Below are 69,603 nucleotides of genomic sequence, written 5' to 3'. Positions count from 1 at the left end.
AACTATAATAAAATCAAAATGAAAATTTTAACTAAATTAACTATGCTAAACTAAAACTATTGACTGGCTAATAGTAGATGATAATTAGAATTTAATTGAGTGTTGACTAGCTAATTAGAATTTAACTAATTTAACTATACTAAAACTATTGACTAGCTAACTAATTGAACTATAATAAAATCAAATTTTGAATTCAAAATGAAAAATTTAACTAATTTAACTATACTAAAACTATTGACTAGCTAATAGTAGATGATAATTAGAATTCAATTGAGTGTTAACAAAAATCAGAATTTAACTATCCTAACTTAGTTACTACCTAAGTTATTATATGAGCCTAACAATTAGGATAACCCATAAAAGAAATTATAACATATCAAAGGAACAATAAAAAATAAAACAAAATAATCCTTTCCAAATTATCAACAAAAATCATTTAGGCATGACAAACCTAATACAATTAATTATCTCTCCTGTAAGTATATTTACTCCAGATTCAATAACGCGTATATCATTATTATAGACAAATATTCTCACCACATGCACATGAATTTCCATTTGGATACCATTACATGCATTGCATTATAAACAGAACCCTAAAATTATACATGCTAAGCTTAAACCTGGGCATTGCCTTTTAGTGGGGTTTATTGAATCGGGTGCATGTTAGTGGGTGCTGTTGTAGGTGACTGTGTGGCGCTATATTGTGTATAGGGTGCGTTGAGTCATTGTCCAGTTGGCTGCTGCATGGTACGTTTGGTCATTGTTGAGCAAATACTGGATTGATCCGAGTTCGCTGGGTGACTGTGATGTCAGTTTAACTCCGTTGTTTTTTGCTTTCGGTTAGGCTATAGGGAGCTTTCTTCTCTTCTTTCTTTCAGGTTCTCTTCTATTTATTAGTTTTTTATTTTTTCTTTTGTATGTGTTGCCCATAATAACTAAATCCTGTCACGCCATTGCATCAGTATTACCATACAACACTCTTCTCATAAATAACACCAAAATTATATATACATATTAAACACAAACCTGGGCAGTGCCACGCCAATGCGTGGCACCCCAAAACTAGTATATATATATATTGGTCTCTACTATTCTCCTAGTCTTCCTTCTAGCCATATTCTAATCCACGTGCAATGTATGCGTCTCCAAATTAGAGCCTCGAAAAAATTATTAGAGACTACAAGAGAACATGGCTGAAAGTTACAAAGCAAAAAGACTTCAAATCGTGATTCAAGATCACTTTCCTTTAAACTTTATTTGTCCAAAATTTTGTGTGTAAAAACTTTGAAAAAATATCCTTTAGGATAATTTGAAGAATGCTTGTCTTAACTCTTGTACAAAGTTAAACAAATCTACTTGAACTATGGTGTGTTTTTGCAAAAAATTCTAATAGTAGGAAAAATAATCTTCTACAGCAAGCTATCCCTACTAGACCTTTATAGAATTGAGATTGAAAATGATCAAGAGTTCAACCTTTCACCACTGATTTGTGCATTTGTGTTGGTAAAAAATTTCCTCAATATCAATGTAAGTGTTCAGACAGTTTTTGGATAATCAACTGTCAAAAATATGAAAAGATGTCAAGTAGATTTAAACAACTTCTGAGCATCTCTGTTTTAAAACTCGGACCGGACCGGCCAGTCGAACCGGGAATCGGCCAGGTAGCCGGTCCGAGTCATATTAAAAAACCGAAAATTTAAAACCCGGTCAAAGCCGGTCAAAAACAGGGTTTGATCGGGAAAAAACCGATTTTTCTGGTTCAACAGTAATTTTTTTAAAAAAAAATTCAAACTTTTTAATATTATGTTTTGACCCCCTAAATTGTTAAAACTTATTGATATACCTCAAATATTTGATACTTTATAAATATTGTCCTAAAATTTGATGTTATTTTTCAATTAAATTCATAATTTTAATTCTAAACTTGTTAATATTTATTAAATAATATAAATTGCTACTTGATTGTTCTAATTTTTTTGTATTTTCTTGTTAAATATATTTGAAACATCAAATATATATGAATATACCTTTATTAATATCAATATATTATTAGATATTATATATATAATATTTTAATTTTTAAATAATTTTTATTTATGACGTCATCCGGTTCGACCCCTATCGACCCCCGGTCGAATCCATTGACCCCTGACCCCTGACCTCGGCCAAGTCACTACCCGGTCCGGTTCTGAAAACATAGCTGAGCATTACAAGAACCAAATAGTGATGGGTCTCATGTTGAATCCTAAGACAGGACCCCATCTTGCAACTAATCAAATTTTGAAAATATTCAACAATCCTCGGCCATTTCAAATTTTAAAAAATAGACTTCCAAAGGTTACAGAATAATCTGATAATCGTATGCATAAATAATGGTGTCATTCGATTGAACCACTATTTTAGTGAAGATTCTTTGAACCTAATCACTACAAAGTGGTAGATCAGCTTTGAACCACTTGTACGTTAGATTAGCTTATAAATACATCACACATAGATCAGTACACAACCATATGTTTTTTGATGATACATTTTCGGCCTTGTATCACTATCGTTTCATGAATGTTTCAAAACAAAGTCCTTACGTTTGTAATTTGCCAAACTTAAAGATGTTAACATCAAAAGACGAGCCTTTTATGTTGCATATTCAAAAATTACACAAGGAGAAGACGACCTAAGATATTGTAGGTAGCTTTTAAACCAAACTACATAAATTTTTTGTCCAATTTTCTCTATTTGATTTCCGCTTCACTTTAGAGGTCAAATTATACGAATTGTTGTTTTTTTGGCTTAATCCAATCTACTTCATTAATGTTTTTAATTGTAAAAGCAATTTATTTGAGTTGTAAAAAGAGTGTTTGACCATGTTTTGTTTGATCTTATTTTAGTTCAGTTTGGTTAAATCTGAGAAAATGCCAATTTGAGCATATCAATGTATTCAGACCTTTAACTTGGCCTAATGGAACAACAAGCACTACCACAAGATGTTCTCTCTCTCTCTCTCTCTCTCTGGTAGTTTAACTGCCTAAAATACAATGCAAAATGAAGAGAAGACTGCTTAATTTTGGATAAAAACCAATCATGAAAAAAAAAACTATGCAACATGTAGTCATTGGTTTTGTGGATTGTGAGATTTCTCCACATGGGTTTTGACGAACTCCAGGGATCTAACAAAGCCAAGATTTGAAAACGCACCAGAAGCTTGAGAGAATCTAATTGACGAGCTCATTGCAAACGATGAATTGTGCGATCTCATCTTCTTCTGCTGTTGCTGATGCTTTTGGGTGTTGGCTTGAGGACGGACCTTGCATTTGATCTGACAGGCTGTTCAGTAACGTTTTATTTTTTATTCATTTTGCCATGGAAAGTGTGTATCTGTGAGTGTATGTGTAATTTGAAGTTTCTTTACAAGGAATACGAGAAGTTAAGGAGTGTACTGTGGAAGGTGTAAAGTATAAAAATGATAATAGCGATCCTGGGTTTCTGGCAATTATGGAGTTCTTCTTCCAAGCATAGGGGATTTATAGCTCATAAAAGGAGAAGACCCCCCGCGGAGGGAGTGTGTGTATGTAAAACTATTGGAATTTTTCTTAAAGTTTATCTTGGAAAACCACCGATTACTGTTGCACTGAGGGAGGTTTGGCGAAAAAAAAAGTGAGAAACTATCTGTTTATGTTTTAGTTTTTATTGAAAAAAGAAAAAATAATTGGGAGGGCTTCCAACTTATTATCTGTTATGAGCTGATTTGTTTGGCAAATGCTCCTTTTGTTTTTTATTTATGAAATGGAGCATGAAGCATGTTGTTTTGTCAGAGCCGCAAGCTTTGACTTGTGGCATAATTTTTCATTTCCTTCTCATCCCACATCGGAGCCTGCTGAAGAGAAGCCGGCTACTCGAGGCCTATAAATAGAAGGGTCCTTTGAAGGATTTAACTTGCACCACTCAAGAGAGTTATATGGGCTATTAGTTTCTTGAGTCATCTAGCCCATTCAGTTAAATATTTTAGGCTCTCTTGTTTTGAGTTTAGGAATATTTCCTAAACTCTTTTGTAAGTGCCTATTGGCCTAGGAACCACTTTCCTACGGCTTTTGTATTTCTTCTTCATAGTAGAAATATTGCTCCTCTCTCGCCCGTGGACGTAGGTCAATTTGACCGAACCACGTAAATCTTTTGTGTCTTTTATTTGCTTTGTTATCCGTCTTTATATGGTCGGTTTTACCGCCTAATTATTATATGGCTGGTATCTACCGCCTATCTATTATATGGTCGGTTATACCGCCTAATTTGTGCTAACTTGAGTTTGTCTATTTCCTGGCCCGGTCCTATCAAACTGGTATCAGAGCTGGTTGTTATATTTTGCAAGACAGGTTCATCCTGTGGGGCCCACTCATCCTGTGGGGTCCGTTTATCCGTGGGGCCCGCTCACCTTGTGGGGTCCGTTCATCCCCGTGGGGCCCGCTTATCTCGTGGGGTCCGCTCACCCTGTGGGGCCCGCTCACGAGACTTGCATATTTGTTTGGCCAGTTTTTTTTTTGAGACAAATTTCAAGTTACAGATTTTGTGGCAACAATGACGATAACAAAGACGGTTGTCGAGAAATTCGACAGGAATGTCAACTTCGGCATGTGGCAGCTCAAGATGGAGGCCATTCTTGTTCAAGACGGAGTTGATTTGGCAATTCAAGGAATTGAGAAAAAGCCAGAAGATGTGACAGATGCAAATTTTGCTGAGATGGATAAGAAGGCAAGATCCAGTATTATCCTAAATCTCTCCGATGAGATATTGCGTGAGGTAGCAACGGAGACTTCGGCCAAGGCTATGTGGGATAAATTGAAAGCCTTGTATATGAAGAACACAGTCGAGAATCGGCTATATCTGAAGCAGAGTTTGTATATGCTTCGGATGTCTGAAGGTACATCTATACTCTCCCATCTTGATAAATTTGATTCCATTATTATGGATTTGAAGAATATAGATTCGAAAATTGATGATGAAGATCAGGCCCTATTACTTTTATGTTCCCTTCCTCAGTCCTTTAAGTATTTCCGTGATACTATGATATATGGAAAGGAAACAATTTTGTATCGGGAAATTAAATCTGCGTTAAAATCTAAAGAGCAGATAGATAGGGATATTACTGGGGAAACTAGTGGGAGTCAAGCTGATGGCTTGTTTGTTCGGGGTAGATCTGAAAAGAGAAACACAGAAAATAGAAATAGATCCAAGTCCAGACATAAAAATGTGGTGTGCAATTATTGTAAAAAGAAGGGTCATGTTATTTCTGATTGCTTTAAATTGAAAAATAAGGAAAAGCAAAAGGGGAAATTTGTTGAGAAAAATACTGAATCCGCTGAAGCTAGTATAGCAGCTGATGAGAATGATGGAACCATTTTCTGTGCAACGGAAAATAATTTTAGGTCTAACAATGAGTGGATTTTAGATTCGGGTTGTTCGTATCATATGTGTCCCAACAGGGATTGGTTTTCAACATATGAATCAACTGAAGGTGGAGTTGTCTTAATGGGCAACAACGCTGTTTGTAAAGTAGTTGGCAAAGGCACAATCCAAATTAAAATGTACGATGGTATTGTGAGGACTCTCACAGATGTTAGACATGTTCCAGATTTGAAGAAAAATCTCATCTCTTTGGGCACTCTTGAGTCTATCGGGTGCAGGTATTCAGGTGGAAACGGAGTTCTCAAAATCACTCGAGGAGCTCTTGTTGTTATGAAGGCACACAGATCTGGTACTTTGTATATTTTGCAGGGATCTACTGTGACAGGTGCTGCTGCTGTTTCAACATCATCTTTGTCAGATACTGACATCACCAAATTATGGCATATGCGTTTGGGGCACATGAGCGAAAAAGGCTTGGGCATACTGAGCAAAAGAGGACTTCTGTGTGGTCAAAGTACCGGGCCATTGGAATTCTGTGAACATTGTATTTTTGGGAAGCAGAAAAGAGTCAGCTTCAGTTCACCAGCAATTCACAAGACAAAAGGTACTCTTGATTACATTCATTCAGATCTATGGGGTCCTTCTCGTGCTCCTTCTAAAGGTGGTGCCAGGTACATGTTGACTTTCATTGATGATTATTCAAGGAAAGTTTGGGTCTATTTTCTTAAGCATAAAAATGATGTTTTCCTAACTTTCAAACGATGGAAAGTTTTGATTGAGAAACAAACAGGAAAACATGTTAAGCGGTTGAGAACAGATAATGGCATGGAATTTTGTGGAGGTGAATTTAATGAATTTTGCAAAAATGAAGGAATTGTTCGGCATCACACCGTCAGGATGACGCCTCAACAAAATGGTGTGGCCGAACGTATGAACAGAACTCTTTTGGAGAGAGCAAGATGTATGATCTCCAATGCAGAGTTGACAAACGACTTTTGGGCAGAGGCGATCAATATGGCCTGTTATATTGTCAACCGTTCTCCTTCTGCATCTCTTGATTTCAAAACTCCTGAGGAAGTTTGGTCAGGTACTCCTGCTGATTACTCCAATTTAAAAGTTTTTGGGTGTCCAGCATACATGCACGTGAATGATGGAAAATTGGAGCCTAGGGCTAAAAAGTGCATTTTTCTTGGGTATGCTTCTGGGGTGAAAGGATACAGATTATGGTATTCTGATCCCAAATCCCCAAAATTTGTAATCAGTAGAGATGTTACTTTTGATGAATTATCTCTGTTATCTTCCAAGAAGGAGTCTTCTAGTCCTTGTACTACTGATAGTACACAGAAGCAGGTGGAGCTTGATATTGGCAGTTCTGGTCCTTCTCAATCCAAATCTTCTATTCAAATGCCAGTAGATACATCTGAATCTACTGTTGAAGATAGTTCTGAAGAAGAAGAGTATTCCATAGCCAGAGATAGAGCAAGGAGAGACATTCGACCACCACAAAGATATGTAAATTTAGTTGCATATGCTTTGTCTGTTGCAGAAGAAACTGATGCAGTTGGTGAGCCTTCCACCTATTCAGAAGCAGTTTCTTGTGATGACTCTGCAAAGTGGTTGATTGCGATGAATGAAGAAATTGAATCTCTTCATCGTAATGAAACTTGGGTTCTTGTAAAGCCGCCGTCAGCTAAGAAAATTGTTGGATGCAAATGGGTTTTCAAGAAGAAAGAAGGTATTCCAGGGGTTGAAGATGTAAGATATAAAGCACGATTGGTTGCAAAGGGCTATAGTCAGGTACAAGGTGTTGATTTTAATGATATATTCTCACCTGTTGTTAAACATAGCTCTATTCGTGTTTTGCTTGCTTTAGTTGCCATGTATAATTTGGAGTTAGAACAACTCGACGTTAAGACAGTTTTCTTACATGGCGAACTTGAAGAACAAATTTATATGAGACAACCCCAGGGTTTTGAAATTGAAGGTAAGGAAGACCATGTTTGCTTATTGAAGAAATCCTTATATGGATTGAAACAGTCTCCAAGACAATGGTATAAGAGGTTTGATTCCTTTATGTTGGGTCATGGTTATTTGAGGAGCATGTATGATAGTTGTGTTTACTTCCGGAAGTTAAATGATGGTTCTTTCATTTATTTGCTGCTTTATGTTGATGACATGCTCATTGCTGCCAAGAATTTGTCAGAAATTCACACTTTGAAACTGCAGTTAAATAGTGAATTTGAAATGAAAGATTTGGGAGCAGCTAAGAAAATTCTTGGCATGGATATCAATCGAGATCGAGGAGTAGGGAAGTTATTTTTTACCCAGAAAAATTACCTTGAGAAAGTCTTGGAGCGTTTTGGCATGAAAGATGCTAAACCAGTATCTACTCCTCTTGCTAGCCATTTTCGGCTATCTGCTGCTCAATCACCAAAATCAGATGAAGAGGAAGATTATATGGCACGGGTTCCTTATTCCAGTGCAGTCGGCAGTATTATGTATGCAATGGTTTGTACTCGTCCAGATATTGCACAAGCAGTCAGTGTTGTTAGCAGATATATGTCTTGCCCTGGTAAAACACATTGGCAGGCTGTGAAGTGGATTCTCAGATACTTGCGAGGTACTTCAAATGTATGTTTGGAGTTTGGAAGAAATAATAACACTTTGGTTGGTTTTGTAGACTCAGACTACGCTGGGGATCTTGACAGGAGAAGATCACTTTCAGGCTATGTATTTTGCATTGGCAGTTGTGCTGTTAGTTGGAAAGCTACTCTACAACCTGTCGTAGCTTTGTCTACTACTGAAGCAGAATATATGGCTGTGACCGAGGCAATCAAAGAAGCCTTGTGGTTGAAGAGTTTATTTAGCGAGTTAAGTCTATATCAAGGTGTTACTGATATTCACTGTGATAGTCAAAGTGCCATACACTTGACTAAAGATCAGATGTATCATGAGAGGACGAAGCATATTGATGTGAAGTATCACTTCATTCGGGATATCATTGCTGAGGGAAAAGTCCTTATTCAGAAAATCAATACTAAGGACAATCCAGCCGATATGTTTACGAAGCCTCTTCCAAATTACAAGTTCAAGCAATGCTTGGACTTGATTGGTGTTCGTTTGTGATTTAAGCCCATTGGGGCTTATGTGAAGAAGGTGGAGAAATTTTTACTATTGTCGATGATAGAATTCAAAATTATGCCAAGGTGGAGATTTGTTGTTTTGTCAGAGCCGCAAGCTTTGACTTGTGGCATAATTTTTCATTTCCTTCTCATCCCACATCGGAGCCTGCTGAAGAGAAGCCGGCTACTCGAGGCCTATAAATAGAAGGGTCCTTTGAAGGATTTAACTTGCACCACTCAAGAGAGTTATATGGGCTATTAGTTTCTTGAGTCATCTAGCCCATTCAGTTAAATATTTTAGGCTCTCTTGTTTTGAGTTTAGGAATATTTCCTAAACTCTTTTGTAAGTGCCTATTGGCCTAGGAACCACTTTCCTACGGCTTTTGTATTTCTTCTTCATAGTAGAAATATTGCTCCTCTCTCGCCCGTGGACGTAGGTCAATTTGACCGAACCACGTAAATCTTTTGTGTCTTTTATTTGCTTTGTTATCCGTCTTTATATGGTCGGTTTTACCGCCTAATTATTATATGGCTGGTATCTACCGCCTATCTATTATATGGTCGGTTATACCGCCTAATTTGTGCTAACTTGAGTTTGTCTATTTCCTGGCCCGGTCCTATCAAAGCAAATATTTATTTCCATTTATATGACAGATCGTTGGAAATTCTCAATATGATTCGACATTGCCACTACCATTTCTCTCTGAGTATAGGTGTAATTACTAGGTTCTTTCAAGAATCTGCTGTATATTACGGAAGAGACTGCTTTAGCTTCACTAATTACCTCTTAGGAAATATAAGATGGTCCATTTTTTGACTTGAAAGTGTCTGCAATTGAGGTTTCAACTAAGTTAAAGCGATTGTCTTTTCAACTTGCATGGAAGGAATTTCAAGGATTTAATTTAAACATGTTAATTTAAACAAGTTCAAGAACTAAGTTAAATATCTTTGGACACTGGTTAAGAAGAAGGAAGAAGGATAGAAGTAAATATGATCGTGCAGATTGTGGGTAACTTTGGGGCGAAGTCCTTGTCAAGATAGAAAACAGGTGAGATTAAAGAAGTGAGGAAGGAAAAGAGGAGTGGACCAAAAAAATAGGCATTCTTAAATCTAAACAAATATTGGAATGATCTATCATCATTCAACTTGAAAGTCCACGGGTTATAACTCCGCAGTCAAATACAAGAGATATCGATTACCTTTTGCTGAGAATCTTTCAAATTTTGCCGTAGAGAACTAGGGTCTCTGATCAAGTTCTTCCGTGATCTTGAAAGGTGCATGAGCTTCATCAAGACCTTAGGAGGTAGCTGGATCAAAAAACGGAGTGATGATTTCTATCGGAAAAACAGGGCGTTTCTGGTCAGCCATTTTGTTCACAATCGATAAAAAGTTCCAAAGTATCAAAATTGGATGGGTTTTGTGTCTTCTTTTTTGTGTATAGAAGCAGCAAATTTTTAGGTCCAACTATGGGTTCAAAAATTCTCTATTTTCATAACACCTCACAATCTGAAAAACCCAAGCGAACTATTTAGATTCCAGTCCAAGAAACACGAAACAATTCCAGACCTTCCTTTCGAGGTGATTGTTACAGTCCTGTTGTAGCTTCCAGCTGAAAGCTTGATCCGTCTCATGTGTGTATCCAAAAGGATGGTATGCTTTGATTACCAGTAGCAGGTTTATCCAAAAGCATCTCCAGGTTATGGCTTCAGCTTTGCTCCTAAGAGGACCATTTGCCTTGGGCTTGGGATGCGAGGCTTCCCTCTTGTAGCTGCTGCTGCTGCAAGCCTGCAACCACCATACACTGAATTGCTAATGCACTGCTGTGATTTCTTCTTAGTCCTTGCATTCCCAGAAGAAATGAGCTTCATCTTCTCTGGCGGCGTAGGCATAGCAGCTATAGTTCCATGCCTTCTCTTCCACTGTTGATGATTTACTTGCTTCAGTAGGTGACTCAGGCACGGGGCTGGTTTGATCTGGCTTCCTTACCATGGTGAACTTGAACTCCAACTTTTCAGATTCATCTCTTTCCCTAGAGTAACCAACTGGTACATTTTATGTGGTTTATAGCTAGCCCTGTCAAAGCCTCCAATTTCCTTTGTGCTAAAAACCAAAGTTTTGCCAATAAAAAAGAAATACCATCTACTACATTGGGCAAACCATATTTATGGAATCATTGTATTAGAAAATATAAGTGCATTTCCTCTTCAAGCATTAACATAAAGCATTCGAATAGGCATAGTAGTTTCTTGGCTCTTGGATTTGGTTATCTCAGCCAAGCAGATGAATATAAGATTGTAAGAATTCCATATGCTCAAAGTGGTAGATATACCAAAGTTTTGGGGTTTCAAGCATTTCAATTAAGACAAGTTCAAGAACCGACCTAAATAGCTTTGCACACTGGTTATGAAATCGGATAAGACCTAGGACTTAGGAGGACATCCTGATCGTGCACATTGAGGGTAATTTTCGTGGGAAATCCTTATCAGGGTATAAAACAGGTACTTGGGACGAAATACTTGCTAAGCTCAATAGTTGGCTTTTGACAAAAGTAATACAGTCAAATGGACATGTAAGGGTCCTTCATGAATTGCTGTCAATGAAGTTAGTGAATTCTACTTATCTTATTTGAGCATTTTATCTGTTCAAGTGAAATAGGTCTGTCAATTGGATTTTATAAGTTGAGTTTTGATGTGCTTGAGCTTGACTCACGTAACAAATCATATTCTTGAATTCAAACTCAATTCTTGGTTTATGAAGAAATTGGACTTATGAGTGATATTCAAGTCGACCCATATTCTCAAAGGTTCCCAGTGGAGGATGCGCTGTGACGTGGTATTTGCTGTTTCAGCAGACGTGCCACAACAACTCATCCCGGCTTTGATTGATAAGACAATTTAAAAGGAAATAACCCGTAAGTTTGGGACAATTAGTAAGCGAGTTGTTAACGGCAATAAAAAGTCATAAATTCGATTCCTGTATGTGATATTTTGAAAAGTTCTGAGTCAGAGCTTTATCCTGAGTAAAAGTTGAACTCTGCGAGTATTCTTGGGCCGAATGCAGATTAGTCTCACTGAATATGGAGATACCGAATGGTAAAAAATAAGTCGAACTCTGCGGGTGTTTTCGGGTCGAATACGGATTAGTCTCACTGAAAGTAGGGATCCCGGATGCTCAAAATAAAAAAAAAAATTAGAAGGAAATAGTTGAATAGAAGTTGAGAGGTAGAGACTTATCCAGGAATTAGCGTCCAAACACGGCGATCTTGTTTGTTGAAATACCTTTATTCCTTTATTTTCTTCTTTAATCAAGCACTTAACTGCTGCTCCTGAGAAATTATCATACTAAAACACAAGAAAGATTGAACCTCTTAACTGTTTCCCAAGATCTGATGCTCAGTGCGGGAACCTCAACCTAACGCTGGCCACTTCAATCATCAACAACCTTCTTACAACAGCATTATGATAATTAATCAGTTCTAATATCTTATCGTCACCAGTTTAAATTGCGCAAACGAGCCAAGAAACTTCTTTGGTTCGTTTGCTTGGATGGTTAAACAATGAATGCTGTCATATCTAGTACAGGGATTCAACATCAGAGGCAATTGCTGAAAAAAAAAAAACCAAAAAACAACAGAACACCAAGAAAAGAACGCTGAAGTGAAAAGGCAAGTTGATCAGAATATGGAGAACTAATGTCCTACGTACAAATATACAAGGGAATCGACATTGCTCGTTGTGATAATAACTGCGTTCGACCACAGTTTAGATCCCCCCCCCCCCGGCGGGCGTGCACGCGGGGGTCTTACACCGCCATAGTTTAGGTCTAGGTTTCAGTACAGGCCAGCTTTGCTTCGCACAATAGCATTTGTGAACATTAACTCGATTTCCTTGCAAGACTTAAATTAGGCCAGTATAAAATATCAAATTGTCAAGGCCTCTTCTCACTGCCATATTTAAATCAGAAACACCTCTATACTTCGATGCAGTGATCTAGTCATCAACTTTTGGAAAGCAGAGATGCATAAACGGCAGAATCAAGACGACCAATCTTCTTCATGCTGTTACAAAACTTCTCAGCTCTAGTTGCATCATTTTTCTTCTCAAAATATTCTAAAAACAATTTGACAGTTTCATCTGTAGGAAACCACCTATGTTCCTCTGGGATTGTCTTGCATGCACCCATCTCCAGATACTTCAGAGCTGAATCAATCTGATCATTCTTAATGTGGTAGATTGTGAAAATATTCAGTGTCGCTAAGGTGGGATCGATTCCTTTGGTCACCATACTTTCATAGAGAGCATTAGCTTCCCCAATCATGTTCCTATTAAGATAAGATTCCAAGACCACATTGAATAGTCTGACATCGTACAATGAGCATTGAGATTCCCACTCTCTAAAATACTTCTCCAGGTTTTCCAGGTCACCCAATTTAAACAGAGCCAACAGCATGATGAGATAGCTAGTGTTACTGGGGGAGGGGAAAACTGACTTGAGGGAGTTCCACACATGATTAACCCCAGCCAAGTCAGACATAAGCTCATACAAGTTGATTAGCATATGGAAAAACTCACGATCACGCACATTTTCAAATTTCTCCATCTCTCCTATCATTTCTTTGGCTTTGGGAAGAAGTCCAGCATTGACGTAAATAGTTGCTAGGTTCCCATAAGTGAACCAATCATACTTTACCTTATCTTTCTTCATCTTCTCAAGAACTTTCTCCGCTGCATTTATATCATTTGAGGAAGCATAGCTGTTAATCAACAGATTGCACGTATATTTATCTGCTTTAAGTTTATTCTGCTCCAATTCTTGCACAAGCAGAGGGACTTGTTCGGGCTGGTTACTGCTCAAGTATAAAGACATCACATTGTTATAGTTCAGAGTGGAAGTAAAATTCAGCTCCTTCATCTTGGCAAAGAGTTGGACAGCCTTATCCAACATTTTCTCCTTACAATAACAGTTGAGAAGTGCTCCATAAGTTTTGTTTGTTTTCGCAGATCCCTGAAGACCATCAAAATAAACTTCAGCTGAAGCAATACCCTTAGCTTTTGCAAGAAGGTCAATCTGCACAGCTCGGTCAGCATTGTTCATCTCAATCTTGCTGCTCTCCAGCCATTCTGATAGCTGCATTAGTAACAAGATAAGGAAAACAATTACAAAGTCCAAACCAAACTATCCAGTTTGAGAACAAACCGAAGCAAATAAAATGCCATCTAAGGAAGGAAAAGATATTATTAATTCAACAGATGTCCATGCAAAGTCTATATATTTCCTGAAGTTGATAGATAACTACAATTTAATCTACAACTCAACTTGTTCCTTGCTCATCAATCCCCATTGTTGGTATACAGGTACAATTTCCTATACAACCCACGCTTGATCCTTTACCTATTTTCAACAAGCATATTAAAAGAATACATCCCAGATTTTGTTTCCATAAGGGTAAAAAGCTTCCTACAAAAACTGAGCATCTAATGTTCAATAAACATATCATCTGCTACCCAAATTCTATGCCTCCCCTGTTTTACAAATAGTTGTCAATGCTAACAAACGGCACATCTATGCTGTTTCCAACCCGACCATATTACCCAAATAAACAATCACTTCTTGCATACCCAACAAATGACTTTTCTTCCTATGATAAAGTAATGCTCTTTTCCACAATCACATTCGCTATCTGTCTAAGAATATTAAGCATTCGAAAAGGAATAAAACAATCAAAGTTTTTTTTATTCAAATCGAAACAAAAGATTAGAATGCATACTAATATCAATTACAAAGAAAATTTCACCACATTACAACAATTTAGCACCCAATAAGAATACAGCAACTTGATTTGAATAAATACACTCCACAAGCACAATAAACCATCTAAAGCATAAATCTCACGTGTCGCATATTCATTCATCCACAAATCTAGGAATGCCTAAAGAAACAATTTTTAAAAAAACAAAAAAAAAACAAGAAGAAGAAAGAAGAAAATAACCAAATTCAAGAAATTACCTGGAGGGCTAGATGGTAATGTTTGCGGGATCGGAGAAAATTGATTTGTCTAGCAGCATCGAATCGTTTAGCCTGACTTTCATTGGCCCATTCATCTAGAACCACTGAAACATTAGCGTCTGAGCCTGGTCCAATATTCAGCTCCTTCAGTTTCCTGAACAGAGAGATATTAGGCTTGTCTTTGGTCACAGCCGTTGCTGTATCTTGGGTCACAGCCGTTGTCGCTGTCGTTGCCGTTGCCGTTGCCGTTGCCGTTGCCATTTCTGTTGCTGTAGACAGCCACCGGAGTCTCGCCGTCGGTCGGAAATGAACGAGACGGCTCGCCATTTTCAACTTCCTTCTTCTAAACCCTTTTTGGGGCTATTTCTTGAAATTGGACACAGAAGAGGGTTTTAGTAGGGTTCAACGGGAGAACGGAAATGAAATGTATGGATAATCCGACGTCGTAACGTACCAGTCGGATTTTACTTTTTCGTTTTGTTTTTTATTCTTTCAGGGTTTTTAATTGACTACCCCAACATTTCCTCCTAAACGATATAGAAAAATATCGCATATTCCTCAATTACTTTTTGATTTTCTTGTTTCCTAGATCAATAATCAATTGTCCCTTGAAATGAAAAGCATAACAGTCTTGAGAAATATTCAGCTGGCTAGTTTTATTTATTGTGACATACATATTATGTCCCTTCAAGAAAAAGGTAAATTCACACTGAAACACTTTAAGGAGAAAGAAAAGAAGCCCACCGGAAAATTTTCAAATTCTCTCTTCAAAAAATAAAAAAATAAAAGAAAGGACTACAAATTCAGATTATTTTTATTTTTAAGGAAAAATCGTTTAAAATGTTTTTCACATTTCACCAAACGAATTTTTTCGTTCTTCACTTTTAAATGCTAACTTTGCATCCCCTACAAAATTAAGTCGATAAAATTTATCCTTAATCCATCAAGTGATCACATATGATCTTTTTTTTTTAAACAAAAAGGTTAAATCTCATTTATAGTTAAACAAATGATTCAATCCATCTTTATTTTTGTTCCTAAAACGTAGAATCTGACTCAAATCATATTCATTTTTTTTCCCAAAAAAAAAGTGAAATTTGACCTAATCCATATTCATTTTTTACACTAAAAAAGTTGAATTTGACCTATTTATACATAAAAGAAAATGACTACATGTTGATTGTGTGGTGATTTCATATTAAAAAAGGTTATTATCACTTTACCCCCTTAACGTTTGGTGTTACTATCAATTTCCCCCTTAACGTTATCTTTTAGTCACTTTACCCCCAAGACTAATGATCAAACTTAACGGAGTTTGTTAATTAAAGTGAAAAAACATGTTTAACCCTTAAAATTATTATCACTTTACCCCCATAAAATATAGTCTCATTATCAATTTACCACCTAAAATTATTTTTTAGACAATTTATCCCACCATTAAACCAACTTAGCAAGTTAAAAACTTTAGAAGAAAATACCCCCCTCTTTGCATAATCAAAATAATAAAAAATTTAGAGTGACTCTTCTTCTTTTTAGTATCAAGAAAAAAAGTCAAAATATTAATTTTTTTTCTTGGCAATCTTATTAATATTGAAAAAAATAGAAATATGGAGAGGGGGAGGGGGAGAGAGAGAGCTCAATTTTTTTTTAAAAAATTACAAATAAGAAAGAATTAAATACTTTTATTATTTTAAAATTATTTCACTTTTTTGTTTACCACCAAATTTCAATTCTAATCCCGATAACCTTAAAGTAATACGATAATGTTAGACTTTTCTTTATTTTCTTTTTTTTTGCAAAATCTAATTTTTTGTCTCCTTCTTTCCTATCTCTTTTTCTTTTCCTAGTAGTAATAAGTATGAAAAAAAGATTTTTTCGATCTCTTAAAGTGAAAAAAAGAAGAATAACCATTCCAATCTTTTTTATTTTTAATTATATATAAAAAAGGGTAAATATATTTAAAATTTTTTGACCATACTAGTTAGATTAATAATAAGGTAAAATGTCTAGAAAATAATGTTATGAAGTAAAGCGATTGTATCACTATAATCCAAACGAAGAAAGGGATAATAATAATGTAGTAATAACATAAAATAAAAGGGTATTTTTGTCCAAAATTTCTTAACACGTTGAGTTGAATTACTTATGGGGATAAAATGATTAAAAGATAACGTTATAGGGTAAACTGATAGTAGTGATATAGTTTAAGAGGGTAAAGTGATAATAACTCTATTAAAAATTAGTTTACAACTTACGTTGAGACCAAATTTTGCAAATTTAAGTCTACAAGAGACGTAAGATTAACATTTCAAGAGTGAATGACAAGATTAACATTTCAAGAGTGAATGACATGGTGAACGATTTTTCATATTTTTAATGCTGCGCAGTACCCAATTAACATTTCATTGTGGCCCACTTCTTTTGCTGCTTTAAGCCGAACCTCTTCACGACACTCATGATTATGCAGTTACAACTAGTGATTAGCCTTAGTCAAGGTATGCAGTGATCCGAAAAAAAATGTATTGATCTCGTTCCAGCGAGGCGGTTTAGGCAGGCAACCAAGGCTGTTTGCGTCTTGATAAAGAAGCTCATTTGCAAAATACACTTGAGAACTTATCGGAAATCATCTGGTACTTCTTTCTCATGGGGAATTCAGTTCAGCGCAATAATGCTGGGAAAATAGGAGATGAATATGAGAATTTGGTTAGAGACTATGCCAACGAAAGGCATAATGCTGGGAAAGATGGAAAGCTGGCTTCGCAGTGAATATTGGGCTAACAGACAATACGACAGTAGAGCGATGGGGAGTACTCAAAAGGGATGGAAATGGCGTGGAGCTCAGGAGAAAGGAGAGTGATCCTGGAAACGGATTCGAAGGCAGCACTGGATCTAATCCAAGGAGCAGGACAGGATTCACCTTTCCACAATCTGATATGTCAGATTAGGAATTATGGAAACAGGGAATTGCTTAGAGCAGATACTATAGGGGCTGCAACTCCATGTTTTGTTTCTGTTTAAGAGGTTCGACCTCTCCCCCTTGTTTAAGGCATAATGCCAACAACTGCTGGGCTTTGGACGACTCTGGATGACTGAGAAACGCTGGTCATTTCTCCCTGTAATACATCAGGAACGACATCCTGAGTGATGGGTGCTGAACAAATGTAGACCTTGGCCATTCTCATGTTATCAAGTTTTGTTTGTGGGAGATTACGTGTAGACAAAAGATTAGAACAAGATTTAACGCCTGATAATCTAGAGCAGCATAATAGATAAACCACCAAATAAGTTAGCTGTGGCCATCTGATCAGGAAGATACACCTCCTCAACAATTCATCCTAGTAAGTCAGATGTAAACATCTGATCATGCAGCAAATATCTTAATCAGCAGTCACAAGACAGTCACTCTACTCACTTTACATACATCAACTACACAGTTTGGGATCAGTCTGGAAATTCCATAATCATCAGCAAGCAAAGATCACTTAATCTTGTCCTTGCCTGTACAAAGTACCAAAAGAACACAAAGCAAGTTAGTTTACTTCGAGCAAAACAGACTACGGCTCCAATACATAGGCAACTGAAGATCTTCAGTAAGAGATGCATTTCAGTATTCCACCAAATGATTGCAAATTTTTAGTACCATGACTCAAGAAACAGACATTCAGATGACTAAATCCCATTCAGGATGTCCACCACTTGTTTTCCAAAATGGATACAAGCAAAGCCTGCTATATCTCACAACAAGTTGACTATATTACACCTATATTCACAATTAATGATCTGACATGTACTCTGGGGAACCAAGCATCAGAAAAGCAGGTCCAGTTGTTAAGCTAGTTCAGAGAATGGGAAAGGAAAAAAGACCTGAGCAAGAATACAACCAACTATTTCTTGAGAAAAACTATTATTATAACATACAGTTGACTCTCAATTTCTAGCAAAACTATAAATAAATGTGTAAGATCTAAAACAATCCATGAGCTTTGCTTCAATCAAATTCCCTGTCAAATCATGACGGACAATCCACAGATTCAAAGTGCAGTATTGAAGCATTACGGTTAATGAAAGTGCAGTGGTGAAGCACTGCTGTCAACGAAGAGCAAATTTTGTGGCACATAAAAAAGTCAACCATGCCAGAAAAACAATTGGTCTATGTGACTTATACTCTGATTTAAAAGGGGAACAAAGCTCTTAAAAATTCCGATCCATGATTCTTTGCTAAGAATCATATGTGCTGCAGGAGACAAAAGACCTGCCAAAAGGGCAACAATATGGAGAAACCAAAATTTTAATGACCAAGTTTTCAATCCTTTCCACATTTAGCATTTTTAACATGTCATTTCAGCTTTCTGCGAATGCAAAGTTTTAGAAATAAAGGCAGATTTCATAATCTGAATAAAAGAGGGGAACAAAGAACATATAATTCTGATCCATGAATCTTTTTGCTAAGAACATATGTGCTGCAGGAGAGAAATGACCAGCCAAAAGGGCAATGATATGAGAAAACCCAATTTTTAATGACCAAGTTTTTAATCCTTTCCACATTTTGCGTTTTTAACAGGACACTACTGCTTTCTGCGAATGCAAACTTTTAGAAAGAAAATCAGATTGCATAAGCTGCTAGTTCACAATCATCCTGAGGATTTCAAGCACTCTCAAGCATACAAACCCCTCTCAAGTAAAAAAATGTCTCCCCATTGTTAATACAATAAAAGTAAGACAGGTATCTCCACAAAATCAACATGTGACATGGCGACTAGTGATCCAATTATGGATGCTTAGACAGTTGAAATGTCAAGCTCCAGAGCTAGAAAAAATCCTTCAGAACCCACATATGAATTAGGTTGTCCATTCGATTCAGTGCAAACAACCACAGGACATCAATTTTTTATACATCCAACCATAAATTGGTTGAATTATTTGTACCGAAATAGTTTAACAGAACCTGGAATACAAATAGCATACACGACTGTACATTGCAATGTGCCTACAAGAGTAAATTCAATCGATCCTCATTCAAGAACACGTTTTCGTGTTTTGGGTAATCGAAAACAAAGCTCTTGTTTTTACAAACTTCCCAAAATGCTACCAGTGTAGTAACCATGAGAAACACACATCTGCATCGACGTATAGGATAAAATTTTCAACTAACAATCAAGATTCATTGTGCAGGTGCTTAATCAGAAACTTCGTATGATAATGGAGTATCAGGAAAAAATCAAGGTTTAATGATAAAAATACCTACAGGGGAGGCAAGAGGATAACTTTAGTCCAAGAACAGAACAAGGCTTTCCTCGAAACAAGTAGCCACTGTGTGAGGCCCATCCACTGCAAGATCCTTGAATTTCATGTCATTGAGGTCAAGTGCAACTGTCTTGGTAAGTGCAGCATTCACCTTTCTACGTGAATGGTCTTCTCTATCAAGAGCATCAATCACAACTTTCCCACACCAAGTAAATCCAACTGGAATCCCGCACACTGCATCCTTCAAAACTAGCTTAAACTTCCTCTCCCAAAGCAACTCCCCACCATCATCCTTCTTCAAAACCCAAAAGCCACATTTGACATAATTCCCTGTCCCACCTGGTTCAATAGCACCTATGGCAACATCACCATTCCATCGCATGATATTAACTGGCAAATTATTGTCCCAAGTATCCTTGTCATAGTTCTCCGGCATTTCCACGTCATGAAACACCTCATCCTCCAAATCAAACCACATCACCCACGACAATCGACCATGAGCCTTCTCAGCAGCGAGCCAATATATACACCCATCAACAAAAGCATTACAACCCCGAAATACCGTATGATCAATTTTAGCCCTAACACTCCTCCATTTCCCACTCTTCAAACTATAAACCTCCACCCTAGGCCTCAATTTCTCCCCAACATGATGAGCTGAATAAAGAATCCTGACAACCCTGAAATCATTGTCTCGCTCACAAAACCCGAATCCTAAAACAGGATAAGTTGAAAAATTCTTTTCCATCCAATCACAATAACAAGAAAACTCAGATTTCAGGATCTTATACTTCCTAAGAACAGGATTAAACAAGTAAACATCCCCGCCATAAGCACAATCAACCTCATCAGTCAAACAGACAAGCCCATTACAGGAACCCACAATTTGTACCGTTTTCGACCAGGTCTGAAATGGGATTTTAACTTTACAGCACAAGTCATAATTTTCGTTGTCGGCGAAAATCGACAAAGTGGGTTCATCAGAAAATTCCTTAGGAGTGACTAAAATGCAGTGGTCAGCACTAGTAGCAGCTAGCTGAGAAATTGAACGAGTGAAGTGGGCTCGGACAAAAATAGGGTTCTTGATCAGAGAATACCAGTGTTGGGAGACGGCTGTTGACTGGGCTAGGGTTTTGACGGGGAGTCTTGAGAGGATGTTGATGGCTAGGTCTCGAGGGAGGGCATCAAACGACGCCGTTGGTGGGCTGATGAATACAAGTGGGAGCTCCTTCCACCAAGATGTAGTTGCTTGATCGGCCATTTGCTTTTGAATGAACGAGAGAGGGACACGTGGAGCTGTGGGATTTTTCTTTCAAGAGAAAGCGTGGTTTTGAGAAACACGCTCGCCGGAGAGATTTTACCGCCGGCAGTTCCGGGACTTTAGGGGTTTAGGGCTTTAGGGCTGTGAAAAGAGGAAGCTACTCAGCCTACTTGGAGTACAATTTCTAAGTTGGGCCTCTTTCTCCCTTTTTGGGCACATGAATCTTATATTCTTTGTTTGCATTCTGGTTTCTGTAAAAAAAAATTTTACGTTTTTCGTGGACATATTTTTCACTCACCTTTTTACTTCACATGCATCAAATCATCACGGTACATTTTTCTACACAAACTCTTGAAAAAATGGATTTTTATTTTGGCCGGGTATGGATAATCTATTTTATTTTTTTAATTGGTGTTATGGATTATGAATAATTGGTTAGTGCAGTTTTTGTGAATAATGGATATTATAAACTGCAATAATATGCAAGTCTATGAATTTTGGATGAGTTATTCCATCTAAGACACCATTAGTAGGATTTTATTGTGTAAACTCATCATGTTGTTAGAAATTTTATGAATTTACTCCACAATTGTTTGCAGATGGGGGAATCAAGTATGTATTGGTAACTCCTTATTTTTAAGGGCGGGGGCGGATTTGTTTATTCTTTTGTCCAAAAAATTAGTTGTCATAATTTGACTCTCAAGCTAAATCATGGTAAATATTTTTGTTTCGACGCCCAAATATTCTCTTGTTAGGCTTGGAATCTATTTTTAACAAAAGGAAAAAAAATTCATGGTTACCAAAATTTATTTCATTCCATTAATTGTTCTCTGTATATTAATTGATTGAATAGTACCTTAAAATTCTTTGTAAGAAAGTACTTTATAGAAGCACAAATTTAGAAAAATTTAACGACTTGAAAGCATGTAAACAATTTAAAGCTTCTCAAAGTTATACTCATCACAAGATGTAACAATAATCTTTTACCCCAAAAAAAAAAAAAAAGAAGTAACAATAATTTCCTCCGTATACCATTAAAGGAGTAAAATTTTAGTACTATCGTAAAAGGCACATCAAATAGGCCAATTGTAAAGTAAATACTTTATCTGAAAAAGAAAAAAGAACTACACTTCCTGAACTTTTTAATTATTTTGTCGTGGAAAATTTACAGAGAACTTTTACTGAAAGGTTAAACAGAAAGGACGTAACCAAATGAGAAATAAATGGTTAAGAATAAAATTATGTTACTAAAACATGGAAGTGATAGTGTGATACAACAATAGGAAGAATATTCTGATGGGAACTTCAACTTTGGCAGTTCAGAGTGAGGACAGTGAAAAGAAAAAAAAAACAACATTCTTCGATTTGTGGGAATATAGAGCAGTTATCAGTTAATTTAAATGAAGCATTAAAAAATTTTTAAAAAAATGAAGCATTAAAAACTTGCTAGGAAGGTTTATATTTCTCTACATGTATGGCAAACCTTTAATTTTGCCAATTCAATAAGATGTTATACCGTGGCTGGGGTCTAGCTGTCAAAATCTTTAAACTCCTATAGATAGATTAGAAGATGATTAGGACTTAGGGGTCCAAGCATTAGTGTAAGAATTGGCGATTGACCTAGGTTCCGTTTGATAAAACTGAATGTGAATTCTGAAGTCTGAATTCTGAAATCTGAATACTGAAATAATTAATTTGTTGAATTTTAAGCACTGAAAAAAATATATGAATGTCTGAATTTTAATGTTAAACCTTTTTATACTGTTTGATAAATATTTATAGCTGAATGCTTAATAAGTTTAATTTGACAATTTTGCCCTTATATCCTTTCATTCAAAAAAGAAATAGAATTATATGAGGAGTATGAAGAAGATGTGAAAGTCATTAGAAAGGGAGAAAAGAGAAACAAAAAATCGTTAGATAGAGAATATTATATTGTTTAATTAGATAAAAATTTTGAACATAATTAACAAACAAGGGTAGATTTCGTAAATAAGATAAGGTAGCTGAAGTAATTCTATTGATTCTTATTAGAATTAAGCATTAAGTTAGGATTCTTGTGCTGAAAAAAATACACACAGGTTCAACACTACTTAACAAATTCAGCAAATAGATTTTCATTTATCAAACACTCAAAACATCTAAATGTTTGAAAAAATTCAGATTCAGCACTTTTTTATGTTATCAAACAGACCCCTAAAAGAAAAAGAAAAAGAAAAAAGATGTTATGATTGAGTTGTCAATTTGATTGGTTATCTTTGATGAATCATGTCAAATTTGTAATATGCAAAGAAAAAAAAGACCAATTTGATTGATTATTTTGTTGTCGACTGTATTGGCAGGAGATCTGTAAAATCCTTTATAAGCGACCTACGATGTTGTAATATATCTTGACTGACTTGTGATGGTAGTCGGAACTGAATCCTCCTAAACTTAATTTTTATTCCAAAAAAAAAAGAGGAAGAAAATACTTTTCCCACCTAGACAACTTAGAAGCATAAAATTATAAGCGTAACGATTTTGCTGCTGAATTGAATGCGATTAACTGGGTCACAATTAAAGGCTATTTAGTGTCCTCATGATTGAAAGATAACGAAATGACAAATTAAAGATCGGATTGAAACAAAAAAGAAACTTCAATCTATTCCTTGTAAGGGAGGAATTTACAAGTAAAAGATCAGATCAGAGGGCAATTAGATTAGCAACGTGAGAAACAAAAGAAAACCTAAAGATTAGCCTACATCGATCTAGTGGAAATACAAAAGTAAGGAATGAACATTGGTTAAAAAAACAAACAAAACAAAACAACAGTAGAAGTCAAAAACCATCATATGTGCTTCTTAGCAGCCAATCCCAATCAATTCTTTGCAGTCATTCAAGGCCTGAGTGTTCAATTCAATCCCATTATCCTCCGCAAGGGATTGAACAAATTTTTGGGGAGCCAAACACATCTCCATTGAGTACAATTTCTCTTGGATCAAAGAAGATCCAAGAAGAGGATTAAGTTCTTCGTTCTGCAAAGATTTCCCGTTTTCCTGCAAGCATATATCGCCAGAGTTACACATATGATTCGTGTATTCAAGTATCTGAACATCAATTACCAGAACATTTACATTATCAAGTTCTACAAAAGTCATAGAATCTGCATTCTGAAATACCAAAAATTTTAAGATTTCTTCTGCTCATATAAGCTGAATATCGATACTTTGCAACAATAAAGACCTAGAGAGAAAACGAGTCAGATACAGGCAGTTCTGCCTCTAATTAACTTATAACATCCTCAAAAGATTAAACAAATCTTTCTTTTTTCACGTTAAAACTTGAAAGAGAAAAGATGTCTTAAGTTATTCTTAAGTTTCTGCAAATTACATAAAAGGTATCTTTTAGAGCAAGGAGGTCCCTTAATTGCCCAATAAGATCTTTTCTTTCCTATCTATGATAGTGTATATGGAAAGTACCCAAAGGGCAATTTCTACTGCAAAACAAATTTACAAAGATTTGTTTGGTAAGGCTGTAAAAAGACACCAGCCATCAGCTTAAAATAAAAAAAATTTAAAAAAAAAAACCCACCATCTCCATCCATTCCTATGCCCTGAAACTTACAATGACAGGTTTGGCACGAAAAAGAATCTCAATAAAGGAAGTAAGTAGAATTACCTGAACAGAAGCCAAGGTTTCAAGAATTCCAACTTGAGCCTGCAAGAACTTGATATATTTTGAAGCAGCTTGGAACATTTCAGCAGTGTTCATCTTCTGGCCACCAGGAATAAGCTTCCCAAGCTCTTGAGTCTTCTCGGTAATCTTCCTTCTCCTCTGTCTAGCAGCTATGCTTTGAGAAGACAAAGTCCCTCCATTACTAGCCTTCTTCACAGTCATCTCACCTGTACCTCCACTGCAAAAAACTGGCGGTTCACTGGCTAAGCTTCCTGAAAATGGAGACAGAATCTCGGGCGGCGAAAGCTCCTGAATCAATGGTGGATTGGGAATGAACCTGCTGCCAAAACTTGAAGGTAATACCTCCGAGTTATTGTAGCAGCCCTCGAAAATCTTTTGGCGTTTGGCACTGTGGCAAGGCTGGTATTCGAGTTCTGGAAAGACTTCCGGGACGAGGGAATATAAACTATTGGGGTTTTCATCAGATGGAGATGAAAAGTGGGGAAGCAAAGAGGTGTAGTTGTCTGAGTAAACTAAATCTTGGGATTCAAGAATAGGGTCGAGATAAGGGTCTGAAAAGGCAAAATTCATGTGGTTGAAGCCAAGAAGCTCAGGAGACAGCTCTGCTGCTGGTGGTTGAGCAAACTGCAGAGTCATCTCTGAGTCGTGGTGTTGTTCCAGTTCTCCCCAGTTGGAATAGCAGCTCAAAGCCATTAGTCACGAATCCTTGTACACACAAACAATGATAATAGTCAGTGCGAATTTCGACAGCAAAATCCGAGGTTGATGAACAAGAATAGTACCAGCTAGTGCAGACTTTTTGATATGGTTTTAATGAGACGAGGGGGAAAAGACAGACTATAAACAGTTGGTTCAATGAAAAGATACGGAAACTAAAAAGACCCGAGAAAGAAAAAAGGCACAATAAAATCTACTATTAGTGTGTAATGAGTGCATAAGATGCTCAAAACATTCGAGAGAGAGAGAGAGAGAGAGAGAGAGAGAGAGGAAGAGAAGAACCTGAGGAAAGTACACTAATGTCTTAAACAAGCAGTCTTTTGTTTGTTGAATAGCAGTAGACCGAATTATAGCACAGATACTAAGATTCTTGTTTTGTGCTTTTTTACCTTAACCAACAACCTAATCAAACTAACAGGATCAGCTGTGACTTGGGAGAGTGATAGATATTGAGAGAGAATGGGAGGGAGAGAGAGTGAGAGAGAGAAGAGGGGAGAGAGAACGTGGGAGATGATGGCGGTTACCGTGAGCTACAAGTAGGGAGATTTATGAGGGGATTGATGATAGGTTTTTGCGTAACCGTTTTGGGATAATTTCAGAAACCTCGCCTGAGGTTTCTGACAATTTCACTGCCTTCCTTGAAGTTTTAGAAATATTACTTACCTCCCCTATAAGTTATTTGGAGCCCAATGCTTACCTTGTGGATGGTCAAATGTCTTTACCATCCTTACAACTTAGGAAAAATTACGTATTTATACGGAGAGGACCAATTTAGTCACTTGTACTAAATTAACCATGAGTTTGAATACAAAAAAAATTGAAAATTTTGAATACTAAATTTTATAACAACAATTGTTATCATTTTAAAATTCTTTTTCTATATTTTAGTAGTTCTTGTAATTTATTTCTTGTAAAAAAAGATTAAAATTCTTATTTAAATATTATTATTTCATAAAATTTTCATAAGAATAACAAGATGCATATGAAAATATACAAAAAGAGGGTAAGGTATTAAAATATGTTTACAATTAGATTTTATTAAATTATGGATAAAATGTAACTACACATAATCTATTCTTTCCATTCTTTTCCAAAATATTTGGTGTTTCTTTTCGTTTCTTTTCTTTTCTTTCTACTTTGATTTATTTGCTTTTCCATTAAAATCATACCTTTTTATTAATCCAATCGTTGGTTGGGAGATGGTTTTTTTTTAATTACAAATGATGGAAATTTCTTGTTAATTGTGTGAAATAGTGGACCCCGTAAGTTAAAGAAATAATTCAAAAAACATAACATATTTTAGCATATTCTATATTTTTTATCATTAGCCATCTATTGTGATGTTTTTTTTTCTTAAAAAAAGCCATACTTTGTTTTGTTCAATTCCTTTTCAAAATCTTTCAAATTATGAGACTAATATAACTAGTTTGGATGTTTAGGTTAGAAAAGAAAAGATGGGAAATGTTAAGTTATGAAAGAAAAAAAAAAGAAAAGAAAAGAAAGGAAGAGAAGAGATTTTAATATTGTTTAGGAGTTAAGATAGAAAAAACGATGATCTTGGATATATATAAATATATATATATATATAGCAATAAAAATTTGTTCAATACACATTTGAGGACAAATTTGGTATTTAGAAAAAATTTATTAGGCATTCTCAACTTTACCGATGCTTCCCGCCCACATTTGGGCAGAAAACTTTGGCAACCATAATAGTAGGAGCTCATCCGTTCAAATCAAATGTTTTCCATCCTTTTTTGCCCCTTCAAAAACTCTCAAATGCTAGAAAAAACGTCTTTTCTATTACCTTCTTTTCTTTTCTCGTCAAATCACAGCTTCCAAACTAGCTATAAGAGTTTAGGAATTTTTCGCGTAAATCTTGATTCCAAATTAACAAGTTTTCCTCTCCAATACTTTGATTTTGCTATTTTATGTAGTACTATGAAAAAAAGTCATTGTTACTAAATTCTGTTATACTCATGCTAGAGTTTAGTCTTTATTATCTATTTTTAACTAATACTTCCTTTTGATAACCAACTAGTAATAGGTTAAGGGGTATTTTTGGTATGAAATATTCTTCTTGCTCTTGAAATCATTTTTTTCATTGTTGATTTTTTGAATTGGGGTAATTTGTTACAAGAACATTAGTTTTAAGGGAGGTTAATGATATTTTGAAAACTTCAGGGGAGGGTAGTGAAACTATCATAAACCTCAAGGGAGGCTTCTGAAATTATCCCAACCGTTTTTGCAAATTATTAGGGGCAGTGGGAAGGTAATTAATTCTGTTGCTTTGGGTGATTTCTTTTTTAGTTTTTACTGTGTAGAGGGACAAAGCACCTTGCTCTATTCAAGCTACATTCCTAGCTTCAATTATATTCTGAACAAATAACTAGCCAAACAGATTTCTCAAGAAAAGATGTGTATTGTCTAAGCACTTGATAATTAATTCTGACATTTTGGGTGATGTCTTTTTCAGTTTTTTGCTGTGTACGAGGTTCTAACCGTCCAAGCATTTGGTTTACCACTTTATGGACAAAAATGGATTTGATCCATACAACGATAAATATAAAAACAGGGCGCTAACATTTCTTTTTGGATTTTTTTTTATTACTCAACAGAGAGTAATTTACCTTTTACCACAGAGTAGTTTACCTCTATGTAAGAGGCATAGGATTCTCTCAAAAGAAAATTAAAACAAAAACAACCATGAGAATAAAACATTAGAATTTATCAATTTGTTAGGTAAAAGTAATGAATCAATGTTTAACTTCACCATTGCGTTTAATTTAAAAAAAAAAAAAAAAACTTCATCATTGTATGGGAATGTTTTTTAAAAAAAAAAAATGTAAACACGTTTTTAAAATAAGCCACGTTTTTAACAATCGAAAGTGCCAAAGGAAACTTTTCCAAATAAATAACCCTTCAAAAACTGCTTTCCATTACACACGGAAAAAAAAGAAGTTCATGTGACAGCCCAAGTTTGCGTTGGATAGTTTCCAATTCACTGACGAAGTTTTTGTATGCATATTCAAGTGGGTAAGCTCGGGCAGGCCACAACACACTCTAAGTCCGGTCTAACAGAGCCCAAAAATATGTGGGTTTAGGCCCATCTTAACTCAAATTTGCCTGAAAATTACCTGTCTAACCCTGTAAAATTGAGATCTTAGAAAAGATAATTTTTGTCTTAGAAAATTGAGATCTTAGTAACTCATAAGCAAATCAAGCAATAAATTTGTCTCAAAGCACTAAAGCAATATATTTAAGGTTTGTCATACTCCTTCCTTTAGCAATATTGCTCTTGCATGCTAAACCAAATAGAAGACACATCACCTAATCCAACGAGTTTCCAAACAGCTGAATGCCATTCAGCAGTAAGTTTCCATACTGCCATAAGCTCGGGATTCAATACTAGCCTGATTCGGACAGCAATCCTTACTCTTCTTCAAATTAGGGAATATCCTTTTCCGAATCTGACTAGGATCTCATTGTGCACTGCTTATATTATTTTTAATCTTTCACTCATGAGTCCATGACTCATCCTTCTAAAAGGGTTTTGTTTTTTTGGGGTATTCTTTAACCTTTAGCATCATTCTCGAATTTTAGGACATGGAAAATCCTAATGAACTGACGCCTGATATTAATTCTTCTATCTGTTTCTTTTTCCCAACTGAAATCATAACAGAGATACTCTCTAGATTGCCAGTGAAGGCTCTTGGGAGATTCTCTACAGTCGCCAAATCATGGTACTCTTTTACGAGTTTTCTTCTTCTTTCTTCTTTTTGTTTTCCTTTTTTGGTTTGCCGGGGCCGGGGGAGGAGGGTTATAAGTTTCATGCTTACCGCTAATGGTGTTGTGCCTGCATCTATATTAGCATCCTCTACCACCCTGCAGATATTATTGTGGACGGATTTTTTTTTTCGTTCATTCTTTCTGTTCTTGAATTAATTGTCTCCACCCAGTCTTGCTGTTCGGAGGAATAATTCAAATGTCTAAGATCTGGATATTAAACTCCTTCTCAGTTAGGAAAACTTTTGGGGATCAGAAGCAAAGAAATATCTATAGTTCTTGTTTGAAGATAATATATATGTAAAGGAAAAGCCACTTATGAATCAATCAATGATATAATTTCCATGTTAGCAAGCACATGTCTTTGAAACTACCTCAATTCCGTTTTCCTGACATCGTTTTCTCCTCTGAATAGGACTGTATCTAATAAACATGTATTGATTTTCAGTACCTTTTTTGTAGGTGAACTCCAAATCTATCTGGGAAAAATCCTATTCTAAACGACAGAGGATAATATGCCAACCACAAATTAAATAATGTCCACTACCTTAATTTTTGGGGATTTCTATATTTGTATCGATTGGTTACCCACTTCATTCGAATGACATTCCACCAGGAACGGGCGGCTCCTTCTAGTTGAAAGACAGCAAATGTCACCTGTCTCTCCTCAGTGTAGTGTAATGCAGCAAAAATATCGATCATCTTCTCCAGCCACCTCTCAGCCACATCAGGGTCAGGACCTCCGAGAAATTTGGGTGGAAAGAACTTTTGAAATCTCTCAAAGGCTCTATCCTCGCCCTCTATGTGATTACCAGGGTTCCCAGGGTTGGGGTTAGGGTTTTGACCCTATTGGTGCACTACTTGGGCTAGCAAATCAGTCATTTGTTACATGGCAGCAGTTATTTGAACGTTGGGGTCAATCCTAGGTTCAGGGTTTGATCCATAGGAGGTTTCCCCAGCACCTCTGTCCGGCGTGGGTTGTCTACGCCCGCGCCCACGTCCTCGGCCACTACGTGTGCACTCCATGAATCTAAGTCAATCTAGACATTAATTAGACGTCGTAATTTTCCCGTTTAGGTGAGCTCTTATCGCATTGGACTCACTACCTGAATTGTCTTCATCTTTCACTCAACCTTCATACGTATGAATTGGACTCAATTTGCAAAACCATTTTTTTCTCTTTTTTTTTTTTGGGCTTTTATTTTGCTTTTCTGACTTCGGAGACATTCTTGAATTTGAGACATGGGTATTCCTAATCAGTCAAATTCTGACGTTAACTCTTCCATCTTTGAGTTTTTCCCACGTGAAATCATAATTGAGATACTCTCAAGATTGCCGGTGAAGGCTCTTGGAAGATTCTCTACAGTCTCAAACTCATGGTACTCTCTGATTAAAATCCGTATTTTCATTAATGAACATCCCAAGAATTACTGTATCTCGCTTGCTAATAAGTCTTACACTAGCTGTGAAAGCCATTCTAGCCATGTCTTGCACATGCCTACTATTTTAAGAGAGGATGAACGATGTTCATATTCATTATATTGCGATAGCACATTCGTTCAGCATGGAAAATTTGATATTCCAACAGTTTTCAATTTTCTTAACCTTTTATCTATTGCGAATTCTTGCAATGGAATAATCTGTTTCACTGATCAGAAGACTTATACTGGGAGGAAGATTTGTTTGTACAATCCATCCATCAGGAAACTCAAGGCATTTGGATTTACAAAGACTGAAAAGCTTGTGGTGCAGATGGAAGGCGATATCTTGGCAACCTGGGATCGCAAGGGAAACGTTGTAGAGCATCGAAACCTTGATGCTTTGGTAAGACATGTAGATCCTATTTTTGTTGGGAGTCTCGTTTTCTACGAAGCTAGATGAGTTGATTCAGTAGATACACACACATTTCTTACCAAAGCTGTCAATAATTGTTTAATTTGCCAATCCGTGGTTTCACTATTTCTTGAATTACTTCTCCATTTAACATCTGTAGCTTGTTAATCAGTAGAATACTGAACAGTATATGACATCAATTGTCCACATATTTGTGAACAGCACCGTTTTCTCTTGTTATGAGTTCCTTGCTCAAATTAATTTTCTTTCTTTTTCTGTTTTTCCATATTACGCTTACTGGTGGTTACTGTATATAGATTAAGCCTCATCTACCACCCTGCAGAAGCTATTGTGACTAGTTAGTGGCCTCTTCTCTCTCTTGTTTTCTTCACTTTTCTGTTCTTGAATGAATAAATTTCTGGCCTTCACCCCATAGTAGTCTCAGGGTCAGCTGGAGGTTGGTACTTACAAGTGTCTTAAGGTCTGAACAATGAATTTCTTCCTGGTTAATTAGGATTACATGTGTGGGGTTTCAGTACCAAATCAAGAAAGATCTTGCTTCTTCTTTGAAGATGATGTAGATGTAAAATGGAAGCCATTCATGACAATCAAGATCAAATATCCACGGCAGCAAATCCAGATCTAGCAGTGTAACACAAAATTGTTGTCAATTTCCTCTTCCAGGGGTTATCAACCCTGAGCAGGAGGGTTTTTTGTTTTGGGCAACATGTGAAGAATTTTGTTGCATGTTAATTCAGCTAATGCCAACTCATGATCCAATTTTTTCCCCTCAAAAAACTTATGCCTTTGATTAAATAGACACTATCAGCATTTCATCAACTTAGGAGAATAGCAAGTTAATTTCTTGCTGGTGTGATCAATCTTGGAAGTCCCTAGCTATAGGTTTCTGCGATGGACTTTCGACTGGGGATTAGGTATGAATTTCATTAGCATAGTTAACTAATATTCTTGAAACATCATACATGTACTCTTCATAGTTTAAAAGCTCCACGAAGATCATTATACATGACAAAATAATTGGATTATTTGTGTGAAAATTTTGACTAGTAACCATGAGTACGATCCAAACCCTAATTTTCAAAATCCATCATTTATGCCTCTTTTACCGTCTTCTGCTATAACACTTCTAGTTGCAAAGTCATTGGCCCTAACATCTCAGTTTGAACAGTCAATCCACCTCTAATTCACTGCATTTTAAATTGCAATGAGAATCTCAGTTTCATTCAGAAAGTCTCAATCTTGGACTAAATTTTGGTGTAAATAACCAAGATAGCTCCAAAGCTAATAATTTAGAATATCCCACTATGTTGTTCACGAACATGATGCACTTTCATTGTACCTCCATCCTATTCCCGTGTCCATCTTAATTAGTGCAGTTCTAGCTAGAAAACAACCTAGATTGATTCTCTAAAACATGTTTTTTTGATGTCGAAAACAAATAAGTATGGAAAAATTAAAATTAAAAGCCCTAAATATTTTGCATGTTCATCGTGCTTGATTAGTATAGTAACTTTCTTTGGCTAAATGAAAAGATGGACATTTTTTTTTGGTGATATTATTAATCTTTAGAACCCTTTCTGTAATGAGAATCATATGGAAACTCTAGTTTGAAGGGTAAACTTGACAAATCACTTATTGCATTGACCTGTATGCAAAGTGCAAATACTTGAGTGAATTCATCACGTGCTCCATATTTAAAGGGTAAACTTGATAAATCACTTATTGTATTAACCCATATGCAAAGTGCAAATACTTAGATGAATCCAATTTATGACCCTTATATAGACCCTGTAACATCTATGGGGCACATCACTCCTCCTAACAAGAGTTAACAGTTTTTTCCCACAAATAATAACTATTTTTGGACTGTCAATAACAAAACGTAAAAGAATAAAAGAAGCTTCAATTTTCCAAAAGATAGATTTATTTTCTTGCATTGACAAACTATTGCAGCAAAATGCCCAAAAAAATCATGCAAAATGCAAACAAGGATTCCGTCTCACAATCAGAAGTTTCTATTAAATAGCCCCAATTCAAAATTTTTTTGACATTTTTTTTAAAAAAATTGCTTTTATCACATTCTAACCTTTCAAAATTCCAGTGTTTGATTCAAAATACCAAAATTCAAAATCGTATTGTACATACAATTCTTGTGTACATTTCTCTTTGTTTTTCCCCTGGTGTACATTTCTAGAATAGTCTATACTTCACTTTTATCAGGGCACTCAAAAATCTTAAAAACAAAAAAGAAACAAAAAACAGAATCACAACAAGCTAACCACATGAATAAAAGAGAGATATTGGCGGCAAATGATGAGCTAAGAAAGAGAAAGACAACAACAATGGAGGAGGAGAAGTGAGTGAGGAGCTTCGAAAATGAGCTAATTTCCAATGGGAAACTGGCGACTTAAATAGGTTTAAGGATGGCAATGGGGCACGGGGGGCTAATGGGACGGGGACGGGGGGAATTTTTTCCCTCTCACTTAGAAACGGGGCGGGGGGACGGGGTAGTGTACCCTCGCCCCGCCACCCGCTTTAAAAAATTAATATATAAAATGTATATATGTATATAATTATATATAATTTAATTAGTTACAAACTTATGATAATAATATTATTAGTTATATGTAGTATATAATGTATATTAGTATATGTAATATAATTGATATTATCAATTATATTAATAATTATATATGTGTACTAATACAAATTATTAATTGGTTATACTAAATTTACTAATACATTTATACTAAATCTCTAATTACACTTAATACAATAACATTTTTTTCTAAAAAAAAAAAAGCACAAGCACAATAATGAATTAGTGATTGTATTTGTGTCAAAAATGAAAATTTGACTACTTTAGTTGTATTTATTTCATCATGTTGGATTGTATTCAAATAACTTTTGTTTGATTATTTTTATAAATTTCAATTGTGAATTTACAATGAATAATAATTTGGTGATATGTTGATATTTTAGTACTTGATTAGTTGCTAAAATTTAACTATAATAAAATTATATAACAAATTTTTATTAGCCCCGGGAAAGAAGCGGGGTAGGGCAGGGCGGGGATGGGGCGGGAGGAGCAGGGGACGGGGGACGGGGGGAATTTGTAGGCAGCGAGTCCCCCGCCCCAACCCCGCTCCATTGCCATCCTTAAATAGGTTGGGGAGTTGTGGAGAAGGTTGGTGGAGAAAGGACTAACTAAGGATTTTGTTAAAAACAACTAAATGATCTTCATGGAAATATTAATTTGTATACTTCAAAGTTTAAAAGCTATAAGCACATTAGTTATGCATGATTAAACAATTTGATTATCTAGTATCATGTAAAATGTGCAAATTTACTTTCCTTGCATTTTTATACTTCATAATACATTCTAATAAGCGGCACACACCACGCACACCTATCGTACCATCCATACTTTGCTTTCTATTTTTCTGACTTTTCTATACTTAATAATAAAACACATGTGCTAGTTATGTGCCTTACACTATTTCTTGGACTAAACTTGCGTAAAGGGTGACATATACGAATACAACAAAGCTTGGCTTTGGCATAATTTCAAAAGTCTCTCCTAAAGTTTGTAATGATTGCAATCACCTCTGTTGAGATTTGAAAAAATTACAAAAACCTCATGATTCATTTTTTCCCCTCAAAAACTTATGACTTTGATTAAATAGAAAGTTGCAGCATTTCATCAACGGAGGAGAATAGCAAGTTAATTTCTTGCTGGTGTGATCAATCTTAAAAGTCCCCAGCTAGGAATCTGCAATGGACTTTCAATTGGGGATTAGGTAAGGATTTCATTAGAATAGTTAACTAATATTCTTGGAACATCACACATGTACTCTTCCTAGTTTAAAAGCTCCACGAATATCATTATACGCGATAAAATAATCGGATTACTCGTGTGAAAAATTTGACTAGTACCCGTGAGTACTGTCCCAACCCTAATTTTCAAAATCCATCATTTATTCCTATTTACCTTCTTCAGCTACAACACTTCTAGTTGCAAAGTCATTTGCCCTAACATTTTTGGTTGAACAGCCAATCCACCTCTAATTCACTGCTTTTCAAGTTCCAATGAGCATCTCAGTTTCATTTCAAAAGTCTCAATCTTGCACTAAATTTTGGTGCAAATAACCAAGATAGCTCCAAATCTAATAATCTAGAATGTCCCACTATGTTGTTCATGAACATGGTGCACTTTTATTGTACCTCCATACCCTTGTTCATCTTAATTAGTGCACTTCTAGCTAGAAAACAACCTAGATTGATTCTCTAAAACATGTTGTTTGATGTCAAAAAAAATAATTATGGAAAAATTAAAATTAAAAGCCCTAAATATTTTGCATGTTCCTTGTGCTTGATTCGTGCAATAACTTTCTTTGGCTTAATGAAAAGATGGATATTTTTTTCTGGGTCAAATTATTAATCTTTAGAACCATTCTGTAATGAGAATCATATGCATTGGAGACCCTCATAGGATTATGGAAGACTTTAATGGGATTATGGGACAAAAACATAAAAGGAATTTAGACCCCGTTTGGCAAATGAGTTTTTTGGCTGTTTGTATAAAACTTTACTATAATTTACTATAGAAGTTGTAAAAAAAAAATTTTAATGAAAAAATTTTTTTGTTTCTTTTTTGTTTCTTTCTTTTTCTTTTTCTTTCTTTTTGCTTTTCTTTCCTCTCTTCTTCTTCTCCCTTTCCCCTCCCCTGCCACCTTTCCCTTCCTGCGCCAGAACAAGCTGTAGCAGAAACAATTTTTTTTTCCTTTTTTCTTTCTCTCTCTCTTCCTCCTTCCCCTCTCCCTCTCCGCCGAACAGAAAGGGAAGCACATCGTCCAACTCTCCGACGACTCTATCAATAAAAAGAAAGTCCAAGACAAGTACAAATAGTACTAGTCCTTCTTCAGCTGCCCCAAGGAGATTGAGACAGCCGAGAAAGTCCCCGCTTTCGTCGACACCTTCTACAACCTTGTCACTGACATTTACCACTGGGTTTGGGGTCAATCCTTCCATTTCTCTCCCTCCATCCCCAGCAAGTCCTATCGAGACGCCACCAGAATCCATGAGGAAATGGTTATCGATCTCTTACACGTCAAGAAGGTCGCCCGCATTCTAGATGCCGATTATGGGGTCGGCGGCCCGATGCGCGCCATCGCTGCTCATTCCGGTGCCAACGTCGGTGGTATCACCATTAATGAGTACCAGGTAAACCGAGCCTATATGCACAATGAGAAAGCCGGCATTGAGTCCCTGTTCAAAGTTGTTTGTGACAACTTCCAGTAAATGCCCTTTCCCGACAAACAGCTTTGACATCCACGAGATATTGTTTGTCATATTTGATTATCTCATCAGAGATGGGAGAGAGAGGATAAGAGGAGAAGGAAAGAGAAGAGAAAGAAAAAAAAAAAAAAAGAGATGGCAGCAGAGGTTGTGGTAGGTTGAGGTGGAAGAAAAAAAAAGGAAGGAAAAAATTTTTTTTTTGTGTTTTGGGTATTTTGAAGTGTATAATTTAAAAACTTTGAGAAATTTTTTAAGATTACTATAGTTAAAGTTGTTAAAAAACTGGTAGAAAACAAACTTGGCAAAAATTCACTTTGCCAAATAGGCCCTTACTTTGATTGCACGTGGTTTTGGGTTTGAAGTTTGATAAATGAGTATTAGTTGGCAATAAGTAAAAAATTACATTTCATAAGGGAAAAATTGTATCAATCGTCCCTTACATATCATTGATGTGAAATTTTATTTCTCAAAATGAAATGAGCAGTTTTTAGTTCGTACCATAAAAAATGTGCTCATATTTAGACCTCCAACATTTTTTCAGGTCAATTTGATGAAAGTGAATCATGAATTCATCACGTGTTCCATATGTAAAGGGTAAATTTAGCAAATCACTTATTGCATTAACCCATATGTAAAGTGCAAATACTTGAGTGAATCTGGTCTATGACCCCTATATAGACCCTGTGGATATAGGTCACATCACGCCTCCTAACAAGAGTTCCTAATTTTTTCTCACAAAACAATAACTATTTTTGGATTGTCAATATAAAAGCATAAAAGAATAAAACAAGCTTCAATTTTTCAAAAGATATATATTTTTTTCTTGGATTGACAAACTATTGCAGCAAAATTGCCCAAAAAAAAAATTGTGCAAAACGCAAACAAGGATTCCATCTCACAATCAGAAGTTTCTATTAAATAGCCTCAATTCAAAGTTTTTTTTGGACTTTTTTCTTTCTAAAAATTGCTTTTATCACATTCTAACTTTTCAAATTTCTAGTTTTTGATTCAGAATACCAAAATTCAAAATCCTATTGTACATACAATTCTTGTGTACATTTCTTTTTTTTTTCCCCTTGGTATGCATTTCTAGAATAGTCTATACTTCACTTTTATCAAGGGCACTCAAAAATCTTTTAAAAAAGAAACAAAAAACAAAAAACAAAATCACAAGAAGCTAACCACATGAATAAGAGAGAGATATTGGCCTCAAATAATGAGTTAAGAAGGAGGAAGACAACAACAGTAGAGAAGGAGAAGTGATTCAGAAGATCCGAAGAGGAGGAGAATGGTAGAGTCAATATTTCCAACGGGGAACTGGCGGCTTAAATAGGTTGGGGAGTTGTGGAGAAGACTGGTGGAGAAGGGAATGGGGAGAGCGTCAGCAGGTGAGGAGCGGGGGATAATAGTAAGCTGGATGATATTTATGGAAATAATATTTGTATGCTTCAAAGCTTAAAGTTGTACAAAGATTATTATACATGATTAAACAAGTAGATTACTTAGTCCTTCAAAACAAAAAAAAAAGTAGATTACATAGTGTAATGTAAAATTATCAATTCTACACTCACTGGATTTAACGCACTTAGTAATAAAAAAAACACGTACTGTGCACGTGTGTCATATCATTGATTATTTTTTGGTCAACAGAAAACTCTAAATCTTACAATGAAAAAAGGAAAAGAAAAGTCTTGAGAATAGCATTAAAAACTTCAAGATCATTTGATCAATATCCCTACTAGTAAAACTAGATTTTGCGTACACAATTGTTTACCATTTTGATATTGTTTATTGGGCATAACGTTCCATCAAATCATCTTATTTTGGAGAAGTTTGTCACGCAATACTAGCAAGGATTCTGTCTTGGAAATCAAGGTTACTTTCCTTTGGAGGAAAAATTATTCTAATCAAGCATGTATTATCATCAATACCAGTTCACCTAATGTCAGCTGCAGTGATTCCCGGTTCGGTGTTTAAAACTATAGAAAAGGCATGCTCGGCATTCCTCTGGGGATCCTCACCCGAGGAATCGAAGCTTCATTGGATACGTTGGCCTCAATTGTGCTATCCAGTTGAGGAAGGGGGAATTGGATTTCGGAGATTATGTGACGTCTACACAGCCTTTTCCTCCAAGTTATGGTGGAAATTCCGAACAGAATCATCACTGTGGTCGACCTTCATGAAAGCAAAGTATTGTAAATGTCTGCATCCTTGTCAGGTAGAACTCAGGCCAACGGATTCGGCAATTTGGCGAAGGATGATCAATATGAGCCGGCAAGTGGAACTCTCAATATTATGGGTGGCCAAATATGGGGCGTGTCATTTTTGGTACGATAACTGGTTGGGGAGTGGTGCATTGTTTCTAAAGGTTCCGGTTATCCCAAATTTGATGTTCCGAAACTTCGTAAACAACGGCCATTGGGATTTGAATCTTCTATACCACACATTGCCAAAGGAAATTGCTTATTCCATTTCAGAACAAATGGTCCCAGAAGAAGGAAGTATAGCTGAAGTCATTTGGATGCCCACAACAACTGGAAATTTCTCTCTACATTCGGCTTTTGGGGACATTAGGCAGACCCGACCCACGTCTATGGTATTTGCTTCCATTTGGCACCCTCGGATACCTTTGAAAGTTTCATTTTTCATGTTGAGATTACTTCTGAGGAGAATACCGACACCGGATAAGCTTCGTAAATTTGGTTTCCATTTGCCGTCAAAGTGCTTTTGCTGTACTGAGGCTTCTGAGGAGTCTATTGAGCATTTATTCTCCAATGGACACATTGCGTCATTCCTTTGGAATTATTTTGGAGGGTTATGTGGAATAAAATTCTCAGGATCTTTTCTACGAGCACGCATAGTAGATTGGTGGTTGTATTCACAGGATTCTGAGTTACGAAGGATTATTTGCCGTATTCTTCCTAGTGTAATTTGCTGGCAGATTTGGAAGGCAAGGAACAAAGCAATGTTTGAGGGTGTCCAGATGCAATCATCGGCCATTCGCCAAGCCATCTTCTCAGAAATCCAATCCATGGTAGGAATACATTTTAAACAACTGATAAGACTACAATCCTTTTGTCAATTGTATGATTGGTCAAAGGCACCTGGGGGTACGGTTGTATATCAAGGTATCCGCTGGGAAACTAAAGAGACAGGGAGGTATACTCTTAACACGGATGGATGTGCTAAGGGTAATCCAGGAATAGGTGGAGGTGGGGGCATACTCCGGGATTCCACTGGATTACCAATGATTGGTTTTTCGGCATATCTGGGAGAAACTACATGTCTCTGTGCAGAGGCTTGTACCCTTCTTATTGGTCTTCAGATCTGTATACATAACGGTTTTGGAAACATATGTGTACAATCAGATTCATTGGTTTTAATTAGGATCATTCAACGTCGTACTCAGTGTCCGTGGAAAATTCGAAGATACGTCAACCAGATTTGGCAGTTATTAGATGATCCACCTAGATTCACGCACTGCTATCGGGAAGCTAACACAGTTGCTGATGCTTTATCTAATGTGGGTATATCTCATCCAGATAAACAAATTGAGGTTTATGATACCTTCAGTACATTCCCAAGATTGGCTCGTGGGGCAATCCGTTTGGACAGAATAGGGATACCTTCAATTAGAAAAATGAGGATTATGTAAGAGGAATATTTGGTTATATTTTCCATGAATAAATAAAAACATACTTCCAAAAAATATATATATATATATATATATATATATATATCAAATGTTTTCTAGTTACCTACACGTTCTGCATTTTGACTTTCGAGATTTTATCTTGCTCTGGAAAAATTTAGCATTTTAAGACTTTCCATTCTTCTTAGTGTTTTGCACTTGGAGGACCTGTTTTCACATTCAGTTGGAAGTCTTACTTTATGGATGTAACCTTTAAAAGACTTGGAGCAGCTAGATTTATGCTTTGGTGCTAAAAAAAAAAAAAAAAAGTTGGTATGCATAAATTGTTACAAACAATTGTAACACCAATCGTTATGGGTCATGGTCCATACTGAATTAATCAAGCAGCCTATTCTTCAACCCTCGACTAATTTAGCAACCAATATCATGTAGATTTCTTCCATCTAGTCAATCCAAGTAGACTTTTTTCCCTTCAAGACTTTATGATTTTAGTTGCACAAACATTTCTAGTGTTTGTTGATGGTATGCTCAACTTTATAAGTCTCTAGGTCATTTGATTGAACTTGTTAAATTTGGGCAATTTACTGAACATTTAAGTCAGCTGAGGATATTTTTAAAAACAACTAAATGATATTCATGAAAATTTTATTTGTATACTTCAAAGTTTAAAAGCTATAAGCACATTTGTTATGCTGATTAAACAATTTGCTTACCTAGTATCATGTAAAATGTTCAATTTCTACTTTTCTTATATTTTTATACTTCGTAATACTTTTAATAAGCAGCATGTGCCACGCACACATATCGTGCTATCCGTACTTTACTTTCTATTTTTCTAACTTTTTTGATACTTAATAGTAAAATACATGTGCTAGTCACGTGCCTTACACAATTTCTTGGCCTAAAATTGCATAAAAGGTAACGAATATGAAAATGAATACAACCAAGCTTGGCTTATAAATGTTTGGCATAATTTCAAAAGCCTCTTCTAGAGTTTGTAATGATTGCAGTCACCTCTTTTGAGGTTTGAGAAATTATAAAAACTTCATGATCCATTTTTTTTCCCCTCAAAAACTTATGACTTTGATTAAATAGACACTTTCAGCATTTTATCAACTTAGGAGAATAGCAAGTTAATTTCTTGCTGCTGTGATCAATCTTAGAAGTCCCCAGCTAGATTAATGCAATGGACTTTCCACTGGGGATTAGGTAAGAATTTCATTAGAATAGTTAACTAATATTCTTGAAACATCATACATGTACTCTTTATAGTTTAATAGCTCCACGAAGATCATCATATACGATAAATTAATTGGATTATTCGTGTGAAAATTTTGACTTGTATCCATGAGTATTGTCCCAACCCTAATTTTCAAAATCCATCATTTACACCCCTTAAATTCCAATATGTATCTCAATTTCACTCGGAAAGTCTCAACCTTGCACTAAATTTTGATGCAAATATCCAAGACCGCGTTATAACTAATACTTGGGGGAATGCGCGGGTGTTTGGCACGTGTGGTTAAAGAGGATTTTTTAATGTCTGTGGTAAGCAAATAAATGAAGATAAATATAAGACAACAGCACATAAGTAATATTAAGGAAATGTAACTTCTGCTGAAAACCATTATGAAATGCTGAGTGTAAATGCTGAAAAAAGAATGCAGCCATGAAAGCCAAAAAGGGGAAAACAGAAGAACGTGAAGGAGGAAGAATTGAAAGAACCATAATTGAGACAACAACTTAGCAGCATACCGGACATTATTGGCCGTTTAATTGGGATATAAATAGTATTTTATTGCTGGTAGAGAAACTGTTTCCAACGACTGAACTTCTACTAAACTTCAGACATAGAAAAACAAGTGTTGATATAATTATGAGTGCTTCACACAATTTAAATGGAGCTATATTGCAATTACTGAGGTTATCAGCAAGCAATGTGGTTCTATTTTAATTGCATAATAACCCCATTTCAGTAATTGCACAAAAACCCATGCTTATATGAATTGACCAAATGCACAAATGATCGCCAAATAAGCCCACATTCCACAAATACACAGATGTGTCGATAAATACAAGTTTTAAATGTACAAATATGGGAGTTCTAATGTAAAAACACCCAAACACATGTTACAATCAGTTGTACCAAAAGGTTGAAAAAAGCAACACATTTTTCAAATTTCCAAAATTCCCCTGCCCTCTTTGACTAAATCTCAATCTTATATAGTATAAGAATTCGATAATATCCCTACTATATTGTTCATGAATCATGGTGTACTTTTATTACACCTCCATGCTATACTCGTGTCCATCTTAATTAGTGCAGTTCTAGCTAGAAAAACAATCTGAATTAATTCTCTAAAACATGTTTATTGATGTGGAAAACAAATAATTATGGCAAAATTAAAATCAAAAGCCCTGAATATTTTGGATTTTCGCCGTGCTCAATTCGTGCAGTAACTTTCTTTTGCTTAGTGAAAAGAAGGATATTTTTTTTGTCAAATTATTAATCTTTTGAACCCTTCTATAAGGAGAATCATATGCATTGAAGACTCTAACGGGACTAAAACATGAAAGGAATTTACCTTGATTGCACGTGGTTTTGGTTTTGATTTTGATAGATTAGTATTAGTTGGTGAAAAAGTAAAAATTACGTATCATAAATTAATTTGTCAATGACTACTTTACAAAAAGCTTATATTCAAAGAATATACGTGCAACTGATATTAGATGCTGAATACTAAAGAGCAATACGGTGTACCTTTAGATGAGCTATACATGCCACCGAGTGTTTAATCGACTTCATCTTGGGCAGGGTTGAGTTAAGTAGTAAGAAAGGAATGATTATAAGTAGGAGGTTTTAGAATCAAAATCTCCTTCTTACCTGCTCCCCCTCCCAAAAAAAAGAAAAAAGAATTTCATCTCTCAATTTGGCTTCCTAACAAGTCGACCTCTTATAACGTATAACACTACCACTATTTTCTCTATCGATCCTTCTTTATTCCCTTAAATAATTAACCAAAAATAAAGATGCAAGTCACACAAAACCGATGAATATAATCAAAATACAACAATATTGCAATACAGGTACACATGCTTAGAAACCCGTATGGAAATAAAGATTTATCTTTTCTCCATAAGGGAGAGCACTCTTTTTGGTTTTGGAAGGAATTTTTTCTACGAGTTTTCTCTTCTCCTAAAACTTCTATGTGAGAATTTCTTTTATTTTTTAGTTGTTTTCTTTTGAAATTTTATATCTCTCATATATCTAGATTACTATGCTATGGATGGAAGATATTTTAGAGTTTCCATTCTATACTTATTTTTAAAATTTTTTTTAACAAGAAAGATGTGGAATATAATTTAAAAAGCAAGAAAGGATAAGGGAATTAGAGCCCTAGAGAGTCTTAACCTCAACTATTAGAATTAATCCCACCATTGTAAGTTTCTTGTAATCCATGGAGGAGAAAAATGGCAATAAAAGTTTTCCAGTAGAAGTGATAGTTGTTAAATTTCTCGTAAAATTGCCCTCAAGAATTCTAGCCAATTTTGTTTTCATTTGCATATCATACCATAATTTTATTTCCTTTTAAGAAGTTATGATTCTAATTGAAAATGCATCAGATCAACGAGTCAAAGGATTGCAAGTTTCTTGATGGTGTACTCGATCTTAGAAGTCTCTATGTCTCCGGATTAAACTAGGAGCGATATCGAGTTGAATCGAATGAGTATTCTAAGTTGAACTTGAACTCGAATTTAATTTGCTAGAGTTCTTTATGAGTTCGAGCTTGACTCGTTAGAACTCAAAAAATTTTCAAGCCTTATCCTCGAACTCGATAAAGAGTTTTGAAATATATGATACCTAAATATTGTAACAAACAAACCTAAAATAGTAATTTGAAAAATAATAATATAATAATTAAATATTTAATAGAGAACTCGATAGAGCTCGTTAAACCTTCAAGTCTCTCAGATCTGTACTCGAACTTGACCCTAAGTTTCAATCAAGTAGTTTAAATTTGACTCGAATTCGGTAATTGCCAAGTTCGACTCAAGCAGTTGACCAAGTTGCTGATGACCAAGTTGCTAAGTTGCTGACTAGTTGACCAAGCTGCTCGATTAAATATCACCTAGATTAAACTTGTTTAAATTAGAAAGTTACAAAACATTTAACTTGGGGCAAGCTAAGGATCTAGTTAAAACAGCTAAATGATATTTATGGAAATAATTTTTGTATGCTTCAAAGCTTAAAAAGTCACGTAAGATTATTATATATCATTAAACAGGTAGATTATCATTTCTACACTCATTGGATTTATAGCACTTAGTAGTAGAAAACACGTACAGTGCACGTGTGTAATACCATTAAATTTTTTTTTTTTTTGTCTCAAAAGGAGATTCCAAATCCTACAATGAAAAAAAAGAAAAAGAAAAGTCTTGAGAATAGCACTGAAAACTTCAAGGTCATTTGGTTAATGTTCCTACTAGTAAAGCTAAATTTTGTGTACACAATTGAAATATTCTACCATTTTGAAGTCTATAGTAAGACTCATTAAACTGTTTTTGTTTTTGAAATCTACAGTCACACTCCAAAAATAATTTCAATAATACACACAATCTCAACTACATCTAATAAATAAATAATTTATAAGCTCTTCTTCCTTCACCCACAACCACTCATCACACAGCATAATTCCATGGCCCTGAATAAATGAATTCACGCCCACATCGATCCTCGGAGGGTTAAGGGTTAGGTTATTAGTTTCTTGGATGGTCTTAAAAGTTGCCGACTTTTGAGATAAATACCTGAGATTCAGAGTTAGTAATTTAATTCTGATTTCTTCGTTGAAAGAATAAATGAATTCACGACCCACAATAGTACAAAATTCCAAAATTTCCAATCTGTCACTGTCCCTTTATGACGCCCTGCCAAATCAGCCAACACTTCAGTTACTCAACTCTTCTGCTCCCCCAACGGCGACATTTCCAATTCCCTGCTAAGTCTGCCACCGTCTCCATCCCGATATCTCCCATCTAATTAATCCGAATCAATGGCTGAGCAAAACAAGCAATTGGTGGGCCAAAAAAATCAAAGCCTCCCAGAAGAAGTAGACATTCTTGTAAGTAAGATTGCCTTCAAGAAATCTAGCCGATTTTTGAAAAATATCCTAAAAACACCAAATCCAAGAGGAACTAATTTGTTGGCATAAGGCTCCATCAAATAAATTGCCACAAACAACTGTAACTGCAGTCGTAATGGGCCGTAGCCCATACTGAATCAATGGCACACAAATCCAAGAAAATTACCATATGTCGAATTGTCATTTGTCACTTATGCTTGGCTTCCAAATCAGCAATCTCTACTGTTACTCGTCTTTTTTATTCCAAATTTCTTCTTACTAATTTTTAGACGACAACTATCTTCTTCCAAGCAGAATTTTTTCCCTTCAAGAATTTATGATTTCGGTTACACAGACATTTCTAGTATTTTAACTTGTTAATGCTATGCTAAACCTTAGAAGTCTCTAGGTCATTTGATTGAACTTGTTAAATTTGGGCAATATTCTGAACATTTAAGTCAGAACTAGCTGAGGATTTTGTTAAAAAGAGCTCAATGATATTCATGGAAATATATTTGTATACTCCAAAGTTTAAAAGCGCTAAATATATATATTGTTTTACATGATTAAGCAATTTGATTACCTAGTTATCATGTAAAATGTGCAATTTCTACCGTCCTTGCATTTTTATTTATACTTTGTAATAAAAAGCACATTCCGCGTATGTGTATCATATTATCCATACTTTGACTAAAACTAAGGAGTAACAACCGACCATTTATAGTTTTATTACATGGGTTTAACCTAGGGCTGCAAACGAGTCGAGTCGAATCGAATTTTGACCTTATCGAGTCGAGTCTTGACTTAATTTCATCGAACTCGAACTCAAGCTCGAGCTCGACGAGTTGGTAATTTTCAAACTCGAGCTCGAAAAAATAAAAAATAATTATTTTATTTTTTAAAAAATTAATAAAATAATATTTTTTCTTAATAAATAATAAAATATTAAGGATATTTATATAATTTTACTATTAAAAATAAAAAAAAAATATATATATATATATATATACTCGATCTCGTGAGTCGGCTCGCGAGCTAACGCGCTTAATATTTTGAGCTCGAGTTCGAGCTCGACTCTGGCTCGACCAGCTCGAGTCGAGCTTGAATCGAGTCGCTCGCGAACGGACCTATATTAGGGGAGGGATCAATTGGACTAAGAAAGACTAGAGGAAGAGGATCTTATCTCTAAACCAAAGGGATGCACTACTACATACCATTTAAATTTTAAAACACGTGCAAAGGTTTGAAACCCTAACTTGTAACCAGATTTGCACTTTATGCTTTACCTAACGATCAACTCACCAATTTACGTGAGGGAAGTTGGTTCAGAATCCATCATTTATGCTTTTGCTAAAATCATGTAAAATTTTATTTTATATATTTCTCACAAGTTTTATACTCATCTTCAAATACACATGCAACTGTGTATTTTACTATTTCTTGAGCCTAAAATTGCATAGTAGAAGGTGATGTATGCAAATGAAACCGTATTTCTGTAATAACCTAGGATAGTAGGACCTATATGAATTAGTTGTTTTTGAGTGCGTTTAAAAAAAAAAATGCTAGCATTACATTCCATGGCCTTTAATAAATGAATTCATGACACGCAATAGTACAAAATTCCAAAATTTCCGATCTGTCACTGTCACTCTATAACGCCCTGCCAAATCGGCAAACACTTCAGTTAATCTACTCTTCTGCTCCCCGAACGGCGACCTCTCCAATTCGCTGCTAATTCTGCCACCATCTTCAACCTGATATCTCCCATCTAATTAATCCGAGTCAATGGCTGAGCAAAACAGCGATTGGCGGGCGAAAGGAATCAAAGCATCCCGGAAGAAGTAATCTTCGGTGACATTCTTGTAAGATTGCCTTCAAGAAGTCTAGCCAATTTCATTTTCATTCGCAAATCATGGTGTCAATTTATAAGATCTCCATCGTTTATTAGAACCCACCTTAGTAATTGCTTTTCTAGTTATAAAGATGATCCATCAACTGGATATCTTTTTCATATGTTTTTGGACGGGGAAAAGCGAGAAACTGCATACCATCTGTTGTCTGATGGGCCTAATGGATATGCGAAGGTCTTAGAATTGAAACCCCCCATTGATTTTGTATCTGGGTCATGTTCGGTTGTTGATTCATGTGCTGGATTGCTTTGCCTCACAGAAAATGACGACGTATGACACGGTCGGGTTGTCTATTTGTGGAACCCTTCAGTTAGGAGAATTATAACCATTAGGAATTCTAGCTGTGAAGGGATATCTAAGGAATTTAGTTGGATTTCCCCTGGTTGTGGTTACGATTTTGATGCAGGTGTCTTTAAGTTGGTTAGGATTATATATGATAGCCCAAATTGTGAAGCTCCCTATGACCTGGAGAAGACTGAGATTGAGGTCTACAATCTGAGTACAGGTTCTTGGAGAAAGATTGAGAATTTAGTCGTTAATTGGATTATTTACTGCCAATTGCGAATTGTATATGTGAATGGGTTTGTTAATTGGCTTGCATTTCATCCTGAACGGCACGATGAAGATTTGATTGTGGCTTTTGATGTTAAAAGTGAAGAATTTAGGACACTAGAGTTGCTGGATTTAGAGATGGAGGGGGATTATAGAGGTCCATTGCTCAAGGACTACAAGGACATGCTTGCATTTTTTGTTTGTGGAAATTTTGCAGCTCTTGAAGGGACTGGTACTTGGAGTTTGTGGGTGATGAGAGAGTATGGTGTGACCAACTCTTGGGAGAGATTGTTCAATGTGGTAACAGAACAGAGGATAGTTTGGTCTCTAGGGGTTACTAAAAACTGTGATATTCTGCTTCTCACACCTGATTCAAAAGTGGTGGCATATGATTTTAAGGAGCAGGAAGTGAAGAATCTTGGGCTTCCTAAGTATTGCCCGCATAGCTGTTTCTTGATAACATACATGGAAAGCTTGCTCCTACTGGATGAACAAGCTAACCTGGATGGACATATGGATTAGAAATATGAACAAAAGGAAGAGGAAGCTGTGGATCAAAAGAAAAGGCAAGATGATTTCAATTTATCTGTTTGTGTTTCTTAATTGGTTGTGTTTACTTGTCTGCTATTTTGTATGCAGATCTGTTGTGCAACAAATGCCTACCTATGAATTTTTGCTAGTAGTTTCACAGCATGTTTAGAACCATGGACTATTTGCATTTCAAGCTCCTTTGGTCTTATCTTGGCTTAGTTAAATGTACATAATCTGCAGTTATTGCTGTTCTTTGTTTTTTGAAGTGATTCTACTGGTAGAGGAAATTCTTGTCCTTCAAAGTGAGTATCGTTATGACAAAACCCGAAGTGTTGATCCCTTATCTCTGCTAATATAGTTACTTCTAAGCTTTATCAGATATATTTGGATCCCAACTATACCTTTCCTCCCTTCAGGCTTAGGTTGTTTGATTTTTAATGTGAGGAAAGTTTTGAATTTTAAATGTCTTTCTGCATAAAAGGGCTTCATCTGCTCTTCTCAACATATGTTTAGATACTCTGGCGCTTTGATATGCATCAACATCTTTGTATCTGATGCTAATTGAAATTTTTGTGGAATTTTGATTTCACTTGCTTTAAAATTTGTATTTATCCAATGTCACATTGATATTTAGCTTTCAGGTATTTCTCTTCTTTCGCTATCCTTTTGCAGGCCAAGAAGAATGGATTTTGGAGCATACTGTTAGCTATCCTTCTAATGCTGTATCTGAGCATCAATGACTTGCTTTGAAGATATTGGAATTTGAGATCTGAGGAAGTTTGATGCTTATAAGGAGACTTGTGTCTTCATATCATTATGTTGTGAATCTTTTACTAGACAATTAGAGGTAAAACCAATAGCCTTTTTTCTTTTCTTTTTTTTTTTTTTGTGTTTTTGGGTCAAAAATGATATTTAACTCTAGTTGTGTCTTTCTTGTTGACCGGGAAGAATGTGTGTGAACAGAAAGGATGTTCCTTGGGATTATGCTTCTCATGGATTTCTTCCGTGATTAAAATTTCTCTCTCTCTCTCTCTTTTATTCTAACATGAATAAAGCATTACTTTTAATTTCGATGGATATCATACAGAACACATTTCTAGTTCAGTATGCCATGCAGACATTCTGCATAATGGATGCCTAATGCACTAGTTTTTTGTCTAAACTATTGTATACTTATGTGTCCTGTATATGTTCTAAACTCAAGCTGGACTTTTTATGAGCTGCAAATTCAGAGAGGGTGAAAAATGTCTTTATGCATTGAATAACTGATTGACTGTGCAAAAGTAGGATGGGACATAAAGAAGAAAGCTAGGACTGGCTCTAGAAGACCAAGACGTTGATCTTGTTTTATGTAAAACTTCTTTGTGTGTGACATCGTATGTGGTTCTTTTTTCATGGAGTGGAGGCCTGAAGGCCATTTTGTTTTAGGAGGCATATTACCCAAATTGATCATGTTGTTTCTTGCTCATATGAGTTTTTTAAAGTTCTACTTTGAACTCCACTGGATGAGCAATGGAGTGGCACTTTTTAATTGCAACTAGAAGATGAGATACAGAAACTTCCCCAAGCTTATAAGAGTCTTTGCTAAATTCTAAAAGTTGTGTTTAAATCCTTGAATAGGTGATAAAGGCTTGTATTATTGCTAGGTTTTGTTATAGGAAATTCTAGCATCTTTTTTTCTGTGAAGTAGGTCTTATTCTGAGTTAAAAGCCAACCTTTATCTTAGCTTTTTGGGCATCTTTGGTACCACAAAAGCTCTACCCACCCGCTCTCAGAGAATTTCCCCTTCCTTACATGGTGCTATGAGAAAGACTCCTAATCACCATTTCTTTCTTAACTGGCAGCCAGCTTTCCGTTTTTTTTTTGGTATCAAACTAGCACCAGGCACTAGCACAGCTCAATGCTAGTGACTCGGTTTACTACTCTTTTATATGCTTCAACTATGTTGATCCAAATTTAGACATTAGGCATTTTCCTACTACTCATATACAGTTTTTCCATCCAGTGTCTGGTTATGGTTCGGATTTAGCACTGCTGTCTATTAGACGACCTACCTTCTATCTTAAACGATTATTCTCGCCAACAGCTCATATGTTCTTGCAATTTTCTTTAATGAGTATCAAATTTTCTTAAAATGCCTCAGTCTTTCATGCTGGACTCCTGCTAAATGCTGAGAGCTACACTATTCTGACACCTTTATGTGTGTCCATTGATGATTTCCACAGCCAAAATCTAGAATTTGTGTTCTGGATATATGTTAGACATTTCCTAATCATGCATCAACACTTAGCACACTTAGTGATTGTAATTCTACAGGTAAACAGCATGACTAAATATGAGCATCTCATCTATTGAATAGAGTCGAAAGGGAAGTTGCTGAGTTTTCTTCATATTTTGCTATGCTTTATCCTTTGAATATTTTACAGTTAGATAATATGGGTTAGATATTCCCCATACATAAGTATTTTATCCAGAAGAGGTTTGCAAGTCTTATGAAAAGCCAATGTATTGATCTGGTGCCTCTTTAGACTTTCTCTAACATCTCTGGCATCCATGTTTATTTTCCTTAAGCTTTCATAGTCTGATACAGTTTTTAAGAAATTTTGCTTCTATATCACCTGATTTAGCTATATAAAATTTTGTTTTCTCAAAATTCATTTTAGCATGCCAACAAATTTACATACTGGGGAAGAGATTTTGAAGCTCTAGATTTTTTGGGTTCACAATTTAGACCTAGTGATGACATATTCCTTTTGGCAGTTGCTTCCCTTGGTGACACTTCAATTGGTCGTGGTAAAACTTGGAGAGATTTCTGCAGTTCTCTAGTAAAACTTACTTGCATAGCTATGATTTTTTTTTTTGGCATAGCTATGATTGATTCTTAAACTCCATAGTGTATATATATAACAAGGAGTAATACTGTCTTATTTTAGCAGAAATAATTCTCGGTATGTTCAACGTGTAAGACTTCTTATTCGAGTTTCTTTGGTTGGAAAATCATCTTGAGCATATCAGCAAGTAGGTGTGATATTATTACTCTGTCCATAAATGCTATTTTTGCTTCCTCTGCCATTTGGAGAACCCATAATGACCTCGTTTCTTAGAATATTATATGTATCTGTTCAAGAAATATATCTTATGGTTCTAGTATTAAGGGTCAATAAATCTATTGCTTTAGTCACATAAATTATTCTGAGTTCTTTCTAATCTAATCTTTGAAACTCATAATCCTTGACCGCAAGCTATAATTTTCTATCCTCCAAAATTAACAGCAATATTCATTCTGGTATCAGCATATCTATGTTATAGTGCAGTAGAACTATAGTCTTTAGTGTATTATAGTTGTTTAACTATATTTTCATTTTGTTGAATGAATTTGTTTGACTTTGTTCTGAAACTTTTTTTTCTTGGGTTGCTTCTGTTTTCAGGTAATTGTTGCGGTCAAAGTTCGCTCCATCTGAAACTTGTGGACCCAGTGACAGGTGGAGGTATTACATCACTGGCATTGATTGTATTCTTCCTACAACTGTATTAACAGCAGGTAAATCTGTTACAAATTCATGCAAGCATAGATGATTGGCAACTGTTAGCATTGGTTCTTTTAGCATTAAAGTTTGATTCAACAACTTCTTTTTGGTCAATGCATCAAGATTGATTGCAAATTTAATCATGGTTTTGCCATTTGTCATTTTTTTCTTGACGCGTTATTGCTGATTGAATTACTTTTCTTACTTCTTTTGACTCTGTGTGAGTCCAATCCTTCTTTGTGGTCCATTGGCCCTTGTTCAACCGTCTGAAAAAGTGGCCCAAAAAAGTATTATAGATCATGCTAGATCATGTCTTTCGTGTGTTTTTTTTCTTGTGAATTTCGATTAAATTTGAAGACAGTTGCTGAGCTGTGCTTGTTTCTTCTTTTATCTCATGCTAAATGGTAATTTCTCCTAAATGCTTGGTTCATTGCTAATTAGATAATGTTTTGTACAGTTTCTGTCGGTGCCTGCGGTAGGACATTTTGATTATGGTTTTAACTTTCCAGCTTAAGTACTACAGCTGGAATAGCTTAAATCCGTCACATTTTATATGTTTATATTCAGACATTTTGAAAGCATGACCTTTAACTTCTGAAGTGCTTTTCCTTATCAATCTTGTTGTTTATGCAAAGAAAGAAAGAAATGTTGCATTGGTAATGAAAGTTACTCACTTTGTCCTCTATTAATTTTCAGGTATGGCTGAGAGTTTCTACTTGTGGGGGGAGTTATTATGAGTTAGGTAAAATAACCTAAGCCTGCTAAATTTATTCTCATCGCATTGTTTTGGTCACTTAACTATTAGAAGTTTCGGATAGGTCAATAATTCTGTATACTAATGGTCATTCGGTCCATTTTGGCTGTTGTATTTCTTTAATTTGACTAAGTTTAGGGGCATTTATTTCCGCAGATGATACTCTCAGAAAAGAAAAAAAAATAGAAGAAGCAAAATCATGCAATTTGTGTTTTCCTTATTCTTGTTCACATATTTCTTCTCCATCTCTTTTCATTTTCTTAACCATGTTATATGGTAATTTTCTTTGCTTCTATAATTTAATTTATTTTATGTAGAGCTAAAAATCCTAGATTTAACTGAATGAAGAAGTCTTAACAATGACGTTAGACAGAATGACCAATTGTTGAGGGATTTAGTAGTTGGGTGAGCTATTTGAAGGTTTTAAGAATTCAGTGGCCAAAACTCTACGATCATAATATTTTAGTGACATGTTAGATATTTTATACAATCTTACAGGTAATGTGATAATTGGAAGTTTTGATTATTAGTCCTTTTCAATGTTGGACTGCTTATTAATTTGCTTGTCTTTTCTTGATTTATGCACGTTTGGTAATTGATTTGAAGTACTGATATGCTTATTTTGCACGCTTGACTGTTGCTGCAAATGAACCAGTTAATGATGTACAGTTCTGGAAGTGCAGCATACACATGAAATGTGACCAAAGATATGGTTCAATGTGAGGATAAATCTTCAAGTAAATTTCAAAATTGGCGAGTTTGATTTTTTCAAGCCCAATAACGGGCTGAAGTACAGAAGCTTAAGATTTGGAGGTGGTAATGGTTGGTTTGCACTGTTTAAAGTAACAGAAACTACTGGATGGTTTATAAGTGAAACGGAGCATACACTTTTTTGGGTGTCTTTGTGCTCCAAATTTTGGGCTATGTGACCAGTATCAGTTAGAAAAAAAGACGGGACACTACAAGTCAGTTACGCAGCGGAGATGGCATTAAGATGAACTATAAGCCTGATCGTACTCGCCACATGAAAGAGAGCATTTATGATAGGTTGTGATTATGGAAGATCTGATGGCATGCCATGATTTTCATGTGAAAGTGAATCAGGCAAGTGGTTATCAGGGGGAGTGGTACATTGTTTTCTTGAAGAGTTCTTCAAGGGAGTTACTCATACTAGTGGACCATGGATGTAGATCTCTACCTCAGCCCATGTACCCTTCTCCAAGAGCCTTACCTGTGAATACTGTACAAGGGAAGTGACTCTTAGCTCCTAAGATCTTGCGAAGTTATTCTAACTTTTGCAGTGGACATTCTTTAGGCACTGAAATCTCTGTTTGAGATGTGTATTAAAATTTTGACTCATTATGTGGCTTTTGTTGCAGGTTAGCTCAACGTTAGCACCAGAAGTTGCAGAGGAGGTAATTTATGTTTAGAGGCTTTTAACAGGTTCATCTCTTCTTTCATTGCCGAGTAGGCTACTGAATCTCAGCATACATTGATAAAAGAGTGTTTTTTGATCGAACTATCGATTTGTTGTTCTGGTATTTCCTCTTAATGGAAACAATCAGTATCCTGTGCAGCAATATTAATAGCTTATTTGAACAAAAATATTCTGTTCTGTTCTCCCCCCGGCCCCGTGGCATATGGATGGTGTGGTTAACATGTCTCAAAATGCTTGGTTTAAAGCAAGCCTAATGATTCCCTCTCATTTTAGGGTGTACGAGTTCTCTTTTTTTTTTTTTTTACTCTTAGCCTGTTAACCTATGATTCATTTTAATTTTGGCATATATAAAAAAAAAAATCGATTTTTTTTTTTAATTTAATTTTTCTATTTCTGGGTGAATCTATAAACTCTTCTTGACTTACCTTTAACTGAACGGTAAAACATATCAAAATCTTACAAAGTATTAATTAATAGTTGTCTCATCTTCTTTTTTTTTTTATCGCAACGATAACATTTGTACAATCTACTCTAATCTAATCGAAGAGAATACGGAGTCGACGGAATTTTTCCAGAGGAGGAAGTCACAATTAAGTGACAAGGTAGGAGGTAAGGGTTGAACTCATGACCTTCCACTTCCACCACATAATAGTTGTCCCATCACTGAACAAGCAATATGACTATTTTACTATGGCTGTTACTATTAAATGCATAAACAACTCTTTTGGGAAACCAGGTCCATCAGAATAATGGTGCATCGTCTACGCGAACTGGCATGGCCGCTCTCTCTTGACTCTTTCGACCTAATCCTAAGGTGCAAATACAACAATTTCTCTCAATGAATTGTTTCACACACTCCTAGCAAACACACGCACCAGAACCATGGAAATTCCAAGGCAACATGGCCCAGAAACCAACACCAGCAGTCATATCCCGATTGAAATCCTGATCGAAATTCTTGTGAGGTTGCCAGTAGAGTACCTTGTAAGATTTTTGCTAGTCTGCAAATGATGGCATTCACTCATCACCAGCCCAAGTTTCATCATCATACACATGCATAGAAGTTCATTTCCGAGTAATATCCTTGTCAGGCCAAAGAAAGAAAAGTCTTACTTGTAGTAATCAGCCATCCAATGTTAATGGGCTAAAAAGACCCAATTCATAATTGTTAAAAGCAAGAACTAGCACGTCTAAGAATAGAACTTCAATATTTTGACTTTGACATTCCAAATCATCATGAATTGCAAGAATTATTTGGTATTCATGAGTTATGTCAAGACTTGGTGAAGACAAGAAAATCAGTGATATATCCTCTTATTGACAGATTTATTAGACTTGTTATTACTCTTCTTATATCAACTGCAACTACAGAGCGGGCATTTTCAATTATGAAAATAATCAAGACAAAGCTCCGAAACAAGATGCAAGATAATTTCTTGAATGATTGTCTAACTATGTATATAGAAAAAGAAGTTGCGGAAAAATTTAGCAATAATTCAATCATAGATGAATTTAGTTCTATGAAAGAGCGTAGAGCTCAATTTACTTCTAAGAAAAGATATTGAAATTTCAAATTATGTTAACATAACTTTTATCTTTTTTCAATTAAAAATAGTTACATTTATGTTACATGGTTATATATATATAAATAAATATATATATATATTGCATAGGTGACATATTGGAGAGCATCTTCTCATAATGCGCAAATTGGATGGTTTGTGATGTTATAAGCTATTTAATCAAAAGTTATCTTTTTTGTTAATTTTTGTTATGATTATACCGCATATTTATGAATAGACATACCTTTATAATTAAATTTAATATTTGATATTTTTAGATGTCATATATTTAAATAGAAGAAAATTATTTTGAACATAATATATTAAGATAATTTTATTAGGAAAAAATTTTGGCCCCCCCCCAAAAAAATCCTGGCTCTGTCACTGCAGCCTTCCAAACAATTTTGCTTAGTACTTAGAGACGAGAGGTTTCTTGAACATAGAAAATAGCATTTTCCTTTACGATGTATTGAGGCACATGAACTTGTTTCTATAGGCAGTTCATGCCATGGTTTAATGTGTTTAGCCTTTGGGATGAGAAGAATTTTAGGAACCAAACTCTTCTTGTATAATCCTGCAACAACCAACCGTTTCCAAACTATCTTCTCTCTCGCATTCCCAAGAGATGTGTTTTTTGGCCACGCAGAAGTGTTTTTCAGCCTTGTATTAGGATATTGTCAATGGACTGATCAGCATAAGATTGTGAGGATTGGTTACATTACCCCTATAACAAGGCAACCATGTTAGGCAAAGTGGCTTACGAAGTTGAAGTTTATAGTCTAATCACTGATTCATGGAGAACAATCCAGGCAGGTGTTCCTTGTATAGCTGATTATGCTCATCATCGGCCTGTGACGTGCGATGGAGCAATAAATTGGCTGGCAAGCAGAAGGGATGATGAGGTTCGGGACGCAATCATGGCATTTCATGTCAGTAATGAGGTGTTCTCAGCAATAGTTCTGCCTGCTGAACGTTCACCTTTGTTGGATGGGGTTCTGTTGGTATTCGAGGAGTTACTTGCGCTGTTCTGTTCGTGGAATCTCCCTCCTAATGGAAGAGAACAAGAAGAGATGAAATGCTATTATGAGATATGGGTGATGGAGGAGTATAATGTTACCAAGTCATGGACTAAACAGTTTATTGTTGGGACAAAGAAGGTATTGGGGTTTACACAGGATGGCAAACTTATTCTTCTTCAGATGGATAACTGATACGGTAGTTTCATGGGATACTAGAGATCAACAGTTTAAAGACCTTGGGATTAACAGCGAATCCTATCATGTAGAAACTGACAACAGGAAAACTGTTGTGCCTTGAAAGGTAATGTAAGATGACAAACAACTCTATTGTGGAATCCTCAGAACATTTCTTTCTGTGTTTTTTTGGCCCTTTCACTAATGTAATCAGAGATGATGAAAGTCAATTCGATACATAGCTGTTCTGCACGTTGTAGAGATAATAAAAACTCGAAAAAGCATGCTTATGGGAGACTGTACTTACAGTCCAGAACTAAAGTTGTGGCCAAGTATTCAGGTTAAGCTCAAACAGCATTCCACTTAACAGAAGGTGGTGGTGATTTCATCTTTCATCTTTGTCATGCATCCTGGAAACTGAGGTTCTGCAAACTTCTGCGTGGCCTGTACCTCTTAGCTACCTAGAAAACTCAAAAGATCTTTGTTGCATAGCAAAAGGAAATTCATTTGTCATGGCTACTCTACCAAATCTCTTTCCCTCTGGACGTTTTACATAAGCAAGTATAGACCACATCCAGGGAACTGAGTCGTGGAGTGCCAGAGTGTGGACTAGAAAATGGATCAAACCTGTTGCAAATTCCTAGATCTTAATGTTCTGCATAGCTAAATGCTACATAGAGTCAGCCCTTTGTGATAAGTGTTACACAATAACACGTTAGAATATGAAACTGACTTGCTACGCACCAAAGTTACTGCTACTGCATTCCTGAAGTACAGACCATTTAGCAACAAATAGGTAAACATGCACTACCACTATGGAGAAGGGAGGTTCAAGTCGTCCAAGCGGATGCCATGTTGTGAACCGTTACAAATACATGATACATTGCGGTCGAAACAAACAGAGAGGGAGGGAAGAAAAATGGTAGGTTTAACAGTTTTACAACTGTTTGAAAAATTACGAAAATTGTAAAAGAAGAAATAGTTTACTAAAATAAAAGAAAAAGGAAGTTTAAAGTGACCCAAAGAGTTTACTACTGATCCTAAAAGATGCATAGACATGATAAATGGCCCACTTGGCATCCTCAGCAGAGAAAGCTTCAGTCCTGCAGTCTAGGCCAAACCTAGCAGGATATTCTTCAAGAACAACTCCAACTTCATCTGCAAGAGGCTTCAACCCCCACCTGCTAAAATAATGCTTCCTTAGAACCTTGTAAACTAAATGACTGAACTCAATCCCATTTCTTTCCAGGAAGAATGGCCCGAGATACAATCTGTCAGGACCAACATTTACAAAACATATTTCTGGATTAGCCAAAAAATCTCTTAGTGATTCAGGAACATAACCCAGATAATCTTGCTTAATAAGCAAGCAATAATTCTCTACACAAAGTTGCACAGTAGAAGGTGAATCCCGTGGCTTAGCCATGATACACACTAAGGCTGGGCGTCTCCAGCACAGACTTTTAAGTTCACTGATACCACATTCCAGCGAAGCAACATCAGCTGCTACCCTCACCGCTACTTCGTCACCATGAATTGGAACTTTAAGAGTATCCATGCTTGAGAGCAATTCCCGAGAACCCATGATCCTCATACTTTGGCTAGTTTCTGCTACTATTGTGCTGGCCATTAAAGTATCAGCATTAGTACGAAGAACCAAGAATATCAACTATGACACAAAAAATCAGTAAGAGATCTGTCAGCTAAAGTTCTATTTGTCTATAAGATAATAGTTCAACTTGCAACTTTGTGGAAGAGAATATAAGACAATCATACAGCCTTTATCTTCTTAAGTGCAACTTTCACCAATACCATGTACCAAAACAGGACAAAATCTGTTGAAGCATTAAAAAAATAAATGAACCTCCAGATAGGTAAAGAATGAGGAAAAAATTGATTAACTGTTTTTTTTTTCCCTTTCTCTAGTTAATGGTGATGAAACTGCACATCACTGGAACACTAAATTGGAAAGCCAATTTGCCAGTCATAAAGTTCAACCTAAACAAATGACAACATCAAACAAATTAAAATCTTTCATGAAATACTGACAGGAAACTAAACAATCTGTCAAGTTACTACTCTACTCTGACAATCATCAAATTCCGTTATCAGCTGTGTTTAATATATCAATCGCTCGTATTTGCAGTAAATGGAAAGTTACAACACTCAATAATTTCTCTGAAGGATGTAAAACAATAGAAAAAGCGGAAATTTTACACCTGTGCAAGCTAATCTAGTAATTTGTCATCTCCAATAATTGTCATGGAACTTGAAACCTTTGAAGGATTGAAAAGTTGTTTCCATGGATGTCATCAAGTTAGTTTTAAAGAAACTCTCAGCTAATTAACAGTCAACATAATCTTCTGATTTTCTAACTAAAACAAATCATTCCAGAGATCATGGACCATTAAGTTTAAAAAAAAAAAAAAAAAAAAAAAAAAAAAAAAAAAAAAAAAGAACAGACAACCAAGAAAACCAGCCAAATTACAATGCAATGAGATTTAAAATTTGTTGCCCAGGAAAAGAAAATCTTCTCAGAACGTAGAAACACTGGATTTCATAGCTAAAATAGAAAATGAGGACAACTTTGAAGGTAGTTTTCCTATTTTTTGCAAGATGGGGTTCGTTAAATGTGTATATTTTGGCTACTGGCAGTGCTTTAGAAGCCTACCAGGCTGGTATAGAAACACTGGATTTCATAGCTAAAAAAGAAAATGAAGGACAACTTTGAAGGTAGTTTTCTTATTTGTTGCAAGATGGGGTTCGTTAATGTGTATATTTTGGCTACTGGCAGTGCTTTAGAAGCCTGCCAGGCTGGTAACATGGATCCAAATTGTTCATCCTTCCCCCCCTTAGGTACAGTAAGTTAGCTGGTTATTATCTGCACTCCAAGCCGAAGCTGAAGAGGCAAAGGAGAGGAGGGGAAGCCGACGGTCTCACTGCCAAGTCAGGTCAGATGCTTTCCCAAATCATCTTTCCCTGCCTCGGGTAGAATCGAGTAATTAGAAGCTCTCCCGAAGCTTCCTTCTTTCCTCTCATGTCTAATGTTGGTGATACCGGAATATTAGAGGGTTTGCAAAATGCTCTCCCAGAGCTTCTACCCCCAGATTCTAACTTGTTTGAAAAGAAGATCTTTAAAGCCTAGACCTGGAATAGTGATTAATACATTCTAAAGCAGCCAAATGTAAGAAATGCTGCAAATAAGACTAAGCAGCTAATGATTCTCACTACTCTGGATCACCCAATAACAACAGTTAGCAGTTACCAGCAGCAAACAGATTACTATTCAATTCAGTGAGCATATGAAAGTCCCAGAAGTTGTTCAGTTGGAAAGCAGTTTCTCAAAAATTTTCTTGCAAAATTTTTCCCACCACCCTCTCCAACAACCTATATATCATGCTCTACTCTTCAAGAAAGTTATACAATAGCATTTTTCTAAAAACTCATAAAAATGCAGCTGTCTTTTGATTGCTTCTGAATTTACTAACAGAATATACTTTAACTTTTGCACCAACAAAAATAACTTCTTTCTGACAATTGTCTTATCAAAATTTTCCAACACGACGAAGATTTACTTTCAGAAGGGGCCGTTTGGTAATGTTTTTGTTTGGTGTTTTTTTGTTTTTGTTCTGAGAATTCAACAGACGAAAACAAAAAACAATTTTTGTTACGGTTGTTTCTGTTTTTGCCAAATATGAAATGGTTCAAAAGAGGGGCCCTGTTTTAGATACACCAAAAAAGATGTTTCTAGTTGTTCGACAAGCAACATTTAGGACACGAGCCCTTTTATTTCTCCTTATAGCATTTTTTCATTGTCGTGCTCTGTATCTCCTGCTCTGAGACTTCAGTTCAGCTGTTCAAGGTAACTTTCTCAAACCCTCACTCCTTTCTCCCTCCCTAAATTCTAAAATTGGTGATCTCCTCTCCTCCTACTCTTCCTCTGCACCCTTCCCGTGGCCCTCCCCACTTTAGATCATGGATCTCTTTGTCATCTGCTTCTGGTTTCTTTTCTTTTTTCTCCAGAATTAAAACCCTAGAATGATCCCTTCTGATTTCTTCTTTCCTCATAAATGTTAATCCCTGTAACTCTACCTAAACTTGCCCTTTTAATTTTTTTTTCTTGATTGCAAACCAATAGATTTTTACAACCCAAAAATATTCTGTGGGTGTTGTAGAGTTAATTATTTCGACAGGAAACAGGGAATTTCAAGTAAGATTTTCCATCTTCTATTGTTGGTATTTTTGTTTGATTATTTATTAACACGATGCATTTAAATCATAGCTGAAGAGAGTGGGATCCGAGCATAAGCAAGAAGCCAAGTTAAACCTGAAAATGTACCCCAAGCTTATTGTTCTGGTTTAAGTACAATTAACATTGTTTCTAGTTGCTCTATCTTTGTGTTTTTCCAGCAATTGATCTTGGTGATTTGCCCCCACCCTCCAGCTCTTCTAAGTATTGTATGTAAACAGAAAAATACGAGACAGAAAGATAAAGAAAATAGCCTTAATACTTTGGCGGAAATATTCTGATTTTTTAATATTTAGTTATTAATTAATGTTATGCATGTTTAACAAATTCGGTGATTATATTAGCATGTCCGTCATATGCATCTATTATTGCAGGATTTGGTAAAGGATATCATTTGATTGCAAAATAACATGTTAAATCATATTCTGGATATAAGATATCTTTTGAGGCTTTCAGATTTGGTGCTGATTCCAAGAAGTTCTTCCACTGCATTGTGTTGAGTCTGTTGACTTTGGCAGCCAGGCATCAAAATTTCCTCTGAAACATCTCTAACCAAACATGTTTGATTTTTTTCATTTTTTAAACAATTTTGTAAACCAAACGTGTTTATGTTCAGTTTTTGCAAAATAAATAAATAAATAAAAACAGAATAAGTATTTTGTTCTGTTCTTAGAAAAGAACAAAAACAAAAAAACATGAACGTTACCAAATGGGCCAAGTTAAATATTTGATGTATCCTACGTTTTTCACCAAAGTCAGACACAAACAGAGTCAAGAAATATCCCCATTGAAGGACCAGAATTTATGGAGTATAGCATCTGCATGTTGGTAATTTATGGAGTACTCAACTCTCAACAAACAGTCCAGTCAAAAATCACAACAGTTAAATCACCAATGCTGATCGCTCTTCTTCTCAAAAACAAAAATTCTATTTCATTTCTGAAAACTTATTTGGACAGCAAAAGCAGCTGCATACTAAATTCATGTGGTGAACTGATTCTAGACATCTTATTCAGAGGCAGAAACATCAAAGCAGGACCAAATAAGAGTATTTGATATTCAGATGGCAAAGCAAGAAGGTTGATGAGTACCAAGTATGTTCTTGACTTAGATACTAAGCAAGACTATTCTACAGGTGCTGCAATATATCTATTGATTCTCCTCATCTGCAAAATATCTATTGTTTCTCCTCATAGTTATCTATAGGTTTTTTGTGCTACATTAATCTCCTCTTTGATAAATTCTCAAAAGAAACTTTTCCATAAAACCAAATCTCCTACTTTTAATGTATAAACATTATTTCACCTAAATTCAACTTCGTACATATGAAGCCTAATACCAATTCAAAATTAGCATTAACTGAGAGCCAATTCCTTAGTAAGTCAACCTATTATATTAATCATGCTTGAAATAAGCAATAAGCAATAAACAATGCCATTAATGTTGACTATACCATTAATTTTGTTTCTGCTCCTTCCCTAGAAGCTTTTCAACTGCATACCAGTTAAATTTCTGCATTTGTCTTCTGGATTGCAAGTTTACCCTATCTATCAAAGACAGAACAAATGCAATTGAACAGGTTCTTAATGTTCTTGGGAGATAGAAACCAATTTCCAGGAAGAATGGGAGACGGTTAGGATACTTACTCACTTAAAACCTATTTCCAGTTTGAGGAAGAAATAGATGACACTGATGAGTCAAACAGTATTTGAAGTAAAACTTTGTTGAAGGCACGGAAATTCTAGATTAATCCCAGAAACAATTGATATAATAGGGACTAGTTTCTTAGGCACTTGAATCCAAAATATACATAATTAAATTCTGTTATCAGAGCCAAACTGTACGATTTGCTATTGTGCGTATTTTTCTCATCTCTTGCAAGGGTAAGGTACTCTCTTCTCAATTTTCTTATTCCTACTTCTCCTTTAATATCCTATAGAAGGACACTATCCAATGCATTCATCTACCAGTTTCAATCTCTTCAGTTAGTAAACCCAAATCCTGGTCTTAACAAAGTAATCTTGTTCACCTGTGACTGCCAAGAGATCCTCAATCAGCTATCAAGATGAGAAAGTACCCTACAAACTGCATATGGCTAGTTGCTGGAAAGGCAAGAAGGCTATGTAAAGAATAACATCCATGCGATTGCATGAACTGCAAGGTAGTTTTTCGCTCAGATACTGAAATCCATAAATTCCAGCATATGTCATACAATTGGTCCATGTTTTTCTAGACTACTCATGTATTTCATGACCGGATAACGATAAATACTACTAACCAGCAGCCTATCTCTGACAGCATTTGAACACTTCTTCCCCTTTAATGGCATTGATAACAGAACAAATAACATTGGTGAACACCAAATTAGTCTAATGGTTTAGGGGAACGTATTGTGTAGGCAATGATACTCCATAAATAATTCCAACATGGTAGTGATGTATAGAACTCAGAAAGAGATTATGCTGCGTTGCAGAAGCTTTATTTATTATATGACTGATGCATCTATAGCTGCAACGCATTCTAGCACCATTAATGCATCCTAGCACAGAGATAATTGATCAACGCATGCTAAAACACTTTATCCTGAAAACAGTAAAAACATCCAGCACTCTAGCAACAAGCTACAGATCTTTAACTGAGATAGCAAATGATAAATGAGCTAAAAGTTCTTAAGATCTTACTTTGTTTCTGCTGAAGCAACACATCCACCTTCATATAAAACAAGACTCTCCACAAAAGAAGCATCCACATGATGTAGAAATCCATCAATATCTAGATGTTTCAGACAGTTTCCTTCAGGCTCCCAAGATGCTAACCTATCACCGTGCATCTGCATCACAAGTTGTCCACTCTTTGTAAATCCAAATGCCTTCACAACAGATCGTTTTGTCTCCAAAACAAATAGTTTAGTCCAGGATTTGGCAACCTTATACTCCCTCATCACCCATAACTCGTAGCATTTATATCCTTCGTACTCTCTAATGCTAATGCCATCCTTGAAAATAGCAAGCAACCCCTTGAAGACCAATAAAGTCCCATCCTTCAATGAGTGGCACTGAACAGGCAAATCGGTCTCACAAAACAACTCATGAGCAATATCAAAGGACATGATAGCATCAAAAATCCGTCCATTCTTCTTTCGAGCCAACCAATGAATAGATCCATTGCAAGAAACCGACCTATAATTGACAATACACTCGACATTTGCCTTAATCCTTCTCCAATTATCAGCATTCAAACGATAAACCTCCACCTCAGGTGCTACATTCCCCAACAGTTTTGACTCCTCGTCCTTAACATAATGGATCCGCACAACCTTATAGTCATTAGTACACTCACAAAACCCAAATCCCAGTTTGCAAAACACTTTGTTACGATCAAACATCATATCAGCAAAGCAATTATGGGATATAAGCTTCATTCTCCTAATTACAGGATTGTACAAATACACTTTCCTACCGAAAAATGCCTTCTGATCAGTGAAACAGATTATTCCATTGCAAGAATTCCCAACGAACAAAATCTCAAGCCAATGATACAACATCGGAATTTCAAAACTTCCATTACCATCAAAAGTGCTATCAAAAAACATAGAATAAGAATGTCTCACTAATTCCTTTAGTACAATAGGAATTAGCAAGACAGAGCTAAAAGGGGTAGCCAAGCTGCTGCTGCTGTCGCCGCTGCTGTAAGACTTATTAGACAGCGAGATGGAGTAATCCTTGAGATGCTTATTAATGAACATATAACTTGTGATGAGAGAGTACCATAATTTGGAGACTGTGGTGAATCTGCCAAGTACTTTGACTGGCAATCTTGAGAGAATCTCAATTATGATTTCAAATGGGAAAAACTCGAAGCTGAAATCAGCATCAGACCTCAATTCTTTTGGATTTTCCATGTCTCATCAATTATTCAAACGAAAAAAAAAAATTGCTGCCAAGAAAAATAAATAAGACAAACCCACGTCAAAAAAGACAAACCCACGTCAAAAAAGACAAACTTTGCAAGAGTGATGCAAATTATTGGGATTTCTGAGGTGGGATTTTGAGGATTTGGGAATTGGGGTTGAGGGTTGAGTCAAGAACAGAATGGTACGTACATCTTTTGTGAGTACTAGCATAATTATTCTTTATTTCTTCTTGTTCTATTTCTCGGTGCAGTTTTCCTAAGCCTAAACCAAGACAAATACAAATTAGCACGAGGGTTGAGTCAAGAACGGAATGGTACGTACATTTTTTTTGTGAGTACTAGCATAATTTTTCCTTATTTCTTGTTGTTCTATTCCTCGGTGCAGTTTTTCTAGGCCTAAACCAAGACAAATACAAAATAGCACGAGGGTTGAGTCAAGAGCGGAATGGCATGTACATTTTTTGTGAGTACTAGCATAATTTTTCTTTATTTCTTCTTGTTCTATTTCTTGGTGCAGTGTTTCTAAGCATAAAACACGATAAATACAACATGGCAGGTGAATATGAAGCTAAAGTAAAGATGCGTTCGATAAAATTGAAATTTAAAAATTGAAGTATGACGGTGTGTTTATTAATATTGAAATCTGAAAATTATAATTTAAAATTTGAAATACGAATTCATTAAATTATTGAGTTATTAAATATTAAATATCATACATTTTGAGTGTATATCACATTAAATAATAAGTAAATACTTTATTACTTATTTTTAGCAGCAAATTTTATATAAAAAGTTCAGTGTCACTAAAATATGAATTCATTAATTTATTGAATTGTTAAATACTAAATCTGATATATTTTAGTGTATATCACATTAACTAATAAGTAGATAGTTTATCACTTATTTTTAGGAGCAAGTTTTGTCTAAAAATTTCAGTGCCACTTAATTAATTCAGATGTTCAATTTTTGATTATCAAATGCGCCTAACACATGTTAAAATCAAAGTCCATTAAGTTTAAATATTGATTTGGGTTATCAAACAAGCCATGAATCTGAAATCTGAAATTTGAATCCATTAAGTGATTGAATTGCCAAGTACTAAATCTAATACATTTGAGTGTATATCACAATAAGTGATAAGTGAATAACTTATCAATTATTTTTAGGAGCAAGTTTTGTTTGGAAATTCATTACCACTTAATTAATTCAGATATTCAATATTTTGCTAAATCCTTTAAATTTAGGTGCTAAATGGGTTATCAAATAATGCCTAAAACCAGGATTGCCGATACAATCTAAAAGTCCAGTAAAATGATGACACTTGTGACAATCATAGATTCGATAGATTTTATGGCATTTTCTTCTAAACAACGGGATTCCACATTCTTTTACTAATCGTGTTCGAGTCGAGCCGAACCCTTTCAGGTATAAAATCGTTTTATGGTACGCAACTAATTCATTTTACGGTCTGCAACTATATCCGTGATCAAAACCACAGGCTAAAACCGTTTTAAAGTCTGCAACTATACCAAACCACAGGATTTTGTTTCTTATGCCAATGCTTTTCTTCTTCTTTTCTAGAAAGGAATCCTTTGTTTCGTGTCAATATGGCAATCTGCTAGGTAGTAGGTATGTTTACATGAATGTTAGTCCAAAAAACTAATACAAAAAGAAAATAATAATAATAACAACAATAAAGTGTATTGAGCTTGGCACCATTTTTCGTTAATTGCATCTCATTTTGTTTATTGCTTCATGCAAAATTTATGCAAAGCAAAGTGATGTTATGATGAAGTCGTGCAAGCTGTCCAAGATGCTTGACATGCTCAAGTCGATTCCATGAACATCCCCAGTGGATCCAAATCCAATGACGTGCGCTGGTGCCAAGAAACTTCAAGAGTCGTCCAACCGATAGTTCAAGCTGTTCAAGATTCGATTAGAATGCCGAGCATGATCATAGAGATTAATGAGCGTGTAAAACAAATTATTATGCATGGGCGTGAAGCTCCCTAAAAAGCTCTTGCGAGCATCCTTCAATGCTTCGGAATTCTCTTGAGCGTTCATTCCGACTTATCAATCAAATAATCATCTTTGATTGTGGCTCCAGCTACCTTCTTAAAGTTTGCACTTACGGGAATTAGAAGGATCCGTGTAGAAATTCCACTATTAAACTTGTGTCAATCACTAAAGATTCGGATTTGTTATTCGTGAGTAGGGGTGCAAATGAATCGAGCCGCTCGCGAGTGATTCGATTCAAGCTCGAGTCGAGTTCGATCAATATCGAGCTCGGGTCGAACTCGAGCTGGTCGAGCCAAAGTCGAGCTCGATCTCGAGCTCAAAACATTAAACTCGTTAGACTCGCGAGCTCGAATGTGTATATATATATATATATATTATTTTTAATAGTAAAATTACATAAATATCCTTAATATTTTATTATTTATTAAGAAAAAATATTATTTTATTTATTTTTTTAAAAATAAAAATAATTATTTTTTATTTTTTTCGAGCTCGAACTTGACTCGATTGAAAATTACCAGCTCGTAGAGCTCGAGTTCGAGTTCGATGAAATTAAATCAAGGCTCGACTCGATAAGGCCAAAGATCGACTCGACTCGGCTCGTTTGCAGCCCTATTTGTGAGTTTCGTTTGAGCAACGGGATTCATATCATGTTACTTACAAGTCATGAAGAGCTGATCTTCGAACGCATATCCCATGTTGGATTTCTTGCATAGAAGTCGATTTTGGGTCATTAATAAATGAATTTTGGTATGGCTTTATTTATTAAGTTTCTAATACAACAAACAAAAAGCTCACCTTTAATATCATGAAAAAATTTGTTAATTGATTCAATGAAAGAATTTATGACAACTTGTAAAAGTAGTTTTTAAAGTTAATAATTCCTTTATATCATAGATGTTCTCTAATTTTTAGTTTTTTTCTAAAGAAAAAGTTTTGAGTGTCTTTTGTTTATTGAAATAAGATGAAGTAATAAAGTATGGAGGTTTAAACATGTTTACGAGACATCCAAACCCAAAAAAAAAAAAAAAAAAAAAACTCTTATTTCTTTGACATGTTGACTGTGGAAGAATTGAAATTTTAGCTAAAACAGAAAATTAGATCTCGTCTGGATTGCATTTTTCAGAGAATTTTTGGAGAAAAATTATTTTAACACTTTTTGTAAGATATGATATATTTGAGGTAAAAAAAGATTAAAAATATGAAAATGAATTTTTTTCCCAAAAATAATATATTTTTATGAATATTATAAACAGAAAAATTAGGTTTATAATAGGCAAAACTACTCAGTCCTTGCTCCCAAATCAATTTATCATTCTTTCTTTGAATGTATATATATATAAATTCAAAATATAACATAAATAACATGTCATTTGTGTTTTAAAGTATGACCAACTTTTTTTTAATTTCACTTAAACAGCTAAATCCTCTGTAACTAGGAAAATCTAGACCAAATACTTGACACAACTTTCCAAATATTTCATTAGGCATTTAGGTGGAAATAAAACCACAAGTACCAAACGGGGCGGTTTCATGGCAAATTTAAAGGAAACAAATACTACTGATTTACAAGCTTATGGTTGTGAATTTATTATGCATAAAGTACAAGTTAAAAATTGATCCCTTATCAAAAAAAAAAAAAAAGAGAGAAGATTTTTCCCTCCTGTGGACCAAAAATGGAGGAAATGAAAAGCAGCTATGGATTAACGTTTGTTGGAAAAAAAGAAAAGCAGCAATGGAGAAATAGACAAACTTGAAGCTTGCGGAATTGGCCCAATAGGCCATAAGGCACGAGGGGCTAAGGACTCGGGAGGAACCATGGTTGAAAGTTGATGGAGCAGGCCAGCAGGTTCATTGATGGCCTCCTCTCCTCCTCCCCCCAACTCCCCCAAAGTTCCCAACTTTGTCACTGTTTTCCAACTGGGCTCCTGTAATTCTTGAATTTCCTTCACAAAATTTCTGCCCTTTTCAGCTCCTCTCCAGCCTCATATTTTGAGGGTTCTGTGGAAGAAAATAACTCAAGGTAATAAAATTTTCATCTTCTGCTTTTTTATGCTTATCATATGTTGTCTCTTGAGTTCCAGAAGGAAACTTGTAATTTTCTTCCCATTTTTATACGTTTTTCTTTTTCCAGTTTCTTGATGTCAAGCTAGTGTTTTTATGTGGGGTTTCTTTAAAAATCAATTATACCATGTTACCTGTTCCTGGACTTCAGTGAGATTCGCTTTTATGTTTTCTTGTTTGCTTTTCAAAGATTACATCATAAAGTTCACGGTTTCTTATGATATTAGTCAAGAAGCTCGACCTCTGTTGGAGGTCGTACGATAGTTGGTAGCATATTTTATGAGGAAAAAAGAAGTACTTTAACCAACTAGCGTAAGTCGGGACAAAGCTTATCATAGTATTGTTTAATATGCTTACAAGGTTGTTTGTTTCTACTCAGAAATTGCATTAGTGTAGATATTAATCTCGTAGTCGTGTCCTTTTGGCAAGTTTAAAGCAGATTGAGAATGTTAGAAATGAGATCTGCTTCATTCTTCTTTGATCTCCTTTTCTTGCACTATAACAGATTTTCGTGACTTTGACAATGTCTTACTTGATGAATTGCAGCAGCAGAGGCTTGGAAGTAAGTAGACTCTGCCACTATGGAAAACGTTGGAAGTTTTGTATTTGATGATACGGGCAGAAATGCAAGGAAAAAGAGGAGCATTCGGCCTCGCCGTAGAGTAGATGATTCTCAATCTTGTTTGGATTACCGGGATAATTCTTCCCTGTCATCAACGCCTGTATCAGACAGTATGAGCAAACCATCAAGTGAGGAAAA

At 35.5% G+C, this 69,603-nt stretch overlaps 6 protein-coding genes and 1 long non-coding RNA gene across 11 annotated transcripts in view; 3 read left to right on the top strand and 4 right to left on the bottom strand.

Annotated features, from left to right (window-relative positions):
- Positions 1-12,401: 12,401 nt before the first annotated feature.
- On the bottom strand, positions 12,402-14,962 carry LOC113727804 (pentatricopeptide repeat-containing protein At4g01990, mitochondrial-like). The gene is made up of 2 exons (XM_027252161.2): positions 14,526-14,962; positions 12,402-13,646 (listed from the first exon to the last, which is right to left on the bottom strand). The coding sequence occupies exons 1-2, from the start codon at positions 14,850-14,852 to the stop codon at positions 12,516-12,518; spliced, it is 1,458 nt and encodes a 485-aa protein (XP_027107962.1). The 5' UTR covers positions 14,853-14,962; the 3' UTR covers positions 12,402-12,515.
- A 2,799-nt stretch (positions 14,963-17,761) lies between these two features.
- LOC113727802 (putative F-box protein At3g10430) lies at positions 17,762-21,213 on the bottom strand. 2 transcript variants are annotated; one of them, XM_027252159.2, is made up of 2 exons: positions 19,767-21,213; positions 17,762-18,023 (listed from the first exon to the last, which is right to left on the bottom strand). In XM_027252159.2, the coding sequence occupies exon 1, from the start codon at positions 21,028-21,030 to the stop codon at positions 19,792-19,794; it is 1,239 nt and encodes a 412-aa protein (XP_027107960.1). In that variant the 5' UTR covers positions 21,031-21,213; the 3' UTR covers positions 17,762-18,023; positions 19,767-19,791. The 2 variants fall into 2 exon arrangements, with proteins under 2 accessions (XP_027107960.1, XP_027107961.1); XM_027252160.2 differs by having other exon boundaries at positions 19,771-21,213.
- Positions 21,214-23,870: 2,657 nt separating this feature from the next.
- LOC113724640 (transcription factor bHLH52-like) lies at positions 23,871-25,406 on the bottom strand. Its single transcript, XM_072077172.1, has 2 exons — positions 24,688-25,406; positions 23,871-24,179 (listed from the first exon to the last, which is right to left on the bottom strand). The coding sequence occupies exons 1-2, from the start codon at positions 25,396-25,398 to the stop codon at positions 23,871-23,873; spliced, it is 1,020 nt and encodes a 339-aa protein (XP_071933273.1). The 5' UTR covers positions 25,399-25,406.
- Positions 25,407-46,917: 21,511 nt separating this feature from the next.
- On the top strand, positions 46,918-48,116 carry LOC140035783 (F-box/kelch-repeat protein At3g06240-like). The gene is made up of 3 exons (XM_072077171.1): positions 46,918-46,973; positions 47,108-47,277; positions 47,449-48,116. The coding sequence occupies exons 1-3, from the start codon at positions 46,918-46,920 to the stop codon at positions 48,114-48,116; spliced, it is 894 nt and encodes a 297-aa protein (XP_071933272.1).
- A 9,088-nt stretch (positions 48,117-57,204) lies between these two features.
- LOC113727799 (F-box/kelch-repeat protein At3g06240-like) lies at positions 57,205-64,749 on the bottom strand. Its single transcript, XM_027252157.2, has 2 exons — positions 63,530-64,749; positions 57,205-58,221 (listed from the first exon to the last, which is right to left on the bottom strand). The coding sequence occupies exons 1-2, from the start codon at positions 64,747-64,749 to the stop codon at positions 57,609-57,611; spliced, it is 1,833 nt and encodes a 610-aa protein (XP_027107958.2). The 3' UTR covers positions 57,205-57,608.
- On the top strand, positions 60,056-66,802 carry LOC140035420 (uncharacterized). 2 transcript variants are annotated; one of them, XR_011839632.1, is made up of 3 exons: positions 60,056-60,461; positions 61,865-65,223; positions 66,540-66,802. It is a non-coding gene; the product is annotated as an uncharacterized lncRNA (long non-coding RNA). The 2 variants fall into 2 exon arrangements; XR_011839631.1 differs by having other exon boundaries at positions 66,535-66,802.
- A 1,502-nt stretch (positions 66,803-68,304) lies between these two features.
- Positions 68,305-69,603, top strand: part of LOC113727798 (uncharacterized) — a 4,128-nt gene continuing 2,829 nt past the window's right edge. Inside the window, exons 1-2 of one of the 3 annotated variants that reach the window (XM_027252151.2) lie at positions 68,305-68,802; positions 69,390-69,603. The exon at positions 69,390-69,603 is cut by the window's right edge and continues 300 nt beyond it. The gene's annotated coding sequence lies outside the window, so the exon portion shown is untranslated. Of the gene's footprint in view, positions 68,803-68,827; positions 69,156-69,389 lie in introns of those variants that run through there. The other 2 variants (XM_027252156.2, XM_027252155.2) reach the window with 2 other exon arrangements.

The sequence above is a fragment of the Coffea arabica genome, chromosome 2c (genome assembly GCF_036785885.1).
Source record: "Coffea arabica cultivar ET-39 chromosome 2c, Coffea Arabica ET-39 HiFi, whole genome shotgun sequence".
Classification (NCBI taxonomy): Eukaryota; Viridiplantae; Streptophyta; class Magnoliopsida; order Gentianales; family Rubiaceae; genus Coffea; species Coffea arabica.
The sequence above is the reverse complement of the archived record's forward strand: the minus strand, read 5'-3'. Positions and strand labels throughout refer to the sequence as shown.

Bases quoted from the DNA above. Each gene is read 5' to 3' on its own strand.
- LOC113727804 (XM_027252161.2), bottom strand. From the start codon at position 14,852: ATGGCGAGCCGTCTCGTTCATTTCCGACCGACGGCGAGACTCCGGTGG. The intron at 13,647-14,525 runs GTAATTTCTTGA...TTACTAATGCAG, and splicing joins ATTACCATCTAGCCCTCCAG to CTATCAGAATGGCTGGAGAG.
- LOC113727802 (XM_027252159.2), bottom strand. From the start codon at position 21,030: ATGGCCGATCAAGCAACTACATCTTGGTGGAAGGAGCTCCCACTTGTA.
- LOC113724640 (XM_072077172.1), bottom strand. From the start codon at position 25,398: ATGGCTTTGAGCTGCTATTCCAACTGGGGAGAACTGGAACAACACCAC. The intron at 24,180-24,687 runs GTAATTCTACTT...TTGGTATTTCAG, and splicing joins AAACCTTGGCTTCTGTTCAG to AATGCAGATTCTATGACTTT.
- LOC140035783 (XM_072077171.1), top strand. From the start codon at position 46,918: ATGGCTGAGCAAAACAGCGATTGGCGGGCGAAAGGAATCAAAGCATCC. The intron at 46,974-47,107 runs GTAATCTTCGGT...TTGCTTTTCTAG, and splicing joins ATCAAAGCATCCCGGAAGAA to TTATAAAGATGATCCATCAA. The intron at 47,278-47,448 runs GTGCTGGATTGC...ATTTTGATGCAG, and splicing joins ATGTTCGGTTGTTGATTCAT to GTGTCTTTAAGTTGGTTAGG.
- LOC113727799 (XM_027252157.2), bottom strand. From the start codon at position 64,749: ATGGAAAATCCAAAAGAATTGAGGTCTGATGCTGATTTCAGCTTCGAG. The intron at 58,222-63,529 runs GTAAGATCTTAA...TTTAATGGCCAG, and splicing joins GTTGCTTCAGCAGAAACAAA to CACAATAGTAGCAGAAACTA.